A 64,307-nucleotide genomic window follows, 5' to 3' on the forward strand; every position below is an offset into this window, starting at 1 on the left:
ATGGACTCCAGAGACCTGTCAGGACAGACGGAGCTGATGGACAGGGGTCAAATGGGTGGCACCCAGGACTGGCAGCCTCAGGCCTAGATGGAGAGACATTTCTCCAGCCTCCACAGCACTCACTGTATCTGTGAGAGACTTAAGAAAGCCAAGTCCCTTGACCTCTCTGAGACTCCATATGCCATACTAAGGGTTTTATTTCTGAGAGGGGAGGGACCTCTTGTCCTCTGTAAGAGAATGTGAGTGAGCACAGCAGAGCAGAGCTAGGGGTGGGCAGAGGACCTAGATTCTGCACTCATGCCTCAAGACAGCCCTTCAGGCAGAGTGACCCAGGCCTCAGGCCCCGGCTCTGGCCATTAACTAGCATGGACCAGCCATTGCTCCAGGATCTGCTAGGTACCAGGCATAGCCTTTAGGTTCCATCAGAACAGGAGCAGCCAGGATCTGATGTCTGGAATCTAAACTCTAGAATGGAGAGCCTTGTGGTAAGCAAGTATGAAGGGGACTACCATGGAGAAAGAGTGGCCAGCTTGAGAGAAGAGGATGGGAGCGGAGGGGAGGGGGTGGGAGCAGAGGGGAGGGGGTAGGAGCAGAGAGGAGGAGGTGGGAGCAGAGGGGAAGGGGTGAGAGCAGAGGGGAGGGGGTGGGAGCAGAGGGGAGGGGGTGGGAGCAGAGGGGAAGGGGTGGGAGCAGAGGGGAGGGGGTGGGAGCAGAGGGGAGGGGTGGGAGCAGAGGGGAGGGGGTGGGAGCAGAGGGGAAGGGGTGGGAGCAGAGGGGAGAGGGTGGGAGCAGAAGGGAGGGGGTGGGAGCAGAGGGTGGGGAGAGAGGGGAGGGGGTGGAGTGAGGAGGGGAGAGGGTGGACTGAAGAGGTGAAGTCACTCTTCCTCAGGGATGTAGCTGTTGGTAGGCTGCCCATGCTCTGAGGAATACCCACATGTGATTGTGTGCGCAGGCAGTACTATTTGGACTCAGTAAGTTACAAAAAGGAAAAAAAAAAAAAGGAGACGATAAGGGGGACATGAAGGCATTAAATAGGAGGTAGGGGGGAGAGGGAGAGGTGATTTGGGTTGGATACAATCAAGATACATTGTACGCTTGTTTGGTATTTCAAAGAATAAGTTAAAAATTCTTTAAAATAATACCCTAGTGTCGTCTCATGTGGATTAACAAGTGGATACTCTCCCAGGTGCACACTCCACACCTGCTTCTGGAGCCCCGTATCTTTCCTCTTCCAGACTTAACGGTGCCTCCCAAAAGATGTTAAGGTCCTAATGCCCAAACGAAGGAATATAACATTTGGGCAAAAAGGTTTTGCAGAAAAATCAAGTTAAAATAAAGACCCACTGTGACTGTATCCTTAAAATTAGGAGAAATTGGGGCACAGAGCAGCACACAGAGAACATATGCAGAGTAGAAGGCACCAGCCACTAGGAGGCCTGGACCAGAGCCTTCCCAGCATCTTCTGGGGCCTGGGGCCTTGACACTCAGTGGTATCACACATCTGACTTCCAGGATGATGCAACAGGTTCCTCCAGCTCAGGCTCCTGTGTTCCTGGCACTCGGTTCTGTCAACCTCAGCACTCGTACACACCGTGGGTTCTGAACATTAAAGGGGAGTTCCTAGGGTCCCAGCGGCCCTTGGGGTGCTAGTCTATCATGAAACCATCAGTAGGTAACATAAACATCACACCTGAAGACCGCAAATGTCTGAGTCTGTGGGTCTTTCAAGCCGGAGTGGAGAGCTGAGGCCGCAGGGGGAGGTTAGGAAGGGTGAACTGGAGCCAAGAGTCCTTAGCTTAAAAATAAGAAGCCTGCAGGATTTCAAGCGCCATATGCCAATGCCAACTTACGTTTCTGGATGGGTTCCTGGGCTAGCTAGGGACCAGGAGGTCACATCCTGAGAAGCAGGTGCGTGACCGTGGGTGCTTGCTTGCTTGTGTGATGGGGGAGGGGAAAGCCTGAAAATCTGAGAGAAAATAGGATGTGTAGATGGGAACCCCTGGGAGGCTGGAGGCTGGAGGCAAAGCCTAGCTGGCTCTGGGCTGTTCCCAGGGGACAGCAGCACCAGGGCACTGAGCTGTGCGACTATACTTGGCAGTGCCCAAGAGATGTCAGAATGATAGATTATGATGCCTAGTCTAGTAGGGAACAGAGAGAAAGCAATGAGAGACACAGGTGGAGAGATGTGGTGGTTTGAATAGGAACAGTCCCCATAGACTTGTGTTTGAATGCTTGGCCTGTAGGCAGTGGCACTATTGGGAGGTGTGGCTTTGTCGGAGTAGGTGTGGCCTTGCTGGAGGAAGTGTGTCACTGTGGGGGTGGGCTTTGAGGTCTCCTAGGCTCAAGCTATGCCCAGTGTGGCACACAGTCTCCTTCTGCTTCCTGCGGATTCAGATGTAGAACCCTCAGCTCCTTCTCCAGCACCATGTCTGCCTGCACGCTGCCATGCTTCCTACCATGATGATAATGGACTAACCCTCTGAAACTGTAAGCCAGTCCCAATTAAGAGTTGCTGTGGTCGTGGTATCTCTTCACAGCAATAGAAACCCTAACTAAGACAAGATAGGAGTTCTTGCCCCAGCAAGGGTGGAGACAGAGGCCACAGGAGCAGCTGAGCAGGCTGGACGAAGAGCACCAAGCAGTGGTTACCAGAGCTCAAATGCAAAAGGGCTGAAAATGGCAGATTTGTCACATCTGAGTCTCCACCTGCTCCCCAAGCTCCTTTTGAATGTTACTAAAGGGGCAGTGACATGGTTCAGCAGCTAAAGGCACTTGCCTTGAAAGCCTGATGCTCTGAGTTCAATCCCCAAGAGCCCATGGAGGAAGAGAACCGACTCCTGAAAATGATAAAGAAATAAAATTTTTATAAGTTAATAATGTCTTAGGGTTTCTGTTGCTGTAATTAAAACACTACGACCAAGGCAACTTGAGAAGAAAAGAGTTTATTTCAGCTTACACTTCTACTGCATCACTGAGGGAAGTCAAGGCAGGAACCCAAACAAGGCAGGAAGCTGGAGGCAGGAGCTGATGCAGAGGCCATGGAGGGGTGCTGCTTACTGGTTTGTTCCTCATGGCTGGCTCAGCCTGATTTCTTACAGAACCTAGGACCACCAACCCAGGGATGGCCCCACTCCAAAGGTTGGGGCCCCCGCCCATCAATCACTAATTTAAGAAAAGGCCCTACAGCTTGTCTACAGCCCAGGCTTTATGGAGGCATCTTCTTGATTGAGGCTCCCCTCCTCTCAGATAACTTTAGAATGTGTCAAGTTGACATAAAACTATCCAGCATAATTGATCCTTGTCAACTTGACAAACACATCACCATTAAGCCACAACCTCTCCTTTCTCATTCATCCCCCAATCTCATATTAATAACATAAATAGCTTTAAAAGTCCTACCGTCTTTACAAATTCAAACACATTAAAAGTTCAGTCCTTGTTGGGTGGTACACGCCTTTGATCCCAGCACTCTAAAGGCAGAGGCAGTCGGATCTCTGAGTTCAAGGCCAGCCTGGTCTACAGAGTGAGTTCCAGGATAGCCAGGGCTACACAGAGAAATTCTGTCTTAAAACAAGCAAACAAACAAAAAGTTCAGTCCTTTAAAAATATCAAATCTCTTTAAAAATTCAAAATCTCAGCCCTGTGGTGGTGGTGAACGCCTTTAATCCCAGCATTTGGGGAGGCAGAGGCAGGCAAATCTCGGTGAGTTTGAGGCCAGCCTGGTCTACAGAGTGAGTTCCTTGACAGCCAAGGCTACACACACAGAGAAATACTGTCTTAAAAAAAAATTAAATCTCTTTTAAAGGTTCAAAATCTCAACTGTGGGCTATGAAAAAAAATCAAAATTAAATAATTTCTTACTTCAAAGGGGAAGAACCAGGGCACAGTTACAATCAAATCAAAACAAAACCAAACTTCAAAAGTATGAATGACACAATGTCCAATGTCAGATTCACTCATGATCTTCTGGGCTTTTCCAAAGGGCTTGGGTCACTTCTCCGGCTCCGCCCTCTGCAGCACACACAGCTTGTCTTCTAGGCTCCGACTGGCTCCACTCCACAGCTGTTTGTGTCCTTGGTGGTCTTCCCACGGTTCTGGCATCTCCAAAACCCTGGGGTCTTCTGCGGCAACTGGGCTGCACTTTCACCGACAGCCCCTCATAGGCTCTCTTCATGGTGCCAAGCCTCAACTTCTCTGCAAGACCCCTTCAGTCCTGGACCTTCAACTGCCACTGATGCTGCACCTTCACCAATGGCCTCTCATGGCCTCTCATAAGCCAAGTCTCAGCTGCTCTCCATGACCCCTTTCAGTCTCCAAAGCCAGTACTACCTGAGTGACTCTTACACATTACCACATTCAGCTGCCAGCACAAGGTACAGCCTTGGTGGCCTCTGGAACACAACTTCTGTGTGCTGACTCTCTGGAAACACTTTCCAGAAGATTTCACCTCAATGGATGCTGGTCTCTTCTTCATCACCACTAATTTCTCAGCTCCAGCCAATCAGCATCGACTATCCCGCAAAGCAAAGGTTTCACTTTAGTAGTTCTGGTATCTTGTTAATAACGGCTGATTCTTCAAACCCAGCTGACCAGACACCACAGAATCTTCTGACAAAAGGCCTGGTAGAGTCTTTGCTTCCCTCTGAAACCTTACAATCGAGGCCTCCATCATCTGCACTGCTCTCGACATTCTCATCTTCCAAGCTGCTGCAGAACAACCCACTGAACTCTCAACACTCAATGACTTTTCTAGCCCAGAGTTCCAAAGTCCTTCCACGATCCTCCCCAAAACACCACGGTCAGGTCTGTCACAGCAATACTCCACTATCCTGGTACTAATTTATCATAAGGTTTCTATTACTGTGATGAAACACCATGACCAAAAAGCAAGTTGGGGAAGAAAGGGTTTATTTGGCTTATGCATCCATCCCGCTGTCCATTACTGAAGGAAGTCAGGACATGAACCTCGAGGCAGGAGCTGATGCAGAGGCCAAGCAGGAGGAGTGCTGCTTACTGGCTTGATCCCCATGGTTGCTCAGCCTGCTTTTTTGTAGACCACCAGCCCAGGACTGGCGCCATTCACAATGAGCTTGGCTCTTCCCCCATCCATCCCTAATTAAGAAAATTCTTACAAGGATAAAATGCTGCAGCCACTACAGAAAAAAAGGGGGGCGGTATTTATGAAAATGAACAATAAACAGAGCTCTTACTCATTAAAAATGTCACAGTGTGGGCCAGCAAGATGGCTCACCAGATTAAGGACCTTGCTGCCAAACCTGACAACCCGAGTTCAATCCCCAGGACCCACCTGGGAGAAGAGACCCAATTTCCACAAGTTGTCCTCTGACCTCCACATGAGTGCCCTTGCGTGCTTGCACCCTGCTGCACAGATGTTAAATGGTCTCATAATTAAATACCCTGGAGTCCGATATTGGGGTAAATGCTGAAAGATCAGAGAGACAAAGGAACAAGCCACTGCCACCTCTTACTGCTAGGACTCCTCAGCCTGAAAAAGCCCCTAGCTGAAGGACTTCTAGCTGAAAGGGGTTCCTTAGCTGAAAAGCCTTCAGTTTCTGTCTCCTCACACCTTATATACCTTTCTCTGCCCAGCAATCACTTCCTTCTTAGTGCTGGGATTAAAGGTGTGTGCCACCACGGCCTAGCTCTGTTTCTCTCCTAGACTGAGTCAATCTCATGTAGTCTAGGGTGGCTTTGAACTCACAGAGATCCAGACGGATCTCTGCCTCCTGAATGCTAGGATTCAGGTGTGTGCCACCACTGCTTGACCTCTATGTCTAATCTAGTGACTTGTTCTGTTCTCTGATCTTCAGGCAAATTTTATTAGGGTACTCAATATATCACCACAGCACCCCTTAAATAAATAATATATAATAAAAAAACTTTAATGTCATAATCAAGTCCAGAGGGGAATCTTTGCAAAGCACACATCTATCTGATAAAGGACCTGTAGCTCTCTGTAAACACTCTCTGAACTCATCCATATGGAAACAAGCAGCCCAGTTAAAAAGTGAGAAAATGATTTAAACAGATATCACACACACACACACACACACACACACACACACACACACACACACTTATACACACACTCACATATACTTAAATATACACTGACATATACACACATTCATATACACACACACTGATATACACACACTGACATACATACACACATTCACACACATACATACACACATTCACACACTCACATATACACACACATACACATACATTTATACACACTCACACACGTACACTTACACACCCATACACACATTCACAAGCACCCATACTCACAAACACACATATGCACACACATGTGCGCTCGCGTGCGCGCGCACGCACACACACACACACACACACACACACACACACACACACACGACTGAGGACAAACAAGAAGATAGAAAGGTGCTGAGCAAAATGCAAGTGAACCCACAGTGAGCAGCTTGCAAGCTGTTCCTTGGCAAGCCAGAACCAAGGAAGTGTCTCACCTGCAAAAGCCTACCCCACTCCCAAAGGTCTCCCAAAACAGCACCACCAGCCAGGGACTGGAAGGAATGACCCCAAGATTGTCCTATGGCCTCCACATACACCAGGCACAGGAGCGGTGGCCATGAGTGACCTGAGTGTGGGGTGTCTACAAGGGAGTCAGGCACCTTTCTTGTTGGTCTCCTTCACTTCTCTGCATTTGCTTCCTGAGCTCAGATTTTGCATCCAACAAGTCTTGAAGGGTGGTAATGTTCTCCCAGCCTCTCTCTCACTTGGGTGCACACAGGTGACTGGAATTCCCCAATTGGGAGGGAGCCAGAAGCCATTAAGAGAGATGGACACCCCAGGAGCCCTCCTCAGATGGTGGCATCAAGAGGACCCCGATTTCATGCTTTAGAGACAGCATAGTACCCAATACTACACCTGGGCTCCTCGGCACACAGAGGAAATGGACCTGACTACACGGGAGCAGATCGAAGGTGGTTTTAGAGTAACGTTCCCAGCAGCATAGGCTCCAAGCTGAGCTTCTAGAAAGCCCCTCTGTGTCACCCAACTTCACCCTCGGCCGTGAGCGCTGGACCACTGTGGAAACCCCAGAGACACCGTGGTGCCTCCCAGCATTCTGCAAGCCCCGAATGGAAGGGGCCCGCTGGTGATTCAGTGGGAACACTTCCCCTCCGCTAGGCTCCACAACATGACGTCATCACTCTTCCATTCTATTGCTCAGAATATCCCTCAATAAACCCCAGAATGAAAAAGTGACCCCCGGGGGAAGGAGGAGGTCACCTTCTCTTTTTCTGAGTCATTCCAGGTCTGGGAAGAGTGCCTAGCCTGGAGCCCGGAAGTGGCTGTTACCACCCACCGGTCTGGGCTGCTTGGGGCGGGGGGGGGGGGGGGGGGGGGAGCCCTGGCTATTTCTGGCATCCAAGAGCCTTGGGTGGGTTCCCACCTCAGCCCTCTTGGCTTTTGACCGGACCTTTGGGAAGGTAGTGCCTATTTATGAGGCAGGACCAACAGGATGTGCTTGCTCAGTGTTACCCTAACCGGGGCCCCAGGGTGCCCCTCCCCCACCCTCCCAGCACTAGGGCTTTCATGACCCACCAATAAACATTGGAACTGACCCAGCCAGGAGGACAGGGTGGGTGGCCTTCAGAGGTATTCCAGAGTGCCAGGTTCTCCTCTTGTCAACCAGGGCTTCCATCTCTGAGGTGTCCTCCCACACCCCATCTCTTTCAGGGACTCTCCCAGACCCCCTGCTACGCCTATACACACACACACACACACACACACACAGGCCCAGTGTGAGGCTCCATGCCTCCCCCACCCGCTTTATGTATTATCTTCCCTTGAGCAGCCTTTCTAGAGGCCCTGGCTCTGGAGGTTCAGGCTCCTTGGTTGTCTTAACACCCACTTCAGGCTGGGTGGTCCCGTCCCTTCTGCACACTGGAATCAGCCATCCTAGTACCTCCCACCTCTTGGGGCTGTCAGAAGGAAGGCACACAGGAATGGGGAATCCTCTCCTCCTTTTAAAGTCTGGAGGGGGAGTGGGGCTCACCTGCACAGTGAGAAAGCAGAGACAGGTGTCCCAGTCCAGGGCACTCTGTGAGGGCATATGACAGCGGGAGCCGAGGCGGTCATGTGGGTGTGTGTGTATCTGATGGATGGACTGAGGAATAGGTGGGTAGGAGTTTGGGGAAGGCTGAAAGGGGGGTCAAGGCAGAAACTGGGTTCCCAGCTGTCTGCAGCCAACCTGTACCAACAGAGCACCTGAGTGCCTACAGATGGGCAGGTCACAAGGGCACCCTGTCCTCACCCCCACAGAGGTGCAATCTCATGGCAACAGGTGAACAAGCAGGCACCCGGGTCCAGCGCACCATTCCACATGGTGGGCGTCTGTGTTAGACGTGTCGAATAGGGCAGCATCCTCTAAGCCGGGACGGCGTCGAGGCTCTGGAGGCCGTGACTAAAAAGAAGAGAAATTGGTCTTGGCAGCCGAGACCAGAAGGGACCACTCTCCATGGAGTCAGCAAGTGTCCGTGTGCTGTGGACAGTCACCCAGGTAGCACAAGGCCTAGAGAGTGAGGCAGGGGTCAGAAAGGGCCAGGAGGCCTGGGACACCAGGGTTCAGGTCCCGCAGGCTGCAGGTCCCACAGGCTGCCAGCACAGGAGGCTCAGGTCATATGCTCAGGGCTGTGAAACCACAGGAAGATGGTTGGCCATCTTGAAAACCCCTCTGGCTAGAAAGTAGAATAGTGTTTGCTATCAGGCCAGGATTCATTCACGACACAGGGAATACGAAGGCTCCAACCTCAAGTGATGGAGTGTTGTATTTGGTGCTAGCCTGGCAGATCTAGGCCTCTGCATCTGTCAAAACCCAAAGGACTGGACACCACAAATCCTAATTGCCCTATGTGTTTGTTTAAAAAAAAATTAAAACCATCCCTTCAGGGGCTGAGACTGTCGCTCAGTTGGTAAAGTGCTCGCCTACTGTATATACATGGGGCCCTGGGTTCGATTCCCAGCACTGCATAAACTGTCTGTGGTGGTGCACACCTATTAGCCCAGGACTCAGGAGGTGGAGGAAGGAGAGTTAGAAGTTCAAGGTTTTCCTAGGCTACACATTGATTTCAAGACCAGCCTGGGCTATGTGAGACCCTGTCTCAGGAAAAAAAAATCACTTCAGCAGCTATGCGGAAGGGAGTGGGAGGCAGGAGGGCCATGGGAAATAAGCTAGGTTCTCTAGGAGACCCCAGGCAAGAGCAGCTGAATCCTGGCAGTTGGCGGCTGTGGAGACAGGAGCTCAGGTTGGTGGCCAATGGGAGCCTCAGTTTCCTCAATGGGACATGCGTGACAATTCCCACCTGTTCCCATGGCTGCAATACCTGCAACCTGGCAGGACCTGGCTAGACTAAATTGCTCCCCATTTAGAACTGGACAATGAGGGTGCATTGTCCAGGGATGGGGGTTGGGGTGTCCTGTGGCTGCCTCAGGATGCCTGTACGTGAGCTCCCCATCCAGGGAACAGCTGCAGACACACAGAAAGCAGCTGAAGGTGAAATGGGGGGAATCGCTCAGCCATGAAGGGCACCTGGCTGACCGAGCCCCCACCCCCAACCCCACCCCAACCTGTGGGTCCCCTGACGTCACCTCCCTGACAGAGGAATGCAGCCAGAATGTTGTGTATTTAGAGTACTTCTCTCCCAGGGAGGTCCAGGCCTTGAGCAGGGGCTAAATCAGGATCTGCCTGAAGTGAGAGTCGGAGCGGAAGACCGGCAGCTCCAGGAAATCGATCCCAGCATGCCTGGGAAAGTACAAGCGAGACAGAGGAACACTCTCAGGGACAGGCAGAGCACTAGATCAGCAGGGCTGAGGTCCTGATTCACCTCAGCCACCAATGAGCTGGGCTGCCTTGGGCAGACTATTCACCCTCTCTGGTCAGGAATAAGGTCGTTGCACCTACTGTGGAAGCAGACTTCAAAATTCTTCTTACATAAGGGTAATAATGGAGAGGAAAGACCGAGTGGAACTCCAGTGTCCCCTTGGTTAAAGCATTCTTCCAGAATCAGCAGGCTGTCTACCTACCTGCGAATGCCAGATAAAAGAAGTGTGTTGCTGGTGAGACTAAAATGGTGCTGCCATGTGGAGAACAGGCTGGCGGCTCCTCCCAAAGTTAAGCACAGGGCTGGCATATAACCCAGGACCTGCCTGAGCGTGATGCCGGAGGACTGAAGCAGAGACCAGCAGAGCCTCCCAGGGGGATGCTCATAGTGCAGGGTTCACTACAGTCAGAGCAAGCAGCTTCGGAGTGGAGCCACCACACCATGGAACGTGATTCGGTCATGAAAGGGTTGGAACCTGATAAACGCTAAGATGAGGATGGACTTCATATCCATTTTGTCAAGTAGCTTAGGCTAGGCATGAAGGTCCCCATGTTGGATGTTTTCAGACATATGGTTATGCAGAATAGGTGACTCTGTAGAGACAGGAGCTTGTTGATGGACAGAGCCTTGGGGGGACAGAAGCGTGGGGTGACTGGTTAGTGCGCACAGTCCTCCTCGGGGCTGATGGAGTGTTTGGGAACTAGGCATGTGCCAACATTGCCAATTCCCCTGAGTTCAACAGAAAGACCGTTTAGTGTCTCGTGAGTTTCTCTTTTCTCAATGGAGGAAGTGAAGGGTGCTTTGAGCTCCTGCCAAACATGAGACATGATGCAGTGGGGCTGGTGGCTGCCTTCACATCCAGCAGCCCCTGATGGATGTGTTCCTATTCTCACTGCTCCCACGGGGACTTGTGGTTCCAAGTCCCGGCAGGTTATGAATGGCCGTGCGGGCTGAGGTCAAGGCCTGTGTTGGTGCTGTCTGGTCCCAGCCACATGCCTGCCGCTCTGTTGGTGGCCTCCTCTCAGCTCCCTTATCGGATGTCACCACCTGCAGAGCTGACTATCACACTCTGAAAGGACAGGGTCCTGGAGTTCCATGTGCTAAGTCACCAATGGAAAGCACCAGAGGGCAGGAGGCCCCTGACCTGTGCGTGACAAGTCCTGGTACCTGAGAGGACAGAGACAGGCAGAGGCACAGCCCAGAGATGGTGGGGACATTGCATTGGGCCAGAAACTATAGGAAAGGAGTGCAGGGGGGAGGGGGCAGCACACGTGGAGAGCAAGAGGACCAGGTATTAGCAGGCTGGACATCTGGGCATCGAAGGAGCCAGCTGACTGACCCACAGGCAGGACAGTGGATGTGGATAATCATAGAGGACCCCTGCCTGCTGTGCCATCAAACATCATGCCACCAGCGGTGATCAAGAGAATAAAGTCTGAATCTGGGACAGGGAGGGAAAGTAGGAACAGTTCCAGGTTCCCTTAGACACGCACTCCTTCGCATCCTCAAACATACCAGCCGATTTCCCCTGTCTCCTCTGTTCTAGGCCCCTGAGTCCTTGAAGAAGATCTCACCTAAGCTGTGCTCTACCGCTAACTTGAGGGGCTCCTCTTCCTGAGCCTGGGTCTCAGACAAAGAGGATGGGGGAGGGAGGGGGATCAGGCAGCTGAGTGGGCAGCTGAGTATGAGAGAAGAGATAGCGTGAAGACCCAGTAAGATCAGTTCCCTGAATTCCCAAGCAGTGTCAGAGTTAGGAGAGGGTCGGAGGGATGCCAGGAACCAGCTCTGTATACCCCCGTGAAGTACTTCCCAGCTTGGAAAAGCCCCAGCCAGTACACTGGCCTCAGGAAGTGAGTAACTGCCTCTCCCTGCCTCCTGGCAACCGGGCAGGCCAGGCAGAGTTAGGAAGTGCAGGACTGACTGATGTTGAGGGAGCCTTCCTACAAGCCACTGATGGCGGCGCCATCCTTAGAGAGACAGGCGTGCATCCTCCTCCCAGAAAAGCAGAGGGGCAGACAGAGGGCAGACAGGCCTTCCAGCAGCCCCTCCCCCAGCTTCCCCCTGCACTGGGAGTTGCTAGGACCTCACTTGTTTTAAGCTTATTCATTTCCAATCCATTCCACAAGCCTAGGCAAGGGGACTAGTGTGTCTCCTCAGCACTGTGGCAAGGGACCCAGGCAAGGGGTCCAGCATATCTCCTCAGCGCCATGGCAAACAGCCTAAAGTGTCTCCTTAGAGCTGAGGCAAAGGGCCCAGCCTATCTCCTCAGCACTGTGGCAAGGGGACCAGTGTATCTACTCGGTGCTGAGGCATCCCCAACCATGAGGTACAACAGCTTCAGGGACAAGACAGACCTGTGTACACATCTCAGTCTCTACATATAGAAAGGTTAGATGTCAGAGCTGGGGTCTGTCTTCCAAGCCCTGGCGAGGAGCCTAATTTTCACTCCTTTCCCCTGGTGTCACCCATCAGCTCGAGTATAACCTATCTTCCTGGAGGATCCTTCTAGGTCTCAACCAGAAGTGGGGGTGCCTGACTCAGGGGGCTCAAAGTGAGTCTGAGGTTGGGGTGCTCTACCCCGACCCACTCTTCCCATCTGCACCAGGACCCGCTTTTAGACTCTGAAAGAAAACATTCCTCCTGTAACATCAATGGCCAGAGACCCCATCACACGCCTCCCACTCAGATGCCTCCCCTACACTGGCTACCCACTTACACCAAGCCCAGCTGTGGAGAGAGAAAGGGAAGCCACAGCCCTGAGTGCCTCTCCTTCCAAGGTGGAAGCCAGTACAGAGCTGGTGGAATGTTCCAAGCTGAGAAGGGGAAAGCAGGTGAACTTGGCCTCGCTGTCACCTCTCAGGGTGCCCTGCTCAGTAAGGAAAACACAGCAAAGGGCTGAGGGGTGAGCTTGATGGGGTAATGGGACACTTGCCTAACATGCATGAGGTCTCAGGTTCGAACTCCAAGAAAGGAAGGAAGAGAAGGAAGAACAGAAAAGGGAGAGCGGGGTGGATAGCTCAGTAGTTCGGGGTACAGCACCCCCCAAACAAGATCCAGAGTTTTATTCTTATCACAGCATCCCATCACTAAGATTGACAGAAACAGGAGAAATTCACAGTGTGCGACAGCATGTGTAACAGGATAAACATACAGTATCACACATGTTGCATAAGAAGCCAGTTATATGTAACACACATATACACATATGTACACAGACTGACACACATACATCAAATTTCTAACTACTCCAAGCAGTGCCCTTTCCAGGGTGCTTAGATTTTTATCTTATGCATGGAACTCAAACAATAGAGAACTACGCACATTAAGTCTACTCTCAGGGTTTGTGTGTGTGCATACATGTAGGCCAGAGGCCAACCTTAGCTGTTATTTTCTAGGCACTTTATTATTTTTCTTTTCTTTTCTTTTTCTTTTTTTTTTTTTTGAGACAAGTTTTTCTCATTGACTTGGAACTCACCAAGTAGGTTAGGCTGGCTGATCGTGTGGAGCCCCAGGAACCGGACTTTCTCCTCCTCCTCAGTGCAGGGATTAAACACAGAAGCCAACACAATACCCACCTTTCTCACATGCATTCTGGGTATCGAACTCTGGTCCTTCCCTTGTGGAGCAAGCACGCTACCCACTGAAAGTTCTCCCAGCCGCAGTTATCAGCTTTTCTCAGTTGCTCCTGAACTTGCAGACAGAGGCGTCAACTGGGGCTCAAGTTGCAGCTGGGCTGTTCACATGTGCAAGATTTGAACAGGTTAAGGAGCCTCTCTCGGCCTCTGTTTCCTCACCAGGCTTCATTCATTGTTGTGAGAAGACCATGGAATCACGTGATCACATGCTTAGAGACAGCATGGTCCAGGGAGTGCCCAGTCCCATGAATAAAGGCCAAATCTGTATCCCATGACGTCCCAGCAAGGCCAGGTAAGAGATCCCTGTTTGGGTATCTGGACCCCAGACTCAGAAAACCAGACAGAGAAGGCAGCGAGGCACATGTGGACTGTGGGAGTGCTGAGTGCCTTGCAAGGTGATAGTGTCTCTGAAAGCTAAGAACCGAAGTCAGGACCAACCTGTGCATGCCACCGAGATGCTTGGTTTTAATGCAACTTGCCACAAGTTAGGATCGCCGCGTAGGAAGTCTCAGGGGAGGAGTGGTCCCAGTTGACATACTTGACATGGGAAGAACCACCCCAAATATGACGTCAGCTACTGGGCAGCCCAGGTTTAAAGGGGTGGGGTGTGGCTGAAGGAAGCTGGTCCTTTGCTTGCTTGGCTTCCTCCTTGCCTCTGGGCTGATTCACCTGTTGCTGCTGATTTCAGAACCAGAGTTTCCAGGCTTCGATAGGACACTGAGTCCTGCAGCTCCTGGGAGCTGTCTGGGTTTTCAGTGCCAGACTGGGACTGCTCAGGTACCAAGCAACTACTGGTTCTCAGCCTCTCAGGTGTGAGAGAGCTGTTCTTACTGTTTCAACATAAACTGTTCAATAAATTCTTATAACACACATACATATGTAGGTAGATACATAGATAGATGATAGATAGATAGATACGTAGATAGACAGAGATGTAGATAGATAAGTAGATAGATGATTGATAGATAATAGATAAGTACATAAATAGACGGTAGTTGGTAAGTAGATAGATAAGTAGATAGAAGATAATAGATAAGTAGATAGATAATAGATGAATGGATAGATTATAGATAAGTAGATAGATAGATAGATAAGTAGATAGATAGATAGATAGATAGATAGATGATAGATAGATAGATAGATAGATAGATAGATAGATAGATAGATAAGTAGATAGATAGATAGATAGATAGATAGATAGATAGATAGATAGATAGATAAGTAGATAGATAGATGACAGATAGGCCAGTGGTAGGTAGCTTTCTGGTCAAGATACAGAATTCTGGACAAAAACACAGGCCAGTTCTGGAAGCTTTGAGGACTTCTTCCTCACCCACCGACACGCAGAGAATGTTCTGGAACACTGTGGCAGAAAGGTGGACATCCACAAATGTGTTGCCATCCTGCTTTGTGCTCTTCTGCTTTACTTGATCTTTCCTTTACCCCAGTTAGGTTGGGTGGGAGGACTCTTCCCTTCTCCAATCCAGGTATGGGGTGCCCCCTCTGTGGGATGATAAGCAGCAGTAAAACATGGGGCTCCCTGCCAAGAAAAAACCCAGAGCTGGTGCAGGACACGCAGGAGTTGGGGAACACAGATGAGACATCATGGGATCTAGACAAGCACATCAGAAGGTGTTCCCAAATAGCCTCCCAGAAAACAGGAGCTGCCATCCAGGGCCCCGGGAGACAGAGACCATATCCAGTGCAAAGGCCCAAAGTTAAACGTGATCCTGCCACACTTGGGAAGCTGAGGGGGCATAAGGGAACCTTTGCATGTTGTGTGAAGGGCCCTGGCTGCGTGGGGTGGCTGTCAGGGCTTCACAGGAACATCTGGCCTCCTCCATTGCCCTCCCTGAATACAGTGCAGGGGCTGAAGGCTGGAGTCCTGCCAGGCTGAGCCTCTCTTCGCAGCCCCCACACAAACACACAGAGTGTTGAGGATGGCACAGGCAGCCGCCTCAGGGAGCGTTCAGAAGAGTTTATAGCCAGATTTGCTCATAGCAAAAGCAAAGTGTAAAAAGTAGACTAAGGGGTTGGGGACTTAGCTCAGTGGTAGAGCGCTTGCCTAGCAAGCGCAAGGCCCTGGGTTCGGTCCTCGGCTCTGGAAAGAAAAAGAAAAAGAAAAAAAAAAGTAGACTAAGCCAGAGAAGAGTGGCTACTGCTTTGAAATGGCTCTCCGACCTTCCTTGCTCTCAGGCAGGCCTGACCTGGTGTGTCCCTGGCTCCTCACTTCTGCCTGCCAGTGTATGTGTAAGATGAACGGGTGGGTAGATGGACTCGTGAAAGTAGGAGAGAAAGATGATGAGGAAGGGAGAAGGGAAGAAAGAGAGAGGAAAGGGACACGGGTATGCAGATGAAGAGGCCCTTGGCAGTGCCGATAAACAGGGGTGTGGGTGTTGTATAAGATTTCTAGACTCATTTGGCAGCTGGACACGGCATGGCTCACTAGATGGACACAGGCATCCAACAAGAGAAGGCGGCTCCCAGGGCCACCACGCTAGGGTTTGCCCCGAGACAGGGTGACAGCAAGCCAGACCTGTAGGGGCACCTCCTGGGCGGCAGGTAGGTGGGGCTAGCTGAGTCTCACACTCCCTGGGGAATTGTCTGAGTGCTCTCAAGATACAGGACTCTGCACAGCTGCTGAGTATCTGGCCCCAAGGGGAAGGGGTGCTGCCCAGCAGAGTGAGAACCCAGGAAGAGAAGCGGTTGGAATGTAAACTGAGCCAGCCACTCCAGACCCTCCAGCATCCAGCCAGGACTACAGAATGGGGACAAGACAGTGGGCCTTTGGGGGTTTTGTTCTTGGTTTTGAGTCTGGGTCTCACTATGTACAGCCAGCCAGACCTCTAACTCCAAACCCTACAGCCTCAGCCCTGTGGGTCACCAGCTCAGCTTTTCTCTGCCTGTTCTACGAAGCTTGTGGATGAGGCCAGGCGGGTGATGGCACATGCCTTAAATCCTAGCACTTAGGAGGCAGAGGTGAGTCCAAGTCCAGCCTGGTCTACAAAGTTCTAGGACAGCCAAGGCTACACAAAGAAACCCTGTCTCAAAAACAAAAGACAAAGAACAACAAAACAAAGCTCGAGGATGGACCCCTTCCCTTGTGATCCTTCAGGGATGTGGTGGGGGTTGTGGTCTTCCCTGAAGGAGTGGGTAGACACACAGCTTCTGCATCCAGCTTTAGCCAACCCGCAGACTCGCCCACCTAGGTGGACCAGAAGCCCTGGGTCACGGGAGCTCCCTGCGGTCAGACAGGCTAGAGGTGCAGATGAGGCAATCCAAAGCCAAGCCAGGGCGAGATCCCAGGCTGATCCACAGCCTTTCTTGGATTCAGCTCCGGCCCCCATCCCTATGGTGACATTTGACACCCTCAATATGAGAGCTTGATTGAGAGATATTCAGGGGCAGGGAGACAGCAGCTGGGGCTCTGTGTGGATTCCTGGAGCCTTGGGCTCACTCTTGACTAGTCTGTGACCTCCCCTGCACCCTCCGCTCCTCTGATCCGGAGAGTAAAGCACTGTAGGTCTTTAGCAGATTTTCGAAGGAAATGAATATGACCAGAGAGCTTGGAAGTGGAGGAAGAAACAGCTTCTAAATTCCCCAAAGGAATTCAGCGTCTGGCAGGGGCCCACACAGCTCACCCAGGACTTGGCCAACAGTGTGTCCCTTCTCTGGGATGTACGCTAGTTTCTGCCACAGCACCCTTGGGAGGTGTGCATAGAAAAACCAAAACACTTTCAGAACTCCCCCGGCCAACTGGGTGCCTTCGGCTTACACCCTCTATGTAAATGCCCACTGTTTGCACCTAAAACTCAGGAGCAAAACAACCACCTCGGGAGCCTCAGTCATGGCAAGCAGTGTTATGTTAAACACGGGCATTCACGTGGTCCTCCAGGAGCCATTCTAGCAGCAGGGAAAACATTTGCCACGCCGGGCTCCCCGGGGGGCAGTCTGCACAAACGGAAGGCTACCTGTGGCCATCCCAATTTAGCCTCCGCAGCTAGGAGTCCAAAACCCTCACAGCGGAGAACTGCTGCTGATCCCGGGGGCTGGGAGCTTGAGCTGGGCCAGAGGTGGAGGGAGGAGTGCCCAGGAGAGTGATGACATCACCGGCCAGCCCTTGAAAGATGAGCTGCTCCCCGTGCCACTCCAGCTCAGCTCCTCAGGAGACTGGGGAGGACTGTTGGGGACCGCTCGACAGGCAGTCGCTGGACCTGGACCGAGGGACTCACTTAGAACGCAGACACGGCTTGCTTCAGAAAAGGTGAGTGTCCGGCAAGAGCTCGTCCACGGAGAGCACAAATGTCTCAGCACAGAGAGGTCCTGGCCAGAAGCTGGGACCAGCCCCAGGCTCCCAGGGGTTCTGTGGTCCTGAGAAGTTGGAGCAAGGCTCCCTTCCTCCCCTAGGTCTGACAAATGGCTGGAGGAAGGGTTGTAGTTACTTATACAGGAGGATTTGCCCTGTTGGTTTCAGCTCATCACCTCTCCCCCCGCCGCCGCCGCCACCACCACGAGTGACCGGTGATTTGAGTTTTATAGGCTCCATGTGGACACAGTGGGCTAAGGCAGGAAGCAGTGAGTGCCAGGCAATGGCGGGACAGGTGTCGTGAGAGTCTGATTCTTTACTCACTGAGCCACTGATGAGCTCAGAAGACTCTGCAATGTCTGAGTTCTGCTTTCTCCGTCTGTAAGGCGTGCTCAGCTGCTCCTTGGAGCAGAGGTTAAGACAGCAAAGAGACTTTGTCTCCCCTGGCTGATGTGGCCCGTCTGTGTCAGCGGCGGCAGCTTTAATCCACTCCAGTCCTGGTCCTTCTTCAAGGTGGTGGCTATGAGTGAGCTTGGTGTGCTGTCTCGGGTTCGAGTCTCGGCTCCTCTTTCATCCCCTGGGTGACATTGTTGGTGAGAGTTTTGTGTCGCAGGGCCAGGGACCCAAAGAAGACTCAGTGACCCCTTTTAAGGCAGAGACAGAAGTGTGGCCCTCCTGGGACATACCCCCATTTGTGGTCTTCAGCTCCGATTGCTGGGTTGGTAGCTCCGTGGCCTGTGTGGGGTGGCAGCGGTGATGCTCACGGGTTAGGCAGGTTAGAATGTGCCTTCCTGAGTCACAAGCTGCCTGTGGCTCTCTCAAACAGTCCACAGGAAGCAGGAGCTCTGGCTGGGTGTGGGTGCGGTGCCTTGCCTCTCTGACACAGAAGGGCTTGTAGGGGATCTGATGCCCCTGCTCTGTGCCCGCAACAACAGTGAGGATGATGGGAACACTCCACAGTTCTGAGACTCAGGGACTTAGAGTTTGCTGTTTTCCTCCACTTGGATAGGGTTAGGGACAAGCAGGGGAGGAGGGTTGGAGAGAATATTAAAAATGGAAAAGCACGTGCCCTTGCCTGGCAGGGCACCCTAGGAGCGTATGCCAGCTCTACCCTGAGCTTCTGCACTGCAGCTTGGTGTATTAAAAAGGCCCCTGTCGTTGTCGTCATGCACTTCGAGGAGCCCAGCACCGATGGGGAAACTGAGTCTGGAGGAGGCAACAACCTCACCCGCGTCCTTTGCGCATTGCCCAGGGAATCCCATAACCATAGGACTCAGGCTCCGTCAGCTTTAAATAAGGGAAAGATGGAATGATTGGCTGAGCCAGTGTGAGGACACTGCTCTACAGGGAATTCATCCGATGACAAGCAAAGGGGACCGGGCCCAGAATAACTGGGCCGCGTGACCTCTGTTACCACGTGACGGGATGGGCAAAAAATTTCAGGGTGTCTGAGAGTGACATTAGGGTTGCCCCTCTCTGCTGTGCGGCTGTGGTCAGGAAGGGACCACGTGGGGCAAGGGAGAGTCCTGCAGATTGCCAGGGAGCCTGGGCTTCCAGAAAGACGGTGGGAACTGCACCTCTATATCTATCTGCTCATGGGCTGTATAATTCGCTTGAGAACCATTGGATGGATGGATGGATGGATGGATACACAGTGGTCACAGAGAAGGCCCCAAGAGCACACAGCTTGTTACTAAGTTAAGGAGCTGGTTTGGAAAGGTAACGCTATGAGCATCTCCCTGTGACATTCTGGAGAAAGATAAAATACAGGAGGGACAGGCAGGGGTTAGATGGGAACTCTGTGTTTTCCCCTTAAGTGTTCTGTGAACCTACATCTGTTCTTAGGTAAAGCTCACAGATCAGGTGAGTTTGTGTGTCCCTTTAAGAAGTTCAAGGCCGGGTAGGTGGTGGTGATACAGGCCTTTAATCCCAACACTCAAGAGATAGAGGCAGGCAGATCTATGTGAGTTCAAGGCCAACATGGTCTATAGAGCAAGTTCCAGGACAGCCAGGGCTACACAGAGAAAACCTGTCTCAAAAAGCAAAGGCAAAAAGAAAAGAAAAGAAAAAAGCCAAATGTCACAAGTTAAAGGATCAGAAACCACTGACACCTGAGTCCCCGAGTGACCACTTCTAACATGTGCTCCTTGATTCGTGAACCCCCAACCCGTAAGCAATGGTCTTAGTGCGCGTGCTGCCTGGACCAGAGAGCTGCCCGTTGCCCATGACCTGGTCCATCTCAGGAGGGCTGTAAGGCTAACAGTCCCCTTCTCGAGTGGAGGTGACCAGCGTCCTCAGAGCACGGCTCCATTTACTATTGTGAGGGTCTGCAGTGGTCAGCTCTGCTTGGCCTCTGTAGGTGGGATGTCCACAGCCCTTCATCTGCCCTCTATGAAAGGGGTTGAATGGCAGGCTTTCCTGGTTTTCTGAGGAGCCTACACCCCAAACACACACCCAGGGCTGCATTCCAGGGCAAACTGAAGAATCCATCGGTCTCTGGTCCTGTCACCATGGGGAGGTTTCTGAGACTCTGGAGGCCAGAACACTGGGATCCCAGAACCCCCTCACATTGTCCGAGGCCAGAGTGAGGTGAAACAAACAAGACCTGGGGGCCAGTTCTCAGTGGTGTCGTTCACTGAGGGAGGCTTTCTCGGTCTCTGCTCGCTTCCCTGTGATGGGGACAGTCGTCCATTTCAGAGGAGGCCTGCGAAGCCCCTTAGAGTACAGACTAGATGGATGCCCTGAGTATGAGACCCCTCCCCCTCCTCTCCCTTCTCCCCCTCCTCTCCCTTCCTGTCCTCCCCCCCACCCCTCTCCTCTCCTCCCCTCCCCTCCCTTCCCCTCGACTCTCCTCCTCTCCCTTCCTCTCTCCTCTCCTCTCCTCCCTTCTTCCGAAGCTAAACTAGAACTGAATCCCTCTTTCCCCCACCACGTGGCCAATTCAGCTCTCTGAGCCTTGGCCCCTTCAGCTATAAATAGTAACTGAATCAGAAACTACCTAAAAATTCAAATTGGAACTCCTGAGAGTCCTGGTGTGTGAAGGGACATCCCTGCTCTCCCAGGGCAGGGCCACTGGGAGGACAGTCACAAAGAAGGTGAGGGAAAGACACAGGCAGGAACACCACCAAAGCACAGCCAGCGGGCAGTGGCTTCTGGAGCAACATACCATGAATTGTAAAGTGCTATTGGAGCGTGAGGTCCCACACACACACACACCCCAAAAATGTTAGCTTGAAAGATGCACATCCATTGCTCTGATTTGATTGTTATGCGTAGGCTGCATACGATCAGTCACTGCAATGTATTCCGTAAAGAAGCACTCATATCTCAATTAAAAAAAAAAAAATGAGGGTCAGGGATGTACCTCAGAGCACCTGCCTGGTAGGGGTGAGGTCCTGGATTTCTTTTCTGGCACCTCAAAAAACGAGGTGGTGCGGCGGTTAGGTTTTTTGTTTTTTGTTTGTTTGTTTGTTTTTGTTTGGTTGTTTGTTTGTTTTTGACAACTTGATACAAGCTGCAGTTTTCAGAAAAGAGGGAACCTCAATTAAGAAAATGCCCCCCAAAAACTGGCCTGTAGTCAAGCCTGTGGTTCATTTTGTTAATTAAATGATGGGGAATGGCCAGCCCCTGTGGTCAGTGCCCTCCCTGGGCAAGTGGTCCTGGGTTGTATAAGAAAGCAAACTGAGCAAGTCAGGAGAAGCAAGCCAGTCAGCAGCACCCCTCCATGGTTCCTGCCTCCAGGTTCCTGCCTCGAGTTCCTGCCTCGAGTTCCTGCCTTGGAACTGTGTTCCTCCACGGACTGTGTGCCAGGATATGTAAGCAAAATAAACCCTTCCCCCCCCAGGCTGCTTTAGGTCATGACATTTCTCACAGCAACAGACAGCAAGCTGAGAGGGCTGGGTTGCTCGATTGGTGCATACAGAGGTGAGGACAGTGTAACTGGGAGTCTCCGTGTGTGTCCTTACACATGGACAGGGGCATCTCCCGTGAAAGTCAGGAGGCATCTGAAAAGAGAAAGGATGGGATGCCAAGAGACAGGCTGCTCGCCTTCAGGGAGGGCATAACAGGGCTGGATCAGGCCCGGAGGGAGGCTGAGGGTCACCGCACTTCCTTCTTCACTCTCTGAAGCTCTTACAGACATGCGGGTCCCTTTGCAGAAACTTAAATGAGAACTTAAATCTTAGAAGCAAAGCAAACAGGACTAGATAGAAGACAAGCTTCATGGTGGCTGACACCAGGAATCCCAGCCCTCAGAAAGCTGGGGCAGGAGGATTGCCCCAAGTAAGGGGCCATCCTGTGCAACCTTGTGAGTTCTATATCAGAAACCTAGGCTTGCTTATATCTCTCCAGGTATAACAAGGTCTAAAAAGGTGGGGTGGGCGACTCACACACCTTCGCCTGTACCCAGGAGCCAACACCACAGAAGGACAACGGGGTCGGGGGTGGGGCTTGAGGGTGGTAGGACAACCAGCCTTGGATCTTCAGAGTCCTGCTGGACTGTGTAGGAAAATGTATTCACTGAGCACCTACTATGTGGTGCGTGGCTCTGTGCTGAGCCCTGGTTGGGACTGGGGAGGGGGTTTTTGAAACCACTTCTACTAAAAGCAGACTCAGATACATGGGGATCCTTGAAACAGCCACTGCTCACACAGACTCAGATCCCAACGAGGGATTTGTTTTCCAGGGCGGGGGGGGGGGGGCGGGGGGGGGCGGGAGGGAGGGGAAGAAACTTCTTGATTAAGTATCCCAGCCAAATAGGAAGTTCATCACATTAAATGATTTAAGAAAGAGGACAACATTATAGAAAAGTTGATTACGATCAGTGGAGCCTTCCGATTAAAGCCCAAGCTATGGCTCTGAAGTTGGTTGGAACTTGACTAGGATGCTTAATAAATGTTTGGAACGGATGCTCAGAAAAGATAAACAGTTTGTAACTGCTGGGGACTAAATCTCATGTTATTTCAACTAAAGCTAAAGTTGGAGGTGGAGGGGCGGGCAGGCACGGATGAGAAGGGTCCTAGAGGTCCTCGCCTTATTCTTTCCGTGTATAGGTTGTGTGTGCACCCGCATGTGCACACTTGTGTGGTATGCATGAGTGTGTTCAGACCCCTCACCGTGCAAGCACTTGTGAAGACCGGAAGTCAGACCTTGGGTGTCCTCCTCCATGACTCTCTGTGTTTTGAGACAGAGTCTCTCCCTGAACCTGGAGCTTGGAGCTTGCCCATTGGTAGACTGGCTGGCCAGTGAGCCCCGGGGATGCTCCTCTCTCCACCTCCCCAGCACATGGATTACAAGGACATACCCCGTGTGTGTGTGTGTGTGTGTGTGTGTGTGTGTGTGTGTGTGTGTGCACAAGTGAAGGTTAAAGGTCAATGCTTCCTCTGTTGTTCATCACGGTAGCTTTTGTGACAGGGTCTCTCACTGAATCTGGCCTATCCCCTCTGAGATTATAGATGTGTGCCTTTGTGGCCGGCTCTCATGGGTGGCGAGGATCCGAACTCAGGTCTTCATGGTTGTGTGACGAGCACTTTACCCACTAAGCCATCTCTGCAGTCTTGACTTTCATCATATCTGGGAACAGAGCATTATCTTTCTGCTTTTGGTGTTAATTGACAGATACGGAATCTCATGTTTGTCAGATATTTAAAGACAGACTTTAGAAGAGTAGTACAGATGGCGCCCGTGACACGGTCCTTACGTTTGCAGAAATCAACCGTGTAGTCCAGAGATGCCGGAAAGCCTCAGCAGGCAGAGATTAATATTGATAGATGTCCTGTGTATAAAGCTCTGACAGGCCGTATCGCCCGCCTGTACTATGGAAATGAACATCTGATATAAAATCTAGACGTCACAGACCACTTGAAAATTCTAGAAACTACTCCTAAAACCCATTCAAAGGGTTGCAGTGAAATCGCAGACATTTGAGAAATGATCAACTCTAAGATAGCACGACTTACCAAACTTAGGGGGCACAGCCAAGGCCACATCGGAGGAGAAATCATACCTTAAGAATCGTTCGTCACTAAACCACAAAGGTTGCAAACAAATGAATTCGTTCCAATCCACTTTTAACATATCTGTAGCTAGGTTGGCCTTTGGTAGCACAGGTTCGTAGTCCCAGTCTGCAGGTGGCTGAAGCAGGAGGATTACAAGTTCATGATCAACCAGTCTGAGCAACGTAGTAAAACACTGCTATCCCAAAATAAAAATAAAAATCGATCGGGACTGTCACTTTGTAGGCGAGTGCTTGACTCACACACGCAAAGCCAGGAGTTTAATCCCCAGCAGCAGAGAACAAAGATAGATAAGGAATTATAACCAGAAACACACAGAGAGGAAAATAACAGCACAAAAATCAAGAAGAACTAATTGCAAATTAGAAAAATACTGATCATAAAGCTATTCAAGGAGAGCCCGAGAGCTGGCTCTTTCCTGGTTGCTGTATATTAAGTACATGTAAGGGTTTCGCTACAGCACCCTCATACATACACAGAGGTCATGTGCTCACTCACATACTTCCGCTCCTTCTCTTATCCCCCTTTGGAGAGAGGGCTGGAGAAGGGAAACGTGGGTGTGATTGACTCTGTAGGAAACAGGTCAGTTAGGGTGGCTGCTCCGTTGGGTGGTGGGGAGTAGCCTGTAGGCAAAATGGGGGCCCACAGTGCCTGAGCCTTTACTGAGACTACACTGGGGAGGTAAGAGTCGCTGGCTAGGGGTCTCCACCAGCTCCCCAGAAAGATCCCTACCCATCTGGCCCCCAGGAGGTCACTCTCTTGTGGCCAAAGGTCAGTGCCTTAGACAGACGGCTCCTTACCTCCAGAAAGGCGAGCTAATGAGGAGAAGATGCCTCCCTCGCTCCAGAGCTTCTACCCGCTTGTCACCTGTTTCTAGTTCAATTCTCTACTGGAGTTCCTCTGCCCACAAGCGAGGCTCACAGCTGTGCCAATTTTTTAGACACTGGTATTACGTTTAGGAATTAGGACCAACCGGTCCTGCCCACAGTCTGGGGTTCAGCTCTACCAGTGACTGTGGACACTGACTCTCTCTCATCTGTATGGTTCAGGAGGAGGGCCACTGTGGGATGGGTAGAACGGGCCTATGTGTGGGCTTGACTGCTCTGTGCCCAGGATTTGAGAAGTTGGTTTATTCCTTATTTTTAAACCTCTTAAGTCTGTTCTAGACTCCTCCAGATCAGAGGCCTCTGTCCGCAGAAGCCTGGGCCTCATGGGAGATTTTGTGTAGGCTTCAAGTTCAAGGCCCATACCTTGTGAAGCAGAGCGTATGCCTCAATAGAGGAAAGGGCGTGGTGTGGGCTGGAAACAGCCAGGTAGATCGCTGGGTGCTGATGGAAGTGTGTGTAAGCCCTCTCCTGGCCCCAGAGGACCATTGCCACCCAAACCTGTCACTGCTACTTCTGATAAAGCTGCTCTATGGGTGATGTGTCCCCACACGAGAGCTGACAGAATGGTCTGTAAAGGTGACACAGTAGCTAAAGCAGCATTGGAGCCTGACCTGGTTCTTCTTGTGTCACCAGGCCTCCCCAGACAGGCAAAGGGACAGATGGAGGAGCTGGTAAGGCTACTGGGGTTTGGGGAGGGGCGGAGTGCAGCTTGGTGAGAATAGCAGAACCCTGAGCCCCAAGCTAGGCACTTCTCCACAGTGGGAGGGATCCCAGAGCCACCTAGACCTGGAGCGCCTTGCCTGTTCTCTCCCTCTGGGCCCTAGAACTTCCCAGCATTCAGTGCAAAGATAAGCACCAGTCAAGGGGCTTTCCTGGCAAGTGGCGGGTCTCTCCCAGGGTCCCTCTGGGGCCTATGACTAAGAGAATGGAAGGGAAGACATCTGGGTCCCTGGGGGGGGGGGGGGGGGTGGTGCCGGCAACTGTAAAGCCCGAGTCAAGTAAGGAAGCTAGCATTGATGAGTGACTGGGGTGAACATGCCAGGTCCCCGCTCACCCCTCACGCCAACAGTAAAGCCCCGGACCCTGCAGGTGGAGACTCGGGCTCAGAAAGCTGATCACAGCATAGGCAAGTGGCAGGGCTGGGATTTGAATGTCAATTAGCACGACTCCGTCATGCCAGTCCGTACTCAGTCCATGCCCTTGGTGTACCAGAGTTTGGGTGGCTTAGGGAGATGGTGAGGGGGAGTCCCCTCAAACCTGGAGTATGGTGAGTTCCAGATCTCCCAATTCCCCAGCAGCTAAGAAAAAAGATGGAACCTGACCCCCCTCATAGGCTTTGAGACTAGCTAAAAGGACAGCTTCCCTACCACACACTCTTGAATGCATTTTTTGCATTGCAAAGAGAAAGAGGGTAGGTAAACATCGGATTGGAAGCTGGGAGTAGGGGCTCACCGGTTGCTTTGGGCTTTCTTTATTCTTTGTAGAGGTTCCTAAGCTGCAAGAAGAACCAGACTGGCCAGGAGTGAATACATCAGGCTCCAACAGAGGAGAGTCTGTATACAGGAGAAAAAAAGGGCTGTGGTTCTGGATACATCCAGTTTCCATGACTATTACAAAGTACCCGAGGCGGGCAACTATAAATAAAGGGAGTATACTGCCAGCTGTGGTGGAACACATCTGGAATCCCAGCACAAGGGAGGCTGAGGCAGGAAAGAGGAAGAGACGGTAACAGGGAAGGACAGGGGAGAAAAAGAAGAATTTTCTTTAACTCATAGTCTGTGTTGCTAAAAGTTGGCCCTTGAAGCCCCTCCCCCTGTCTGTCACATTATGGTGAATGACAGGGGCAGAAGTATATCCCTTTGGAGGGCACGCCTCTAGTGATTTAAAAGCCTCCCTGCTAAGCCCTACCTCTTAAGGTCCCTCACCGCCTCCCAACACTGCCACCTTGGGGACCAAGTCTCCAACACAGGAACCTTGGGGGACAGACTCCAACTACATCCGTGCACAGCAGATGAGGAACGGTCCTCCATGAAGGAAGCTAACAGGGAGGCATGCTCATGTGGGATGTGCTCAAAGGGCTCACTGTCGTCATGAAAATGCCACTCAACATGACCTGGCCCATGAGAACACCGTGGAAAGACCCGTTTCCGCCTATCTCCTGGGGTTTCATTGGGCTTTCATGGCAGAATCAGGGAAGTTGGGCTGGATTATGTGGTCACAGGAGGGCTTTGTTTGCATGGTAGGGAGCTTGATGGTCCCAGAGTCACGTCTGAGGTTCCTAAAAGGGCCAGTCCCAGATTACCGGAAGCCCACTGATTCATCCGTGCGGAATGGTAGTTAGGCGACCAGAGACTCATGGGAGAAACAGTTTACATTTCACGTTAAACAAAAACACAACTGTGTATTAATTTGCCAGCTCCTACATAAGCAGAGCTTAGCAGGTTGTCTTTCTTATACAAGCTAAGCATAATTCACTCTCTATTTTGTTCTTCAAAGGAGAAAATGCGTGGCTTGTTATTACAAGAGTACTAGGTGTGCGTGTGAGGTGGTGGTGGGAGCGGGGGCAGTCGGGGTGCACTGGCCTGTGCATGCCTGTGTAGGAGTCAGAAGTCAGTGCCAGTGTCTTCCTTTATTGCTCCCCACTTTGTTTTCGAGACAGACTCCCTTACTGAATCTGTAACCCAACTTCCAGCTAGACTGAGCGGCCAGCAGGCTCCCGGGAGCCGACCGACGCCTTTCTCTGCCCTTCCCCAGCACTGAGGTTACAGGCATACAACGCTGTGCGTGGCTTTATTGTGGCTGCTGAGGATCTGAGGCCTCTCCCCAGCCCCACAGATGCTCTTCATTTTAAAAGCAAACTTAGAAGCCTCTACAAAGAACAAAGAGAGCCCCAAAGCAAACGGTGATCCTGTGGCTAACGACGTCCGTGCGGTCCTCAGCAGCACGCACTCCAGAACGCCGTGGATACAATTTAGTGCCCAGAGCTTAACAGCGTTGACAAGATCTCAGAAGCGGCGTCTCACTTTGGCAAGTCCTGAGAAGCACCCTTTGGCAGTCATTGCCCGGGTGTAGAATAGCCAGGGTTAGGCTGTCCCCTCAGGCCCTCTTAAATGAGGGTGAGCATGTCCCTGCGTGAAGCACTTCCTGCGCTTTGATTCTTCACAGAAACAGCACCCAAAAAGAAAAGGGCCTTTTGTTGGTGTTGTTTTAAAGGTTTGTAATTTGTTCACTAAATTGTGCCAAAATCTAATTTTCTGGAGGCAAAGTTGGAAGCCATTATTCTACCCCCTCCTCCTGCCTCACCCCTGTTCAGAAAAGACATCAAAGATGCCACCTATTACTGCCCACCCCCCTTGGCCTGTGACATGCCACATGAAGACCAGGGTATTTTTACATCGTCTTGGTTCTGAAGGCCCCTGCAGGGATGGGCCATCAAGAGTGGATCCTTGCAGATGGGCAGCTGGTGCCTCAATAGGAACAAACTCCCATTAATAGCAATCCTGAAAACTGGTTGAGTCCCTACTAACAGCCTGGCCCATTCACCCATAGGGTTCAGAGTACTTCCAGACCCAGCATTAAGTGGAGAAACGGATCTGTGACTCCCCAGGGCAGGCTTTGGAGTAGGGATGGGTCCCAGCAGGCCCAACTGGCAATGAGCTGGGCAGGGAATCTGGGAGGGTTTATTTCTGGCTCCAGAATGTGAAGTACTGGAGAAGCCAGCAAGCCAACGCATGTCAGAGGCTCTGCTCAATCCCAGCTCAGACGTGGGGATTTTTCCAGCCATGTTGTGGCACTGTGTTGGACTCATGCAGGGTCAGGTCCTGGCTGGGGCCTCCCAGCCCTGGGGCAGGTCACAGGTCCTCTCCAGCTAGCTGGGCTACAAACCAGGCTTACCTGCTGTAGGCTGGCGATGGGGTGTCTATGTAACAGATGGCGACAAGGAGGTGGCCTGATGGGGAGGTGGCTCAGATGGTACAGTGCTTGCTGCTTAAGCATGAGGAAATGAGTTCGATCCCCAGAACCTACTTTAATAAAATCCAGGTGTCAGCTAGAGAGGGGCTCATCAGTTAAAAGCCCTGGCTGCTCTTCCGGAGGACATGGGTTCAGTTCCCAGCACCCCATGGAGGCTAACAACAGCCTGGAACTCCAGTTGCAGGGGATTTGCCGCCCTCTTCTGGCCTCCACAAGCACTGCATGCACATGGTGGTACACAGTTACCCATGGAAGCCAAACACCCATACAAATAAATAAATAAATCTAAAAAGAAAGATCTAGGTGTGGTGGGGCACACCTGTAATCCAGTCCTGGAGAAGCAGGGGCAGGTGGATCCCTGGGGCTAGCTGGCTAGCCAGCCTAGCCTAAGATTAGAGATCCGTGGGAGACTGTCCCAGAAAAGAAGGTAGATATTATCTAAGGAAAACAGCTGAAGTTGTCCTCCTGTCTATACATATGAGAGAGAGACAGACGGACAGATACAGACAGAGAGGGAGCACTTGAGGAGTCTTTTAGGATAGAATTATAGTTATAGAGTAGCAAGGAAAATAATTTTATGGTTAGGGGTCACCACGATACGAGGAAGTGTGTTAAAGGGTCCCAGCATTAGGAGGGTTGAGAACCACTGGCTTAAGAGAACATTTTGAGAAACAGGGCACACTTAAAGACTGTGTGGTAATGAGAGAGCTCCAGACAAAACGTTCCTGGGGCTTTGGTTGTGACCTACTCTTGCGTTGAAGTAGGTGCATGCTGCCATGTGTGCTCAGTCACTCAAGGTTGACGGACCTGTGGTGGAACCAAGACAGCTGTTTCTAGAAAGGATTCTATAAAGCCCGGTGCCCACTTAACAGTGAAGACAATCCTTGTTGGTAATTGTATAAGTCAGGGTTCTCTCTCCTCTCTCTCTCTCTCTCTCTCTCTCTCTCTCTCTCTCTCTCTCTCTCTCTCTTTGGTTTTTCGAGACAGGGTTTCTCTGTATAGCTTTGCGCCTTTCCTGGAACTCACTCTGTAACCCAGGCTGGCCTCGAACTCACAGAGATCCGCCTGCCTCTGCCTCCTGAGTGCTGGGATTAAAGGCGTGCGCCACCACCGCCCGGCAAGTCAGGGGTCTCTAGAGTAACAGAACTTATAGAATGAATACATATGTAAAGGGGATTTATCAGAGTGACTTACAGGCTGTAGTCCAGTGAATCCAACAATGGCTGCCTGTGAACAGAAAATCCAAGAACCCAGCAGCTTCTCAGTCCACTAGGCTGGATGTCTCAGCTGGTCTTCAGTAGACACTGGAATCCTGAAGAAGTAGACTCTAATGCCAGTGAAGGAATGGATGTGCTATCAAGGTGAGAGCAAGCAGTCAAAGGGCAAAAGCTTCCTTCTTCCAGCCAGGTGGTAGTGATACATGCCTTTAATCCCAGCACTAAGGAGGCACAGCCAGGCAGATCTCTGTGAGTTCAAGGCCAGCCTGGTCTACAGAGCAAGCTCCAGGACAGGCACCAAAACTACACAGGGAAACTCTGTCTCGAAAAAAAACAAAACAACAACAACAACAAAAAAAAAACCTTCCTTCTTCCATGTCCTTATACAGGCTTCCAGCAGAAAGTGTGGCCCAGATTAAAGATATATCTTCCCTCCCCAAGACCCAGATTAAGGTGTGTGTCTTCCTACTTCAAGTTAAGCAGAAATACCTCACTGGTGTGCCCTTCATTTTGGACTGTAGTCCATTCCAGATGTAGTCAAATTGACAACCAAGAACTGCCATCATAGCCGGGCGGTGGTGGTCCACACCTTTGATCCCAGCCATTGGGAGGCAGAGGCAGGCGGATCTCAGTGAGTTCGAGGCCAGCTTGGTCTATAAAGCAAGTTCCAGGACAGCCAGGGCTGTTACACAGAGAATCCCTGTCTCAGAAAGTAAATAATAAATCAATAAAAGAACAGCCATCACAGTGATAGTAAAGAAGACACAGAAGAACAGAATCTGAGGGACTATTTTGAAAAATATGGCAAGATTGAAACCATAGAAGTTATAGAGACAGGCAGAGTGGGAAAAGGAGGATTTGCTTTTGTAACTGTTGATGATAACGACACAGTTGATAAAATTGTTGTTCAGAAGTACCGATGGGCATAATTGTGAAGTGAGAAGGACCCTTGCTTTTCTTTCTTTCTGCTTTTTGTTTTTGCTGTTTTGTTTTTTGTTTTGTTTTGTTTTTTTGAGACAGGGTTTCTCTGTGTAGCTCTGGCTGTCTTGGAACTTGTAGACCAGGTCTCGAACTCAGAGATCTTCCTGTCTCTTCCTCCCGAGTGCTGGGATTAAAGGCGTGCACCGCCAGCTGGCAAGAAGGGCCTTTTCTAAACAAGAGGTGCAGCCTGCTGGATCACAGAGAGCCCAGGGAGATGGATCTGGCAATTTTATGGGTTGTGGAGGCAACCTTGGAGGTGGTAGGGATCATTTGGGTCATGGTGGAAACTTCCGTGGGAAAGGAAGCCATGGTGGTGGAGGTGGCGGCAGCAGAGGTGGTGACGGAAGTGGTGACGGTGGATATAATGGATTTGGAGGGATAGTGGAGACTGGGGTGGTGGTCTTGGTTACAGCAGTAGAGGAGGCTATGACGGCGCTGGGCCGGGATGTGGGAACCACGGTGGTGGATGTGGTGGGGAGGGAAGAGCTATGGGGTTACAATGATGGAGGAAGTGTGGGTGGAGGTCACTGTGATGGTGGTGGGGACTGTAATGATCTTGGAAATTATAGTAGACAACCACAATGGGAGCTTGGGCGGTGCCTGTGGCGGCGGCGGCTGTGGATCTGTGGTGATACGGTAGAGGAAGGTTTTAAAAACCTTTTATCTACTGTAGCCTTCTCCTTTCCTTTTCATTCATCAGGTATATTGCCCTACAAATTGTGGTACTAGGAATAAAAACAATTAAGGAATTTTTAACTTTAAAAAAAATTTTTTTTTTAAAAAAGGTACATTTCCTTATCTTTGCAGACTGATTGTGAGACAGATCAGTGGCAGACCCAGACTGAGATGGTGACAAAGTAAATGATACCTGCTCGGGATTTGCATACTATGGGGGGGCGGGGCTCCAGGCTGCGTAGAAGGGGACAGGCTGTGAGCTGGAAATCATTGAAGTCTAGGGACGGTGTCTTATCTGGTCTATCTATTATGTATCAGTTCAAAGTTTCCACAACCTGGGTTCCAGCATTTAAATCTCACCTCTTATCTGCTAGCTGTGCCTCAGTTTACCTATCTGTAAAACAGGGCTGATAGGAATCGTGCCTACATGCAGAGGTTTATCTGTCACCATGCTCAGAAACATGGAAAGAAAATACATGGCCACGTGTGGCCCTCGGGGTACATTTTTACCTGTCCTGATGGCGTGTTCAAAGACGTCAGTCCCTTTCACCAAGAAGAGGGGCCATTTGCCCCAGCTTGTCCAGACAGAATCAAGATGCTGCTCCTGGGTTTCTCTAGAGTCCAGGCCTGTTGAGAAACAGCTTCCAGGACTGGCCTTTTCCAGTCCTTCCTGCATCTCTCTGAACTCCCTGCTCTGCGGCACTTAGAAGCCTGCCCCCCTCCCATACCTTCCTGGAAGCGCTGGAATTCTGAAGGGTGACTCCCTCCTTTGAAGGGCTCCTCTTCCATCAGACAGAGGTCATGTGACTAAGGGGATGCTCCATCATCGGCAGGACTTTGAGCAGGCCTGAATCGGCAGGGAGGCAAGGAGCCAATGCTTCTGTGCCATGCCCAGTGAAGGGAGCTGCCTAAGATGGACTCGGTCCACCTTTGGGTGTCAATGAAGGTGTGCTTCTGAAGAACTCAGTGAGCAGATCCCATGGCCTCTGCTTGAATGCTTCTTGGGACGGAGAGCTCACTGCTTCCTCTTTTTTTTTTTTTTTTTTTTTTTTTTTTAGTGGGAGGGGGAGACATCGCCAGAGTCACCTGTATGTAACCTGTATCTCCTTATGTGGAAAAAAAGGTCCATAGACACCAGACATTTACCCAAAGACATACCTGGTCTCCAGGGCTCAACACCAGACCAACCTCCTTCTTTTTTTTTTTTTTTTTTTTTTTTTTGGCTCTAATGTCCCAAACAGACAAGGAGGGTTGTCTGCTGGCAGAGAAATCGGGGAAAGCTTCTCAGAGGAGGTGACCCTCAGATAAAACTTCTGAAAGGCGGCACGAGGCTGTTGCTAGGTGTCTTAATTCTTTTAGTCCTGCCCACTGTGTCTTCATCACAGATTCTCACCTTGAGCATGGCAAATACAACAAGAACAGAAAGTTTGGATAGAGGAAGGCCACCCCCATGTAATTGGACACCACCCCCAGGAAGGGAAAGCGCCAAGGGCTAAGTCCCTTCATAGCCAAAGGCACATCCTGGGAAGCTCATGACCCTGGATGTTATAGTGTGTATACAGGAAGGGACAAGACTTGAGCTCCTCCTGCCTCAAACTCAATGGGATCTTCCCCTCCTGTTTGCTAGAACTGATTCGTGCCATGGGATTGTTTTGTCTATGGCTGGCTCGGGTTCCCCACTCAGTCCACCTTCTTCCCTCTTGTTTGGCAAACCTGGCTGTGTGGCAAGCTGGTCACGACACACACACTTGGCGGTGGTGAAAAGGCTGGGGCAGTGGCCACTCTGGCAGGAGCCTGTGACCCGCCATCCTCTCTCATGGTCTCTAGACAACGGACGCCATCGCAGGCCCTCCCTCGGGGCAGCTGGGGAGGCTGCAGGGTCACAGCTATCCTGCAGGACCCACGTGCTCCCTACCTTGTCTGCCACCCTGGGGAACTGCGTCGCAGGAACATGTGTTCCTGTCTGGACGTGCACGTAGCCTTCCTCTCTAATGTGGTTTTTGGTTTTGTTCTCTGGAAAAGATTTATATCGCTTGTTACCAGTGGTTATTTCAATGTTCAGGACAGGAAACCTGGGGCATTCAGGGGCGTGGGAAGACTATGTTTGTACCCTTTACCTTCACAAAAGGCTTGTGCTCCCAACATCCCATGTGTGACCACAGTATGGGGGGAGGCGGGCACTAACTCCAGTTGTGACACTGGACGCGCACGTCGTGGCCGTCCACCTCAGGATGCGGCATGCATGGGGCAATAAAAAGAATGAGGGGCTGGGGTTGGGATTTCGAGGTCCGGGATTCAAGGTGAAGTTCAGCTAACTGGGTGTGTCCTGGGAGAACACTTTTCCCCTCTGGGCCTCAAGTTCTTCTCTGAAATGCCGCTTGAGAACCCTTCCCACTCAAATACTTCAGGACTTCATCAAGCTAGGGCCTTCAGTTACCAGGACACCTGAAGGAACGTTCCCAGGGTGACGGATGGGGCGGGGGAGGGGGGGAACACCTCCACCCTGGCCCAGCCCCACAGCGCCTCTGGCTGCCCCTGTTTTAGACAGGCAGTCTCGGTTCCAGTTCCAAGCTGATGTGTCCAGGTGAGTGGGGGAAGTGAGGGGGTCTCGGTTTCCTCCCCTGCTAAAGAGAAGGAACAGGAAAGCCTGGGCGTTTTCTCCTTTGGCACCAGAGCTCAGGCCTCTAACAGAGCTGCTTGCTGAAGTCTGCTGTTAGCAGGAAGGAAATGCTGTGTGCCTGGAGCGGTTAAAGTGTGTCTTGCAATTGTTAGCATCCCCACAACCTCCCCAAGGGGATGACATTAGTATCCCGGCCCAGCAGCTACAGAAACTGAGGCTGCTGACCCAAGATTATCTACAGCTAGTGAGTGTTGGAGCCAGCCTTGGATTGGCTGTGGGTCCCAGTGACAAAATCCCTAGGGCAGCTCTGGGTACTTGGCCCTGTTCAGTCACATTCCTGAGCACACACGATAGTGACAGAGAGGTTCATAACACAACAGGACATTCTCCCAGAACACATCCAGTTAGTGCTCAGCCTTCACTGGAAGACACATGAGCGCGCGCACACGCACACACACGCGCGTGCACACACACACAATGTACACATATACACACATATTATTTACACACACTACATACAGACACACACATACACACACTACATACTACACACACTGTACCTACAGACACTGTACACACATATAATGCACAGGCACACACACACACAGTGGCCACTCTTCCTGGCTTTCTTGTCAAACTTTGCTCAAGCCCCATTTTAAAAGTAGGCAGCAAGACAGAGACCAGGGTGAGAACCTTGTTATGGCAAGAACCCCATATTATGGAGTCATCGGAGCGGTTAGATATCACCAGGGACAGGCTGGAGGCGTCTATTCTTTCCTGCAGTGAAGATCCCCCAGGGGTCCCATCAGAGCCTGAGTCTGAGCAGATAGAGGGTCAGAGAGGCCCTGGGCAGTCACATGTACAGCACATCTTCTCTGTGGAGAAGCTTCCCCAAAGACAGTTAGGCTGTGAGCTCACGTCTCTCACCTCTTCCTTGGGAGCAGCCTACACCAGGAGACTGGGTGAGAGCCTCTCTAGGGCCAGAGAAAGAGTCAATGTGCAGACTTGCTCAGCCCTGGGTTTAAAGCCTGCCGCTGATTGGGTGTGAGCTTGAACTACTTGGAGTGGTGACTTTGATGTCTCTACATTTCTGTCTGGGGTAAGAGGGTCTCAGCCTCCAGGGGAGTGAGGATGTAAGGGAGGTACACGGCTGTTGCCTTTTGCCTCTGTTCTGCCGAGATATCTGCTTCAGAACAAAGAAGTGCGCGTCACCTGCCCACTGCCCGTCAACTAGCCAATGCTGGCAGAGTGCCTGCCACGGGTCAGGCGCTTGGCAGAGGAAGCAAGAGGAACCAACCACATGGCAATTAGAAGAAATGGCTAAGGCAGGAGCGAGAGACCGTGCTACCCAGACACTCTTATGCTGGCGTTTTGCCCGAGAGACGGAACCAATGGGAGATTCAAATCATAGGATTTATTACAAGGAGTTGGCTGATGGGCCTGGAGAGAGTCTGGGTACCCTGACACCTACCTAGGAAAGGTCTTTAGGGAAGGGTCAACCCTAAGTCTTGGACCTGGACTGAAGCCGCCAAACCTAAGCAGTGTTTCCTCATCTTCTGTGAACCTGGGATCTGCTCCAAATATCCTCCTTCCAGTGAGATCAAGTCCACTCAGAAGATCCAAGGCACAGGCTTATGCAACCCTTCAACACCTCAACATATCATTGTCACCTACATGTGTTGCAATACATCCATAGGTATCCTGAATTACACATGGGTGGAAAGTTGGGGCATATGGATTTTAATCTCTACAAAGAGCCACCATCGTAAAACATAGGCCAGCATTGAGGGACAGGGAACAAACCAGGGGAGAGTAGCCCAGTTAGGCTGTCCCACAGGAATGACCATGACAAAGCATTTGAAGAAAGCCCCGTGGGTGGTAGGGGCAGCAACTGGACAGTAGGTGTGCCAGAAGCAGGCAGAGAGGTATGGCCAGCAGGCAGTTGGGCATCAGAGTGTGAGCACAGGAGTGTAGGCAGCACAGGAATGTGGGCAGCAGGAGTGTGAGCACAGGAGTGTGGGCATCAGGAGTGTGAGCACAAGAGTGTGAGCACAGGAGTGTGAGCTCAGGAACGTGGGCAGCAGGAGTGTGAGCACAGGAGTGTGGGCATCAGGAGTGTGAGCACAGGAGTGTGGGCAGCAGGAGTGTGAGCACAGGAGTGTGGGCAGCAGGAGTGTGAGCACAGGAGTGTGGGCAGCAGGCAGAGGTGTGAGGCTTCGGGCAGAGCATAGGAAATGTCGGGAGCCAGGACTGAATGAAGAGGCTGGAGCAGTACAGACCACGTTCAACAAAAGGGGACTGGGGCAGAGGAATAGCTTAAAAGGCAGGGCGTGTGTCTCGAGGTGTCTATGAGACCCTCGGCAGAACAGGGCAGCCCCTTGAGAACAGGGCAGCCCCTTGAGAACAGGGCAGCCCCTTGAGAGGGCTGACTGTGTGGATGGCCTTTTTACTTCAAAGGGCAAGAGTGATGGGATTACACTGCAGATCTATCAAAATTGTGAAATTCAGTGTGGGGAAAGGAAATAACATTCTAAACAGGATCAGCCAGCCACAGTAAGCAAGAAAAGACAAAGAATGGAATGGGCCCTCTGAGGTCCGAGGCAAGCACTCAGGCAAGTTGCCCTTGCCCCACTCCCCACCCCCCTCCCTGTAGCAAGGGGCTCTGCTAATCAAGACTCCTTCTGTTCTTTAGTGCTATTTCCAGAACATTCCAAAACCAGAAGTGTCCAGATGCTGAGAGGGACCACACGCACATTTCCAGTGTTGCATCTGGTTTTCTGAGTTGACTCTTTAGGAGTTCTGAGACCGGGGAGCCCACTGTCCACCCACACCCACACCCTGTTATCTTCTTCCTTTAAGGGAAAGGGCTCCCTGGAAACCCACGCTCAGGGCAGCACTTTGCTGCTGGGGCTGATGCAGGTTATGAGGTTTCCCCCACCCCAGCCCCATCTGTGCCTTGGCCGGAGGTTTACCTAGTGATGGTCTATAAACAGCGTCCTGATGCAGTAACCATGCAAAGCAGGCATTAGAGGAAATTTATATCCTGGGAGGAGTCAGGGAAGGGACTCTCGAGACCTGGTCCTCCCTGGCTCTGGCCTGGGCGGTGTGAGGCGTTTTGTTTAATGGTTCACTGACGTTGTTCAAGAGGCCGAGACATGGCAGGCAGAGAGTAGGAAGATCAAAGAGGCAGGGGCCTCCCCTGGGAATAAACATATGGAGTGGGCACCCAGGTACACTTTGCACACAGACAGAGATGCACGTGGGTACACATGCACACACATATGTGTGCATGTACAGTTTTTGTTGAGATGATGAAGTATAGGAGAGCCACGCCGTAGAACACAGACAGAACAGTCTCGAAGGTTCCCAGGGAGCAGCAGGCTGGGCGTCTCCTTCCGCACCTGTGAAATCAGTGTCCATCCAGATTTAAATCAGGTTCAGAACCTGAGTTGTGAGCAGGAGAGCAGGCTGGGTAGAAGGTGGAAGGGCCCCTCCCTGAACACACACACACACACACACACACACACACACACACACACACACACACCCCACACACATTCATGGCTAAAGCAGGGCGCCCCCTGGTGGTAACCAGGAAGGCAAATTACTGGCCAAAAGCAGGCTCTTGACTGGCACTGACTCATGTCCCTCCCAACTCCCCCCATTCCCCCGTCCACCCATCCCCCGCCTCCGTCAAAGGGCCTTGGAGGGAGGGGCTATGATGCTAACTACCATGATACAGCTAAGAAAAATACCAGCCCCATGGAACGATGTTTGTCTATGTTGACCAGGATTCTCCAGAGAGAATAGATAGAGCAAATGCATATTAAAAGGATGTTTATTAGATTGCTTACATTATATGGTCTGGGTAGTCCAACAATGACTGCCTTCATTTTGGAGAGGCTGAGAACCCAGCTCTGCTCAGTCTACAAGACCGGTTCCCCAACAGTCCCAATTTGGTGCTAGAGGCCTGGAGGATTCCCAGGGAGCCTCTGGTTTTCAGTCTGTGTCTGAAACCCACAAAAGCTGGGCAGTGCCATCAGTGACAGCACGCAGCCACCACAGAGCAGACGAATTTGCCAAGAGTGAATGAAGCAAGCAGACACAAAGGAAGTTTTCCAGAAGACGCCCACACTGAGTGTGCAAGTGAGTTGGAATGTTGGAAGCCCCCCACCTCCAGCATCTGTAGGAGTCAGCAGAGGCATCCTATCTCTGAGAACCAACATCTGGGAGCAGGCAGGGCCCCCCTCCTGCTTCCCTGCACATGCGCACACACTCACAGCACATCACTGTCATGAGCACCAAGTTCCCACCCTCATTCTTTTGTAAACATTCTCTTTGTATCTGAGCTTTCTGTCCCAAACTATGTTTGTCAGGACCCCAGGAGGAGCTTGAGGGTACATTCGGGATGAGTGACATATGAGAGGTTGACCCAGGCCAGGCGGTGGTAGTACATGCCTTTAATCCCAGCACTCGGGAGGCAGAGTCAGGTGGATCTCTGTGAGTTCGAGGCCAGCCGGGTCTACAGAGCGAGATCCAGGACAGGCACCAAAACTACACAGAGGAAACCCTGTCTCGAAAAACCAGAGAGAGAGACAGAGACAGAGAGAGAGAGAGAGAGAGAGAGAGAGAGAGAGAGAGAGAGAGAGAGATTGACCCAAGGGTCCACATGCAGAGGTGTAGACAGCATGTGGAGCATGGTACCTGGCTGCCTTGGGCTAGCACAGCCTACACTCCCTGCTCTTCCCCTTCAGACAGTGGTGCTCTTAGCGAAAACTGGGGACTCTGGGCCCTAAGGGCCTCTAAGTTAGGGAGCTGGAGTGCCAATGCCCCATCTCCACTCCCTCCATCTCCTGATTGTACCCCTGGCCAGACCCACAGGGAAACCAGAAGGCAGAGCCCAACGGATGGACTCAAGGGGACTGCTAAGCCCAAGGCAGTGGAAAACGGGAGGCAGTCTGGAGCAGGACCCAGCAGAACCCACACTAGAGTCCCAGCCAGGAAGCGTCCAGGTAGACAGCATCAGGGAGGTGGCCTTCAGTTGCCAAGTCCCCTGGGCAGCAGAGCACCTGGTGACCACATGTGGGGCAAAGAGGGGAGGTACACTTTGCTTTTATCTTGAAAACAGAGGCTGTCTGGGCCATATTGCCCAGATACTTATGATAAAGTCACTGAGGGCACTGGACACCTCTCCAGGTCTATGGAGCCCAAGGACCCAACATCTCCAGGGACTGTCACTATCCAGATGAACTTCACCCGGCCACAGGATTACCAGCCCCTGGACAGAAGAAGTGTCTCTGGCCTTCTCCTCGACAGCCACCCTGTGACTGTCCCCCCAGCCCCAATAATTCTTCTTTTTTTTTTCCTTTCAGTTTTTCAAGACAGGGTTTCTCTGTGTAGTTTTGGTGCCTGTCCCGGATCTCACTCTGTAGACCAGGCTGGCCTTGAACTCACAGAGATCCTCCTGGCTCTACCTCCCGAGTGCTGGGATTAAAGGTGTGTACCACCACCACCCGGCCCCAATAATTCTTAATATGTCCTTAAACTAATGCTTCAAATACACAGCATCAGACACACAGTTGGATTTTCCCCTAGAGGCCTGGAAGGGTCTCTCTGAAAGGCTGGCTATGGGGTATTTCTCTTTCCCAATCTCCACTCCTTGGAGAAGCAGAAAGACTTAGCTCTTATGAATTCCTAATCCTGGCCTTGGCTTTGGAAGGTTCCAGTAAGCCTCTTCCAGCATTATCTGGGTGCCTTCCATACACTTCCTTCCCCCGATTGTCTACATTGGTCTCGTCCCCCATTACCAAACGGGGAAACCGGCTTCTCAAACTGGAGGCCTGTGCTGTGTCCAGAACCTTCTAGCTTAGGAGTGGCTGACCGCTGAGTGGAACTTGTGTGTGGTACACCCGTACTCATGCACTCACACCCACAAATAAATGCATGCACCCCAGCTTCCTACACACCTCCTAGGCAGGATTGTCCTGTCACACCGAGTCCTGGACAGAGTGTGATGGCCTGATGGGCTAAAACACCTGACAGAAACAAAACTGAATGAAGGAAGGGTCTGTTTGGACTCACAGTCTGTGATGGCCGCAAAGGCATGGCAAAGTTCGTGGCAGTGGGGGCACGTGACAAGGCTCCTCACACCGTAGGAGACAGGAAGCAGAGAGTGACACAGAACCAGGGTTATACGACCTTCAAGAGGCCTGACCCTGGTGACCCATCTCTGCCAGACAATCCCCACCCCCTAAAGGTTTCATGGCATGCCGAAACAGCTCCATCCCTTGGGACCAAGTGTTCAAAACACAAGCCTGTTAGGGGACAGTTCAGACTGAATGTGTCATGTCATCTTTTATGGGCACCAAGCTCCTCACCAAGCTCCTCACATGAGACCTCTGGGGACACAGCCAAACCGTTGTCCCTTGTATTTGATGCTAGTTGGCAAGTATTGGTGACTATTTGAGTGGCATCTCCCCCCCCCCCCGACCCCACAGCCTGTAAGTTTCCTGAATGTAGATCCGGCGCCTGTACTCACCCTGTGTGCCCGCACTCAGCATGGGTTAAGCATTTGTATGTCCAGAAAAGGCCCTAGACTCTATCTTACATTCTTATGGATGATGTGGGTTTTTTCTTCCAATTAATTATTTTTCTATGTGTGAATCTATGTACTTCTTGTGTGTCTGGTGTCTTGGGGGTCAGAATAGGGTGTTGGATCTCCTGGAACTGGAGTGACAGACAGTTGTGAGCTACCATGTGAGTGCTGGGAATTGAACCAGGTTCTCTGTAAGAGCAGCCAGTGCTCTTCACCACTTGAGCCGTCTCTCCAGCCCAGATATGTGTGTTTTGATCATCACAGCTAATGATGTTTTCTTCTCTGCTTCCCCAGGAAGAGCCTCAGCCCTCTCTGTCCTGAGACCAAATGCACTCTTCTTGGAAGCTACCCATGCTCCTAACTGTGCATGAAGACCCCATGCCCACCACAGCCTCTTTTGGGTGAGTTAAGGGATCTTCAGTTGACTATGGGTCACTCTAGACTCCAGGAGGGCTGCATCCTGTCCTGGATCATGGCTGAAGGGCCATTTCACCTTAGGCCTGAAGAGCAAAGCTTCAATCTTAGTCCCCATGAACTTGTCAGGAGCAGCAGGTGTGGGCTTTTATGGGACTAGGCGGGGCATGAGGACACATGATCATAGGTGAGCTGTCTAAAACATGAACTTGAAAAGAAGGTGAAAGAACCAAACTTTGGCATCAGTACCCAACAGATCAGAGAAGTTGGAGTCGTGAAGACAGGGTCACCATGGGATTGACATCTGCTGGAAGACATCTAAGGGAAGCCTTGGGGAAACTGAGCCAGAGCAGAGTCAGGAGACAGGGCTCCACCCTGATGGACCAGTGCTGGCAGAAGAGCAGAGGGCCCTAACCTGTCCATCCTATGGTGGGTGCAGCAGAGATGTCCACCCCAGCAGGCCACTGAGAGTTGTCCCCATAATTCTCAATGCTCACTGGCCGGGCAGCCTCCTGACACTCCTGGGCTTTCTCGGAGTGCTGGCCCACCGAATGAATACTGAATGGCTGAGATGGGAGACTTGAGTCTCTAGTGGGCAAACAGCTCCCCCAAGCTGCTGCTAAGAACATGGGCTCTCCGTGTCCACAGAAATAGGGCCAAGGGCTGGAATGAAGATACCCGGGAGATTCCAAAAGAGGCTGCCTATTCAGGATGCAGGACAGCCTGCAGGTGGCGGCTTCTCTCTGCTTTGTGATGCCTAGCAGCTGGAAGAGGCTGAACCATGGGAGCAGACACAGCACAGGCTGACCGGGGTTGGCAGCTCCACTTGCAGAGGATTTACGAGTGTTCACACCCTAGGGTGTCTGGCTTCCCGCGGCCAGCACCCTGTGAAGCCAGGAAGGTGCTGTGAGGCATTTAATGACCTCACTTTGAAGGTCACGCACCGTTACTGCCACCATAGGTCAGGCGCAAGGCATTACGTCCAACCACATCCATGGGAAGATGTAGCCGAAGTTTTCCTATGTCCCACCCAGTCCTGCAGCCGCTCAGACCCAAATAAACACACAGAGGCTTATATCAATTACGAATTGCATGGCCATGGCCTATGGCTCAATTTTCTTGCTAGCTAGCTCTTATAACCAAACTCAGCCCATTTCTAATAAATCTATATGTCACTATGTGTTCTTTGGTTTTGCCTATGTGCCATTACATGCTGCTCCCTGGATGATGGGATGGCGTCTCTCTGCCTCTCCTTTCTCTTCCTCCTGTCTCTCTAGATTTTCCCATCTAGCTCCATTCTGCTCTCCCACAGGCCAATGCAGCTTTATTTATCAACCAATCAGAGCAACACATATTCACAGCATACAGAAAGACATCCCATAGCAGGAAGAAGAATTGGACTCTGCTGCCCAGAGGGAGCTATATCAGAGAATTTTTTTGTAGCAAGGCATTCTTCCAGAACATAGATCTTACCCCTTGGGCCTTCCATAACATCCTCAGGGCAACAATGGAGACCCTCATTCAGTCTCACCTCTGGCATCTCCCACACATATCTGGGACCACCTTCCAAACATTAACCTCACTTCATGACCTCAAAATGGATGAGATGGGTTCTACCATTAGCTGCTTTGCCCTCCCCCATCCTCAGGACTTTTTAAACTCCTTTGGGACCAGCTCCAGGACTCCTAGTGATTGTGATGAAGATGGAATACTGGGTCTTTGCCCTCCTGAAATCACCACCTACCTAAGACTCACCACACAGGCGCCCATGGCTGTTAGGAACAGGGCAGGTGACAATGAGACTTCTTATCCCCGTGGGAGCTACAGGGGCTCCAGACACCTCAGGGTCAAAACTGTATCACCCATGAGTCTAAGCCTGGCTCTACATTGGCGCCAGCCCAGAAGACACTCAAGGGCTCTTTCCAGGAAATCCCAGGATGTTGAACAGAACCTTGCCAGGTATACTGCCTAGTGCTCCTCTTACCTGCCCAGCAATGGGTCTCTAGGAGGGGGCCCCCTGCCTCTCCCAGCACCCATTCTACAGGGAACATGCCAATCACACTCGCCTCCTGGGTGTGCATTGGGTTTTTAATGCATCTTCACAATCTCTCTTTGATTTGAACCTTACAACCACCATACAAGGCCACACAGGAAGAGAATAGCACACTGGTCTAAGGAAGGAGAAATGGAAGCCCAGAGATGTCAAGCAACATATCCAAGGCCACACAGCTAGGACTGGAACCTAACATTTGTCCAAGCCAAGTGCCTCTTTGCTGAACACAGAGATACATTCTCTCACTCTAAACACTTCTGGGAAGGGGTTTACCTCATGGTGTGTTAGTGTCACCTGAAAGTGAGAGAGGAGTCCAGGAGTTAATGCCAGCGAGGGGTCATCGAGGACCTGCAAACGGTGGTACTAGTTTGACATTGATTTCAATTTTCATAGGTTGACAGAAACAGATAATTACTCATGTTTGTTGAACCAAACGCAGTGCTTTGGACTTTTGAGATCTCTACTATAATCCTAAGAAGTTTATTTTATTATTCCCATTTTACTGGTTAGGAGTTCAGAGACATTAAGTAACAGTCCAAGGTCACACACACAGTTAACTGATAAAGGAGCTAGGACTTGAACCCAGGTCCAAAGCCTCGCCTTCTCTCTTCCCATGCAACCTCTGCTGACCTCTGATTTGCTGCCAGTGGGCACGGGCATAGATGTTCCCTCTGCCGGAAGACACAGGTTGTTCAGGGAAACCGCTGTGGTCTTGGGGCCACGCTGCAATCTCTCCACCAGGCATGACATCACTGTTCTAATCTAATTCAGTGCTCATCCATGACCCAGCGTTGAGAGGCTGAGGGGTGACAGCCCCTTAGGCAAGAGGCTTGAGAAGGTAGTGGGCACATCCTCTGATCATGGAGACTTCTGGGGGGTCCAGGCACGGGACTCACGATTGTTAGTGTAGCCAAGGAAGGATTCCTACAGAGCTCAGACTAAGACATGCCATGTTCCTTTGGTTCCATGAGCAGAGGACCTCGCAGAGGGCTCTCTCAAGTGTTCCATGTGCTGTCCACAGAGGGACTGGAGTCCGGCCACCTCCCACATCCTCACTGCCCTGAGGAGCCATTAGCTCAGTGGGTGGACCTTTTGGTCCCCCTGAGTTTCTGTACTCCTCCCTTCCCTTCCCCTTCTCCCTTCCCCTCCCTCTCCCCTCCCCTCTGTGGCCTAAGGGTACAACCGTCTCTTCTCCCCTTTCTTTCAGCATGGAAATGTTCAACCTCACCACACACGTCCTGGGGTCTGCTCTTAACAGGACCCTTTCAGAGGATAACAACTGCCCAGACACCGAGTGGTGGAGCTGGCTCAATGCCATCCAGGCTCCCTTCCTCTGGGTCCTCTTCCTGCTGGCTGCACTGGAGAACATCTTTGTCCTCAGTGTGTTCTGCCTACATAAGAACAGCTGCACCGTGGCAGAGATCTACCTTGGCAATCTGGCCGCTGCGGACCTCATCCTGGCCTGCGGACTGCCCTTCTGGGCCATCACCATCGCCAATAACTTCGACTGGCTGTTTGGAGAGGTGCTGTGCCGTGTGGTGAACACCATGATCTACATGAACCTCTATAGCAGCATCTGCTTCCTGATGCTTGTGAGTATCGACCGCTACCTGGCACTGGTGAAGACCATGTCCATGGGCCGGATGCGCGGTGTGCGCTGGGCCAAAATCTACAGCCTGGTGATCTGGGGCTGTACAATGCTTCTGAGTTCACCCATGCTGGTGTTCAGGACCATGAGGGACTACAGGGAAGAGGGCTACAACGTCACAGCCTGTGTCATCGTCTACCCATCCCGCACCTGGGAGGTGTTCACCAATGTGCTGCTGAACCTGGTGGGTTTCCTCCTGCCCCTGAGCGTCATCACATTCTGCACGGTGAAAATCATGCAGGTGCTGAGGAACAACGAGATGAAGAAGTTCAAGGAGATCCAGACAGAAAGGAAGGCCACTGTGCTGGTGCTGGCTGTCCTGGGGCTCTTCGTGCTCTGTTGGGTGCCTTTCCAGATCAGTACCTTCCTGGACACGCTACTGCGTCTCGGCGTGCTGTCCGGATGCTGGGACGTGCATGTTGTCGATGTCATCACACAGATCAGCTCCTACGTGGGTTACAGCAACAGCTGCCTCAACCCTCTGGTGTATGTGATTGTGGGCAAGCGCTTCCGGAAGAAGTCCCGAGAGGTGTACCAAGCAATGTGCCGGAGGGGAGGCTGCATGGGAGAACCCATCCAGATGGAGAACTCCCTGGGGACTCTGAGGACCTCTATCTCGGTGGAACGCCAGATCCACAAGCTGCAGGATTGGGCAGGGAACAGACAGTGAACAGAGGCCGCCAGGCAGGACTCCTGTCAAGATGTGTGAAGACTGGTGGGGCCCGGGCTACTCAGCCTGGGTTCAGGAAGGAGCTCGAAGCATCCTAGCCAGCCCCAAGGAAACAGGCTGATGATTCTAACCTGTCTCATGGCATGAGCATGCTGTGAGGGGTGGGTACCCTGGAGTACAATGGGATTATTCTTATTGTCTGGCACTCTGGGGCCCCATGAATGGAGGGGTCCTGGGTTAGGGATGGGAGTGACAGCACCTCTTTCCCACAGTGGGTTAGGGAAGGACAGATCTCCAGGAAAACTGTTGCCAGCTTTAGTCCTGTGGCTACATGTGCAGGAGGCCCAGCTGACTTGCTTCCGGGTTTCATGGTTTGATGATTTCTTGGTCTTCTGAAGGTTAGCTCTGAGGAGTCCCTGGTAAGGCCCCAAAGCCTGGGATCCCATCACTCCTCTCACCCATGGACAAGGTGGACAGTGAAAAAGACACCCACCCCACCCCAGCGTTTATGGAGCGCCTGCTGAATGCACAGCGTTGGACACTGTGGGCAAGAGAGGAAAGAGATCCACAGTGAAATCTGTCTTAAAGGATGCCCAGGACCTGCAGTCCCTGGAAGGTGTGTGAACACGAGGAACTGTAGGGGTAACGGACAGCACAGCAGCCTGGTCCTGCCCTCCACTTCCTCTGCTGTAATGTGAGAGTATCTTGTGCTTTGGAAAGTGATAGGTGTCATGTGACTGCATGGCATCAGGGCACACATCACATGGAGACACTTGGCACGGAGAAAGTCACTGAGGCTCAGGAACTACCCTGTGGGGAACAGTGTTGAAAAACACAGGACGTGCCTGCAGGTGTCTGAGGCCCTCACTGGCTTCTGCCTTTCCCTCCCGGTACCCCACCCCCATGCACACACAATAGGCATTTGGCACGTGGGGAGGGCGGGAGAGGGCAACTGTTCATGTTGCACTGAGACAAAGAAAAAGAATTCTCATGGGACCTGCCCAGGGAAGCCACAGCTCACAGCCTGGCTGCAAATCGGTAGCTGTCCAGGGGAGTCCAGGCTGCTTGCAGGGTCCCTTCCTGTCTCAGGACCAAGGGGTGCCAATCACTGGCTTATTTGAGAGCGGCTCACAAAAGGGCAGCTGACCCACCCTAGGTCACTTATCCCAGGGCATAGATTCCAGGCCCAACTCCCTAAATGGCCACAGATTGCCTCATGAGTGTTGGCAGGGGTGGCCTGAGCTGCCTAGGAACTCTGACCTGAGAACCCCCCCCGGGGGGGGGGGGCTGGGCGGGGACAACACACCTGCACACTGAACAGGTCTTCCACCAGAGATGCTAGGATGCCCCAGATGGCTTCAGGGCCAGTGGGTTCCCCAGTAGAGCCTATTCCAAGGGCCTTGGCTGGGCTCTGTTGTCAGAGGTGACAGTTGTCCCAGCAACCCTGCCAGAGACTCGGGTGACAGACGCCACACTCCCAGCTCTAGAATCTTCCACGGGTGTTTCTTTTTCCATGTATCCGTATCAGCTACTTTTCTTGTAGCTGTGACAAATTACCCGATGGAAGCAGCTTGAGGGAGAGAAAAGGTTTATTTTATCTCACAGTGTCAAAAAGGTTTTGGTCCACTGTAGCAGGGGCAGTGTGGTCACCAGAGCATGTGACAGAGACATCTTACAGGAGCACAGATCAGTACCCAGAGACACAATTGAGACCAGGGGCAGGGTATGACCTTCAAAGGCGTGCCCCTAGTGACTTTCCCCAACTAGGTCTGACTTCCTAGAGGTCCCATAGCTTCCCCAAATAGGGCCAGCAGCCAGGGAATGTGAGCGCAAAACATGGACAAGGGCAGAGGAAATTCCAGACTCGAACTGTAACAGTGTGGTTACAGACTGGTCCCTGTGACTAACGGTACTCCAAGCCCCTGGGGGGATATGAAGAACACACCACACAGTCTCCAACACCAAGCCACTTAGGACCTGGCCACTCAATAGCCCAGGAGCTGTGGAGACTCAGGGAGCAAGCAGAAGTCAGTGGTGTTTCTGGCTAGGCTGGAGCCAAGGGAGCACTTATGGAGGACCGGGGTGGGGGTCAGGATACACCTCGAATCTAGACCAATCTGACTTTGAATTTCCTAACAGAGAAGATCCCGGGAAATTCCTTTTCTACCCCATCCTCCCTGGCCCTCCTCCAGTAAACCTAACACTTGTAGCTGGAAAATGAAAACAGGTGATGTATGAAGCGGATGCTAGGATTCTGTGCTAAAGTGGAACCCAACCATGCCCGTACTGTAAATGAGAAGCAGCGTCCAGTCCTCAGAGGAGATGTTGGTGGACTGTGGCCTCCAGGAACACAGCTGGCCTCTGCCTGGGCTCCTCAGGGTGGCTGAAGGTCTGCGCCTGGGTCTCTGCAGGAGGAAAGCCCCCTTGTGCTCTGTGTGGACACCCTGAAGAGAAATGGTGTCCTGTGGAAGACCCAGAGAGCTTTGCAGAGGAAGTGGCTGGGGCGCCGATGAGCGGGGAGCGCTCCGTGTGAACGCTCGCCTCTTCTGTACGTTGGAATAAACAGACGAATCTTACATAGTGTTTCCCTCTGTCACACTTCCTGAACCCCTGAGCTCTGGGATACTGACTCTGCCAGTTCCAGAAGCTTCTGTCATGGAGAAGATCAGTGGTCTCCAAGCATGTCCCTTATGAGTTAGAAGGGGAGGGGGGACATGACACACAACACACAATTTGTATAATTATTAATATTCATTGAAATATGCACTCTTAAATACATTAAACAAACAGTATTAGAACTATTTAAAAAATGCATCTTGGATATTTTCCTCCACACTACTTTTCTCCACTGATAGCTCATTACTAAACCCCTTTCAGATGCCTTATCAGAGAGTGCCAGGGATGGCCAAGTCCAATCATTCATTTCTATGAAACACTTTCATTTGACCTTCACCTCAAGTCAAGAGCATCCTGTATGGTATCAAGATGAAAAGCCACGGCATGTATATTCCCCGTGATGGCGATCTCAATGCATTCCATTCAGGTACCAGCTCCATTCTCCATGTTTCCATTCATTCACTCATTCATCAATAAAACTTCATTCTGTGACCCTACAAACAGCACTGCTCCGTCCATCCATTCCAGAAACCTAGGGCTCAGTATTCACTGCATGCCCGTCTTGTCCACCCCTGAATGGATAAGCATTCCTTTCAGGTTCTGCCCCCTTGATGTTTCTGGGTCTTTCTATGACCGATCATCACGTCTTACTGCTTCTCACCTCCAATATTAGCTATCTCCTAATTCTCATTCTTCATTCAATAGCAACAGCGTTTTTCAAGACTATACTTCCAGGAGGCTGTGATCATGAGGACCAGGTCTTTGAGAGCTCAGGGTTCAGAGTCAGGGAGATGTGGAGTACCATTCTGGTTCTGCCCTGGGCTCCCATTTGATTCTCATCCATGTCCTGGTAACTTTAAAACTGGAATGAGCAATGGTATCAATCAAGTCAGAGAATCGCCAACGGGGTTCATGTGGGAGAGTGTCCGGCACATACTTGACAGAATGAACTGCCAACGGGGTTCATGTGGGAGAGTGTCTGGCACATACTTGACAGAATGAACTGCCAACGGGGTTCATGTGGGAGAGTGTCCGGCACATACTTGACAGAATGAACTGCCAACAGAGTTCATGTGGGAGAGTGTCCGGCACATACTTGACAGAATGAACTGCCAACGGGGTTCATGTGGGAGAGTGTCCGGCACATACTTGACAGACTGAACTGCCAACGGGGTTCATGTGGGAGAGTGTCTGGCACATACTTGACAGAATGAACTGCCAACAGAGTTCATGTGGGAGAGTGTCCGGTACATACTTGACAGAATGTATGTCATCTGTGATGGTGATAATGACAGTGACGATGGTGGCAATGATGGCGGTAATGCAGAAATGATGGGATGAAGTTGTTGCAGAGAATGGTGATTGTGGTGGTGATGGTGATGAGGACACTCTCCACAAGGAAACCTTTTATATGGCCCACTCCTCTTGGAATTAAGCTACGTGTTCACATATGGCTTGCAAGACCCTGGGTAATCTGGCCCCTGTCTATCCGCTGGCTCCATCTGTTCCATCCCACCCATTCTCTACCCTCCAGCTACGCTGGGCTCAAATGCCTAGGCAGATCTCAGGGGACACTCCACTTCTCCTTAGGTGGCATTCCTCTTGTCAGCCTACACCCCATACTCAGTACCCCACCTCTGAAGTGCCCGAGGGAGATTCCTGCTCCAGGGGATAAAGATGTGGGCACGACAAACCACCCACTTAGGGCACAAACGTGTATGATCCTGAGGGAAGCCAGGGGCTAAGGCTAGAATCTCAAAAGTCAGATCTAGATATGGGATTGTCCACCCTTCTCCCACCACATAGGCCCCTCTCTGGGCTCTCGGAAGTAAGATCCATCGGCGGAGTTCCTGGCAGGCCTCAGGAAATCAGTCAAGAGCAGGAATTCTGCATCTATCTGCTCTGGCCAGGGCCTCAGCCAAGGCCAAGTGAAGATACACACACACACACACACACACACACACACACACATCTGCATGCCAGATGACCCAATAGGAACTCACACTAGGTCATGGATGATGGCTCACTGATTAGGAAGCCACTGAACACAGGCTTCATAGTTCAGAATGTGAAGGCTCTGCTTCCGAGAACTCAGCAGTGCGTGCCTCTGTCTCTTTGCTACCCAGTCTCTGACCTCATTGCCAAGCCTCACACAGCCCTGATCCCTCACCCAGGTCCAGGGAGGATGTGGGGGTCAGGGATGAGCAGCAGTGGTCAGGAGTTGGCAAGGACAATGGCTGAAAGCTCAAGTTTGTGGGATTTGGCTGAGGCCAGGCCTAGGTCAAGCAGGCCCATGGAGTGTTTCACACAGAGCTAAGAAGTAAGGGCTTCATCCTCACCACACCAGTCCTCACCTCTCCCCATGGAGGTCAGCAAGGTCAGGAACTCCCTGGGGTCCATAGTTCTTAAGAAGGGTCTTAGGGAGCCCCAATGACTCTGGGGTATACAGGACTTAACCAACAAGAACCACCAGGTATCACAGAAAGGACCTCCAGGTAGTTCCTCCCATGAATTACTTCTATACCAGGGCCTGGCCTGCTCATACTACAATCAACAAACTGTCTTGGAGCCCTCGTGAGTACAGAGGTCCCCCATTTACAATTGTTCTACTTAGAAATTTTCAACTTTACAATGGCACCAGGCTTTGACTGTCCAGTCAGAAACTTTTCCTAGGCTAGTGATACATCTGAGTATCTCTCTGCACTGGGCAGAGATACCACAGCCCAGGGGCAGCTCCAGAGTCACAGTCATGGAGGGAAACGACACACTATGGAGCTGTGCTACCAGGCTGAGACATTACGTGGCATTGATGTATAGCACAAATTTTCCATTCATAGTGTTTTCAATTGATGATGAGTTTGCTGAAATGAAGTCCCATCGTGAGTGGGGAAACACGTGACTTTATGCTGATACACTCATATAAATTTGTTGAGATGTAATCCATATGCCCTACACTTCCCTTGTCTCAGCTTTTAGTTATTTACAGAGTTGCACAACCACCGCCACTATTTAATTCCAGAACATCTTCATCATCCCAAAGTGAAATCCCAGATCCATTAGCTGTCGCCTCGGATTCCTTCCGTCCCACAACTTCTGGTACCCACTCATCTCTGTCTCTCCTTTTGCCCCCCTCGGACATCTCACGTTGGCATACTCATGTGTGAGTGCCGATGGTGTCTGGCTTCTCTCACCTGCTTCCCACTGAGATGCGACAGTTGTCGATGTCCCCACGTGACCCGAGCTGGCCACTTCACTCCACTTCTCTCCCCTGCCTTTGGCCTCAGTTTCCCTAACCGCAATATGAGAGTTAATTCTCTAAGCAAGAACATCCCCAGGGAGGGTGTGACTCTGGAAGGGGGGGTTTGGAAAACTGCAGGGGGTGGTGTCAGGGAGACAAGAGCTGTCCAGTGGTCGGGCCAGGCTCCTGGCTCCCGTCTCAGCTCACCACTTCATGGCTGGAGGAAGTCGGGGGAGGTTCGTTAGCTCCTCTGCCTGTGTTTTCTCGTCTAGGAAAGTAAGGAGCCGGGTGCTGTGACAACTGGGTGAGATCACCATTGCTGGGGGATCCCAGTGCGTCTCCCCAGGAAAGGAAGTCCACGGTACGGGCCCACTGACAACAGCAGCTTGGCAGAAGTACGAGGTTAAAGTGAGGTTATCCTGGAGCCGAGCGGTCAGACAACTGCCACGATTCCAGGAGAGAGGAGGGCCCAGAGTCAAAGGGAAGGAGGGGACACATACTAGAGCGATGTGCCATGAGCCTGTGCGTACCAAGAGTGACCACAGCCACAAGGATCTGAAGGACCAAGGAAGAGGCCCCTCAGGGCCTCCGGCTGCCACAGTCCCAACATCCCTTCCCAAACACGAAGGAAAGCATCTTGAGAAAGACTAGCGCTGTCCAGCCTATTGAGTTTCACAGATTTTATGAAGCGAAAGAGATTGGAGCCTTTCCCAAGGTCACACAGCATGTCAGAGGCCATCCCAGGCTCCCAGATCCAGGAGCATAGGCCCGAGACCGCTGGGCTTGTATACCCATCTCTGCAGATCCAGAACCTGTGCCAGCCCACTTCTTTCCTCCCCCCGGCTCCCAGGGGCCGGTGTCTCAACCCAGGCTAAAGAGAAGTTGAAAGCTCCACCTCTCAGCTTGCAGCTCACAGTCACCAAGCCCCTAGGGAAATGCTGTTGTTTTATAGACGATGCTAAACCATGACAGAGGTGGTTCAGAGCCTCCTGAGGATACTGCCTTTCCACAGTGTCATCCGTGTGGCTCCCCCAGTGGGACAGTAACAGCATTTGCTCTTCTAAGGTTGACCTTAGTCATGCTTAGGTCATGTCCTAACGCCGGGTAGTTTTATGTCAGCTTGACACAAACTAAGGTCATGTGAATGGAGGGAGCCTCAATGAGAAAATAGCTCTATAAGACTGGGCTACAGGAAAGCCTATAAGGCATTTTCTTAATTAGTGATTGATGGAGGAGGGCTTAGTCCATGGTGGGTGGGGCCATCCCTGGGCTGGTGGTCCTGGGTTCTATAAGAAAGCAGACTGAGTAAGCCATGGGGAGCAGGCCAGTAAGCAGCGCACACACACACACACACACGCACACGCACATGCACACGCACACGCACATGCACACGCACACGCACACGCACACACACCATTGCCTCTGCATCAGCTCCTGCCTCCAGGTTCCTGTCTTGTCCTGGTTTCCTTCAACGATGAACAGATATATAAAAGTGTAAGCCAAATAAACCCTTTCCTCCCCAACATGGTGTTTCATCATAGCAATAGTAACCCTAACTAAGACGATGGAAGACAGTCATGTAGTCCTCCTGAGCTGACAGGACCACAGTCATGTGCAATGGTGAAAAGTGAAGTAGACTCTGTTAGGAGCCCCCAGTCCAGTTGCCTCCCTGGGGTATGGCCTGCAGCTCTGACTGTATGGTGACAGATCTGCAGCTGAGGACCCCAGCTCCTGTAGGCAGCACGGAAAACAAGTCCAGCTGCCCTGCTGGACCTGACAGAGTGAGGCTTGAGGTCCTGGGGAAATGATTCCATGTCTCACACCTCCTACCCTGACATCCAAATCAGGACCCCCAAACCAGAGTCTTGCCTTGAGGTCAAATAATCTGCCACCCAGAGAAAGGCACAGTGGCATGGCCTGGTTCAGGGAGACCAGGAACACTTGACTGTATATGGGGGCCTTCTGGGGTGACCTGGGTTTTCCTCCGGCTTTCTGTAGGAAGAGGGAAAGTTCTGACAAGGGAAAGGACTGAGTCACCTCTGTACCCCTGGTGCACACACTGTACCTGGCACAAGTAGTCTAGGATATGTTTACTGACCTAGTACAAATGTTGCTGTTATTAGGTATAAATAAATAGTTTCTGAATTCACTCAGCAAATCTTGAGCACCCACAATGCATCAGTCTGGTGATAGGTATTGAGCAGGTGACCTTAATACAAGGAGATAAACCCATTTACTTGCCAGGAGAACTCACACCCAGTCAGGTGAGAGCTAACACGTGTGTGTGGAACATGTGGAAAGTGACGAGGGGAAGGAAGGGCCAGGAAGACAGGGTGGAAGAGAAGCAGCTCCAAAAATAGCTCCATCGGGAGATGATTTGTGGGTAATGGGAAGACCTGAAGGGGTGAGCATGTGACTTCCTGGGAAGGCTGCTCCAGGCAGAGGGAACCAGCAGTTCAAAGGCCCTGTGGTGAGGCATGTGTCAGCCCTGACACCACTGAGGAGATCTGGAGGGTTAACTGGGTAATCCAGGCGGGGCCTGTGAGAGCTGTGCTCACAAGCAGTAGAGGCTGCCACAGATGGCTTTGAAGACCATCACTCTGCCTTTGTTTCTGCTGGAGACAGGGTGTCAACAGGGTAGAAATGACTTAGATTCCAGAAAGTAAAGAAATAGAGTTGACTGTCCAGGTTAGGAGTACCTTCAGATAGAGCCTTGGAGAAGTTTCTTTTTGGGGACTGGAGCCAGGGTTGAAACTCCCTTGAGGAGTGCCTAGGAGCTCCCATGTGCTTTTCCAAGCAGCTCAACACAGGACCCAAGAGCATAGGTGGGTTCCTTGTAAACTCCCCTGGTTCACGGAACCCTGGCCCAGCTTCCACCCTCTAGTGGGCATCTTCTCATCCCAGGGCACAGCCCAGAGCCCCCTACCTCAGGATAGTTGCAGGTGGCTCAGTCATCAAGACACTTTCACCCTCACAACCATCCCCTGAAGGTATCCAAGTGTCCCTCTTTTCCTCAGTCTGGTGCTGGGTATAAGGGATGCAGGAGACCAAGATATGGATGAGGTTTGAACAGGAAGAAAGGAGCAGAAGGGCACTGTCTCGGTTCTCATGGTGAGTCTTAGAAACATCAGGAAACCTAGTTGTCTGCTCACTCACAGTATGTCTCCAGATGTCTGTCTCAGCAAGAGGAGTGGAGCCATTGTCCTGGAACATCCACATATGTCTTGAACATTCATCTAACAGGATGAATGAAGGAAAGAAAGAATAGTAAAGCAAAGAAAAGAGTTTCTAGTCCTTAGTCATAGCCATGCTGTGTAAAGTTCCTAACCTGTGCCCAGAAGGTGGATAACCACTGTCTGAGCTAGGGTTTCTATGGCTGTGAAGAGACACCATGACCACAGCAACTCTTATAAAGGAAAACATTTAACTGGGGCTGGTTTACAGTTTCAGAGGTTCAGTCCATTATCATCATGGTGAGAAGCATAGCAGCATGCAGGCAGACATGGTGCTGGAGAAGGAGTTAAGAGTCCTACATCTTGATCTACAGGCAACAGGAAGTGAACTGTCTCATCGGGTGTAGCTTGAGCATAGGAGACCTCAAAGCCTACCTCTACCGTAACATACTTCCTCCAACAAGGCCACACCTCCTAATAGTACCACTCCCTTTGGGGGCCATTTTCTTTCAAACTTCCACAACCACCCCACCAACCTTGAACAAAGGTAAGGGCTGGGCTCTGAGGAGGGCAGGGCATTTCACCTCAAAAGAAGCATACCCCACTGTGGTTTGTGTGGTTTTCCTCTCCATTGTCTTCACCTTGGATGGAGGTAGAGGTATTGTGTGACAGGAGTGGAGGAGATCGTGTGGCACCTGGCAGGCAGGGCCTGTCTAGAGCACCAGTAAGTGGTAGAGAACCCACCATGCAGGACCAGTGAGGAGGGCAGCAACTGGGTGTCAGGGACAAGGACAGAATCTCTAGTTAGTGGAAAAATACAGACCCCCAATAAGACAGGGAACTAGATCATCTTACAGTCAGGGTGCCTAGCAACAGGACATTGAGTCAGAGCCCTTGACGCTTTCACCCTGTAAACATCCTGCACAAACATCCTGTTAGCTTGCCCCACCTTATGCAGATGACAGTTTCTTGCTCCTCCCACCCTGCAGGAACTATATAAACCTTCCTGGAGAAAAATAAAGTTGCACCTTGATCAGAATCTAGACTTGGTGTATTTCCTTTGTATCTCCTGTCTCTACATTCTGTCCTTAGGGTGGTCGAGAACCCGTTGAAGCCCTGCAGGCGGGGCAACTGGGGAACTGAAAACTGGCCTCATGATCTCAAGTGCCAGGACTGACATTCTGTGGAGAGTCTTCATGCATGATTCAGCCTCCGTGTCCTGAGGAGGAGAGCTGCCCAGCTAGCCTGAGGGCCTATCTAGAAGCATCAACTGGTCAGAATCTCCTCTATGTCCTGGCTTCTCCACTTTTTTTTTTTTTTTAAACCCAGGGGATTGACTCAACAAAGAGAACTCAACCAGTCTGTGTGGATGAGCCAGCCCTGACTACACATGTGGGAGTTACAGATGGAGCCCACTCCAAAAAGGCAGAAGACCCTCATGGAGGGTCCATCCCTTCTTACTCTCATTTGGCTCCCACGTTTACCTCTCCCATCATCCATTACCCAAGACAAAAGGACCCTCTGCTCCCTGACCCTAGGCCAGCTTCCCACCACAATGAGAATAAGCCTGTTTACAAAAACTTTCCATCCTAGCCAGGGTGGCCCCAGCTCTGAGCCAGACACCTCAGATTCATTCCGCAAAGCCCAGCTTCATCAGTCTTCCTAATACTTGTGGGTACGGTCCCACCCCAACCTGGCCTTCTGCCCTTGGCTGTTCTCATTCCTGAGGACATGTCGACATATCTTCTGGGTCAGAGAAGCTGAGATGAGGCCCTTCCTCATCCCACCAGAACTAGTTAAGGGCTCAGCTGAGAGCAGGTCAGTGCTAGGCAGGGGGACATGTCCCCAGGACAGATGCTTCTCAGCCATGGTCCAGTCAAGACTGTGAGATCAAGGGCAAGCCAGCACTGGCCAGTACCCTAACCCTACACTACCAAGTAGAAAAGCCCATGGCTTGTGCTTTTCTCTGGCTAAGCCAGCCCTAGGAGAATACAGAGCACCTGCTGAACCCTGGCTGGCTCACAATGCCCCACCCCTGGGGAGTGGTGTGGCCCAAGGGGAAGGCAAGGGAATGTCTCACAGGTTCCATCTCTCTCTCTCTCTCTCTCTCTCTCTCTCTCTCTCTCTCTCTCTCTCTCTCATTTTTTTCTTTCGGCTTCTATGATTTCACGAACCCTAGCACCAAGAGAAAACATCTGGAAATGTTGCTGGGGGGTTGTGAAATCATGGAAGCAGAAAGAAAAAAATAAAAGAAGCAAAGAGGCCAGATGCCAGACACAGCAGGAGCATCTTTGTCTGGATGAGTTGGACTCATCTCTAGAAACAGAGTTCCAGTCACAAACCTGAGTGGTTTCCAGCAGGAAGGGCAGAGCAAGACAGCCGGAGGAATGAAGAGAGATGGCTGGCCAGAGGCGGAGGATCCTGGCGCCCAGCTCTTAAAAATGGTCAAGAATTCCTGCCTCTCTGAAAGCCAGGCCTCGGGTAGTTCAGCTTGGTGGATGCCAACTCACACCAAAACCAAACTCAGAGCCGCCAGCAAGGATTAGAAACAGCTCGGCTGATCTTACTCAACTCCGAGCGCTGGGTGAGTCAAACTTTTTCTGAGCTCACTGTTTGTACAACAGAGTCCACACTGATGGATTCTTGGCTGTGTGTCTTTCGCTGCTCAGATTCAAGAGGGGATGTCCTAGTGTGCTCCCGAAAACCTGTAGCCAAATCCCAGACCTCCTGGAGCCAACAGGGAATAGAGCAAGCCATTACTCAATATACCGACGGGGGTGAGCTTTGGGGGTGTTGGTCACGCCGAACTGTGTCTGCGGAACCTATTTGCCAACACACAGTAGTTAGGCAAAATCAACAGGCCACAAATGTCAGAGTAGAAAGTGCCAAGTTGTTGAAAAACCTCCTACTATCCCTAAGTGCCAAGAGAAGGTGACTCCAAGACTCCTCCAACCCCAGCCTCCTCTGGCTTGAAAGACTCACTTTTTGGGTAATCCCCTGTGACATCATGGGAACAGAGGTGGTTTCATTTAAGACCAGCGTAAGTCCAGAGAGCTGCCCAGTACAGAAATCTCCCAAGACAGCTGTCGCCATTAAATCTCAGCAGAAGCTTCGAGCTTTTTCGTTTTCTGTCTGGGTAAGTCTATAGCCATCTGTTCTCCTCTTAGGACTGTTAAATGCAAACGGAGATCATGCCTCTTACCAAAAGACAACAGACAGAAAGTGTTTGTCTACATATGAACTCGCAGAACGGACAGGCTACAACCTTTCATTTTGAACAGAATTTGTATCCTATGTCCGGTCTGTTTCGGTCTGTTTCTGGTTTGGAGGAATGGCTTTTTGTTGTTTTGAGGCAGTCTCCCAGTGTAGCCCAATACTGCTTCAGGTTCTCCAACTCTGGGTTTGCAGGCATGAGCCATAACACTCAGCTTATGGTTTGGGCTTTAATGTGTGTGTGTGTGTGTGTGTGTGTGTGTGTGTGTGTGTGTGTGTGTGTGTGTGTGTGTTGAGACAGGTCCTTCTATGTACCTGTGGCTGTCTGTCCTGGAACTCACTATGTAGACCAGGCTGGCCTTGAACTTGCAGAGATCCACCTGTCTCTGCCTGTGGAGTGCTCAGATTAAAGGCATTCGCCACCATGCCTGGCCTTGTCCCCTCTTGGAAACTTTCCCCCCTTCATTTTGATTTTCTGTGTATGGGTGTTTTGCCTGCATGTATGTACGGACAGTGTGTTCATGCAGTGCCTGTGGAGAACAGAAAAGGATGTGGAATCCTCTGGGACTGGAGTTACAGATGGTTGTGAGCAGCCATGGGATTGCTGGGACTCGAACACCGATCCTCTGGAAGAGCAGTCAGTGCTTGTCTTAGGGTTTCTACTGCTGTGACAAAACACCGTGGCCAAAAGGCCAGCTGGGGAGGAAAGGGTTTGTTTGGCTTACACTTCCACATCATAGTCCATCACTGAAGGAAGTCAGAACAGGAACTCAAACAGGGCAGGAAACTGAGGCAGGAGGTGATGCAGAGGCCATGGAGGGGTGCTGCTTAATGGCTTGCTCCTCACAGCTTGCTCAGCCTGCTTTCTTATAGAACCCAGGACCACCAGTCCAGGGATGGCACGATCCACCATGGCCTGGGCCCTCCCCCAACGATCACTAATGGAGAAAATGCCTTACAGCTGGATCTCATGGAAGCATTTCCTTAACTGAGGACACACAAACCCAGCCAGTACAGTGCTTTTAACCAATGAGCCTTTCCTCCAGGCCCCACTAGTTCCCTCTTTTAAACTAGGTTAGTCCTCTCCTCCTCTAAAGGAACAGGTAGTAAATACTGTCAACTTTGCAGGCCAGACACCCACTCTGCTCTACTACCGTAGTACAAAAGTAGTCAAAGGTGCTATTACATAAGCAGTGAGTACGGATGTGTGCCAATAAAACTTTATTGTCTGGAACAGACCACAGGCTGGGTTTGACCTCCTGTATTCTTACTCTGTCCACTTCAGGTCACTGTGCATGGCGTCCCAGGCCTTGTTGGAGCTGCCGCCCCCTAACCAAAGCCAGCAGACCCCACCCAACATCACCTCCTGCCAGGGTGCTCCAGAAGCCTGGGGCCTCCTGTATAGGGTGCTACCAGGGTTTGTCATCACCATCTGTTTCTTTGGCCTCCTGGGGAACCTTTTAGTCCTGTCCTTCTTTCTCCTGCCTCGGCGGCGGCGGCGGCAGAGGCAGCACCGCTTAACCATAGCAGAAATCTACCTGGCTAACCTGGCAGCTTCTGACCTGGTGTTCGTCCTGGGCCTGCCCTTCTGGGCAGAGAACATTGAGAACCGTTTCAACTGGCCCTTTGGCACTGACCTCTGCCGGGTGGTCAGCGGGGTCATCAAGGCCAATCTGTTCATCAGCATCTTCCTGGTGGTGGCCATCAGTCAGGACCGCTACAGGTTGCTGGTATACCCCATGACCAGCCGGGGATACCGGCGGCGGCGGCAAGCCAGAGCCACCTGTCTGCTCATCTGGGTGGCAGGGGGCCTCCTGAGCATCCCCACATTCCTTCTGCGGTCTGTCAAAGTCGTCCCCGACCTGAACATCTCTGCCTGCATCCTGCTTTTCCCCCACGAGGCTTGGCATTTTGCAAGGATGGTGGAGTTGAACATTTTGGGTTTCTTCCTGCCATTGGCTGCCATTATCTTCTTCAACTATCACATCCTGGCATCCCTGAGAGGGCAGAAGGAGGCCAGCAGGACCAGGTGTGGGGGTCCCAAGGGCAGCAAGACGACAGGGCTGATCCTCACACTGGTGGCCTCCTTCCTGGTCTGCTGGGCCCCCTACCACTTCTTTGCCTTCCTGGATTTCCTGGTCCAGGTGAAAGCAATCCAGAACTGTGCCTGGAAGGAATTCACGGACCTGGGCCTGCAGCTGGCCAACTTCTTCGCTTTCATCAACAGCTGCCTGAACCCACTGATTTATGTCTTTGTGGGCCGGCTTTTAAAGAGCAGGGTCTGGGAACATTATAAATGACGCACTCCCAGAAGCCTCATGCCCGTATCCCGCAACGGGAAAGAACTCTTCCAACGGTTCTGACAGAATTGAAACAGCAGCAAGACAAGAAGCCTGGCTTCTTGACCAACTGTCTGATACTGTAAAGACCATCTGGTTGGCTGACCCACGGCCCACAAGGATGCCTGGGAAAATGCTGCTAGTAGGGTAGCAGGGACCTTGCAGATGTAACTAAGCTAAGGATCTGGAGATTAAGCTGATCCTGCAGTATTTGGGGCAGGGGGAGCAAAATGATCGCAGGGGTCCTTTGAAGCAGGGACTTAGGAGGGCTGGAACCTGTGAAGACTGAAGCAGAGGTCAGAGTGATGAGGAAGGGGCCACAAGCAGAGGCCTGCAGGCCCCCTTGGAGGCTGGAGAAGAAAGAACACAGACAGACGTCCTCTCTGCAACTCTAGAAAGAACCAGCCCAGCCAACATGCTGACTTTAGCCCTGTCCCCTACGACTGTGAAAGAAGAAAACTGTGAGAGAACAAAGTTGTGGGGGTTGGGGATTTAGCTCAGTGGTAGAGCACTTGCCTAGCAAGCGCAAGGCCCTGGGTTCGGTCCTCAGCTCTGAGAAAAAAAAAAAAGAGAGAGAGAGAATAAAGTTGTGTTCTCATTTGCACTCACCAAGTGTGTGATTACTGCTACAGCAACAACAGACAGTCTACACAAACACCCAGCAAGGTGTAAAGATCAACATCCTTGCACTTCATTCACCCAGACCTTCCTAGGCTGACTGAGGAATACAGAGGTGGGGTAGCTGCAGACCCTGTCCACAAGGAGCGTGCCTAGGTCTAAATAACCCTGTCAGAATGGGAAGCTGCACTGGCTACAGACCCAGCAGCTCCCAGGGAAGGGTCGGTTCCTCCCCTCAGGTCCGTGCACAGCGGACTCTGGGGCCTGTGGAGACAGACAGGAAGGGCTGGGTGTTCACTCCTACAGTGGGAAGGCACAGGCTGCTGCCCAGAGTTCACATGAGTATTGCTGAATGCTGGAGCCTCCATCTAATCTCTTCTTGGCTTCAAGGATCCTGCAGGGACTCTCCCAGAACCTCTGCCTCCAGAGAACTCTGCATGATACACAAGAGAGTGTCACAGGACAGAAGAACCCACTCACCCAGGTGACAGGGTAGGTTGAGAGCACAGGGCAGTGGGGGCTAGCTGGGACAGGTAGAAAGGAGTATTCTAGGAGATATAGCATGGCTTTTAAAAAGCTAGCAGTTGGCCAAGCAAAATAGGGAAAGGGCGTGGTCCAGTCAGAAGCAGCAAGTTAATGCAGGGCAGTGGGTTTTCAAGTTAGGAGAGAAAAGTCGGGGGAAGGGCAAGGAGGTCACAGAGGCAGGGTGGGGGGAGAAAAGACATAGTGAGTGAGGATTTGATGCCCACCAACAGACAGTGAGTATTGATACCCACAATAGAGCTCACAAAGTAGAGGGGCATTCTGGGGGCTCTGAGGGGCCCCACTGAATCTAGAGTACAAATTTGTGGTAGCAATTTATTCACTGAGGCTTGGTAAGCCCCAGAAGGCAGTCAGGTTGTGCTGGGGTTGGATTTCAGCAGATAGACTGTCGTGGTTCTGGGAGGCTGAGGGTGTCAGTCAGCCTGTGAGGAATGGCTGAGGTGTGGAAGGAAGCGAGCCTAGGTGGTGTAGTAGTCGGCTTTCCCTTACTGCGACATAACACCTAAAAATGTCGACATAACACGGAAGGTTTATCTCAGCTCACAGCTTCAGAGGGTTCATCTGTGGTTGGCCTTGTTGCTGTGGGTTAGGGTCAGGACAGAGCATCTTGGCAGGAGGTGCATACATACGTCACAGTGGGAAGCAAAGGCAGACAGGAGGAGCTGGGGTCCCAACATCTCCTCTAAGGGAATGTCCCCCATGACCTAACCTCCTAAACATCCCACGACTTCCCAAGAGCATCACAGGCTGGCCTTTGGGGGGACACGAGATCCAAACACTAGCAGGAGGTGGGGAAGGGTGACCTTGGAAAAGGGCAGATGTTATGGGAGCACCTCGACCAGTGTGAAAGGATGTCCTCAAACATCCCAGCAGGAGAGTCATCCCAGGGGTGACAAGGACAAGCTCGGCTGTGGCACTGGGGCACGTTGGGGGAGGAGGGGAAGGGCAGTGGAGGCAGTGGGGGATAAAGACCTAAGGAACTGCAGAGGTCGGGTAGGTTGCCTGCCAGACCCACCATCAGGGGAGACCCTGCCAGACCTAAGAGAGAGTTGCTGAGCCAAGGGCCAAGGGCCATGTCTAGCATGCATCCCAGGACACATGGGAGGTGGAGACAGGCACCTGCCACACCTGCATGAAAGGGGTTAGTCCTCATGGAACAACTCAAATGCAGATTCACTCAAAAACTAAAAAGCAAGTCAGTACTCCTGGAGCCTGGCCATGGGTCTGCCAGGCTGGGCTACCAGAACCTTGGTGATAACTCTATGGTCACTGCTCCAGCTCAGTGGTTTCCAGGAGAGTGTAGTGTGACCTGGACATACTAGCAGGATCCAGTCTGGACCCTATGGACTTATACAATGCTTTCGCATTCATTGCCAATGTGAAATCCCACATCACTGCAGATTTCCAGCTTGCCTGAGCAGCTGATGGTGTGTTTTTCCGGTCAGCAGATGGTCTAGCCTCTGGCCACTGCTGTTGGCATTGAGAACTCTGCAGTGAACAAGAGAGGGCCATTCCCAGTGCCCTCGAGGATGGTCCCCTGAGGCTCCCTGGGGCACAGAGACCTTGGTGGTGAGTAGCAGTATACTGCCAACAACATGGCCTCCCACAGACGTCACAAGTGCCTGGCAGCTCCAGAAGACTGAGTTTGCCACCTCTGATGTAGTTCAGTACTTCAGTTTACAGTCTAGGAAGCTAGACCAGTATGCCCTGCCTGAGTGTGGTCCCACCTTTAAGAAGAGTGAGCTGGTGTGTGAACTTTGAAAACACAGCTCACAGCCTGCAGGTCGGGGGTGGGGGGGTTGGGGAAGTATGGAGGGGTGGGGGGGAGCATTGGAAGAGCAGCAGACACCTGATTTATGGAGGCAGGGCATATGAAGAAGCCTGGAGCTCAGCTCTGCAGTGGATGGGACAGGAGCGGGGAGCAGCTGGCCGAGCCACACAGAAAGGCTGCTGTATTCCTTCTGTCCAGCTGCAGGGGAGAGTCTGGCCTTGGTTCAGAACCAGTGCTGGAGAAGGAAGAAATATTTTCCGTTTCCACAGGTTTGGGGATAGGCTCTGCTGGCATGTTTCACACTTAGGGCTGGGCCCAGCCACACTGGAGTGCCAACACTGGCATGGACAGTGAATTAGCCAGGGGTCCCCCATATCTCCCAGGAACTCCTATTTTCTCTTTCAGAGGGGCCAAGGCCAGAGGTGAACTTCTTCCCCAGGGCACTGCCAGCTCCTGGGCTTATCTTGTTTTCGCTGCTCTGAACAGGGAAGGAGACAGGCTCCCGTCACATAGACCATCCCTCACCCTATGCATCATGGTACTGAGCATGGCTAAGCCCCTCCAAATCCCAGCCCTGGGGAGCTCCTACATGTTGCAATGGCCAAGGCAGCTTCTTGTTCTCTGTGGATGAGTCATGAGTTTGATGAGAAGCAGATAGGAAGGCTTCTCATCTCCACCCCCACCCCACCCCCACGACAGCTCCCACAGGCCTGGGAACCAGACCAAGGCTATGGTGATCTCTTGGTTCCAACTGAGCTCATCTCTGGTCTCTGAACACCTTCAGGTCCTTCTTACTGTCTTCCTACTAGAGTTGTTGTCGGGGTTACAGACGGGGCTCTGGTTGTCATGGTTACAGACGGGCTCTGGTTGTCGGGGTCACAGACGGGGCTCTGGTTGTCGGGGTTACAGACGGGCTCTGGTTGTCATGGTTACAGACGGGGCTCTGGTTGTCGGGGTTACAGACGGGGCTCTGATTTCAGGGTTACAGACGGGCTCTGGTTGTCGGGGTTACAGACGGGGCTCTGGTTGTCGGGGTTACAGACGGGGCTCTGGTTGTCCGGGTTACAGACAGGGCTCTGGTTGTCGGGGTTACAGACAGGGCTCTGGTTGTCAGGGTTACAGACGGGGCTCTGGTTGTCAGGGTTACAGACGGGGCTCTGGTTGTCGGGGTTACAGACGGGGCTCTGGCTGTAGGGGTTACAGACAGGGCTCTGGT

General features: G+C 51.6%; 2 protein-coding genes across 2 annotated transcripts; both read left to right on the top strand.

Annotated features, from left to right (window-relative positions):
• The first annotated feature begins 15,709 nt into the window (after positions 1 to 15,709).
• Bdkrb2 (bradykinin receptor B2) lies at positions 15,710 to 48,156 on the top strand. Its single transcript, XM_052738890.1, has 3 exons — positions 15,710 to 17,792; positions 41,090 to 41,196; positions 44,470 to 48,156. The coding sequence occupies exons 2-3, from the start codon at positions 41,123 to 41,125 to the stop codon at positions 45,578 to 45,580; spliced, it is 1,185 nt and encodes a 394-aa protein (XP_052594850.1). The 5' UTR covers positions 15,710 to 17,792; positions 41,090 to 41,122; the 3' UTR covers positions 45,581 to 48,156.
• Positions 48,157 to 59,115: 10,959 nt separating this feature from the next.
• Bdkrb1 (bradykinin receptor B1) lies at positions 59,116 to 60,320 on the top strand. Its single transcript, XM_052738217.1, has one exon. It carries the CDS (start codon positions 59,116 to 59,118, stop codon positions 60,118 to 60,120), a length of 1,005 nt encoding a protein of 334 aa, XP_052594177.1. The 3' UTR covers positions 60,121 to 60,320.
• The last annotated feature ends 3,987 nt before the right edge of the window (positions 60,321 to 64,307 follow it).

This window comes from Peromyscus californicus, unplaced genomic scaffold (assembly GCF_007827085.1).
Source record: "Peromyscus californicus insignis strain IS unplaced genomic scaffold, ASM782708v3 Scaffold_15__1_contigs__length_86483966, whole genome shotgun sequence".
Classification (NCBI taxonomy): domain Eukaryota; kingdom Metazoa; phylum Chordata; class Mammalia; order Rodentia; family Cricetidae; genus Peromyscus; species Peromyscus californicus.

Excerpts from the sequence above, each read along its gene's own strand:
- Bdkrb2 (XM_052738890.1), top strand. The coding sequence starts at position 41,123 with ATGCACTCTTCTTGGAAGCTACCCATGCTCCTAACTGTGCATGAAGAC. Across the intron at positions 41,197-44,469 it reads CCCACCACAGCCTCTTTTGG|CATGGAAATGTTCAACCTCA; the intron begins GTGAGTTAAGGG and ends CCTTTCTTTCAG.
- Bdkrb1 (XM_052738217.1), top strand. The coding sequence starts at position 59,116 with ATGGCGTCCCAGGCCTTGTTGGAGCTGCCGCCCCCTAACCAAAGCCAG.